Raw genomic sequence first — 72089 nt, forward strand, 5'->3', positions numbered from 1 at the left:
CGGAGGCGTACCGGTCCCTCCTGTCCCTCTAGGTGTGGCGCGCCAGATAGCCATCACGAACCACTACTACTTCGAGCTCACGCCAGAGCAGCGGAGGAATCCCCAGTGGCATCCCGACTACAGCCCGACTTGGGACGGTTTCTTCATCAATCGGCGTGAGAGTGCGCTTGCCAGGCACGAGGATGATGGCCCGCCTCATTCGAACTTCAACGAGGCCGGCCGTCGGCTGTGGTGGCGCGACCGGACTCTCCAGAGCGTCATGGCCTACTGTGGCCCCCGCCTGCGCTACCCTCAGTTCCAGCCCACGCGTGCTCATCCGCCGAGGTTCGACTACCGCGACCCCGATGCCAGCGACGACGACGTCGGCGACTACGACGACTACAGTGGCGACGTTTATAGGGCTAGGCACGAGTATGACTGAATCACTCCAACATTCGAAAACAAGTTCGGCCGATTGTGACTTAATCTGGCCATGTATCTTAATTTTCAGTTGAGCTATGTACTTTAATTCCAGTTCAATCGTAATAAAATTTTATTCCCGCCCTTTTCCTCCCGCCCGTTTCTTCCTTGCATTTTTCTGATTGAAAAACATATAAAATACTTTGCATTTCGATAAACGGTTTGAAAGATATGAATTTTACAAACTTAAACCATTTTCTGGAATTTAACTCGAAAACAGAAAACAGTCAGAAAAACCTTTGGTACCGGTTCTAGCCCACAATTTTTACCCGAAAACATTTTACCCGGTTAGCCAATTTTTAGATTCTCAAAATTCCAAATGAAAATATGAATGCAGGAATATTTTAGTTTTCACCAGAAATTCAGAATTTAATATTTTTTTTAAATTTAAATTAATAATTCCTTCCTGCATAAAGATTACTATTACTTAACCATAAAAGTTAGTAAATTTTTATATTTACAAATTTTCAAGTTTTAGATTTTGCAAAAACAAATTAAAATTTAAAATATATTTAAAAAGTAAAAAATAATTAAAAATTTATTGTTTATTTATTTATTCAATATTATTTTTACATCTTTACTTTTGTTTATTAAAATAATCATGTGGAATTCAAACAATAAAGAAGTATGATATCGTGACCAACATGTTAATAGGATTGATATGATACTACTATCAATAACATGCGCCCGAAGCACTTGGAAGTGAGATGGGAAGGAACTCGGAAGTTAAGCGTGCTAGTGCTGGAGTAGTGGGAGGATGGGTGACCGAGCGGGAAGTTTAACCACGAGTAAGTAATTTGACTAGAAATAAGTGTAGTTAGAGACTAAACTTGTCAAATAACTAAAATATTAGAAATTCTGAAAAAATAGATAAAAAAAGGGAGTGGAAAATAATTTGAAAAAATAGATAAAAAGAGAGAGTGAAAAAATAGATAAAAAAATTGGATATAAAAAAAATGGCACTGGTACCCTTTGGTACCGGTTCGTGTTACAAACCGGTACCAAAGGTCTCCAGCCCCGCGGGCTCCTCCGTGCCCACGTGGAGGCACCTTTAGTACCGGTTCGTAAGGGGGGGAGGCTTTTGTCCCGAATCTTTTGTACCGGTTACTTAACCGGTACAAAAGGTCGTCTGGAACCGGTATTGAAGCCCATTTTTCTACTAGTGTAAGTGGAGAGAGTTAATTTTCCGTCGGTGATTTTTGTTGACCGTAACACAGAAATCTCGAGTTCAGTTCAACGGCAGCCAGGCTCTCACGATCTGAGTAACAGGTGTTCTCATAATTATTTAAGATGTTTAGGGCATATGGAATTTGTGTGTAAAAAGTCTAACAAACTGGAAGCATCTCAAAAGTACGTAAGCATCATCAGTTTTCGGAAATCATTCTCTGAAACCAATTCTGATAGTGTGGAAGCAACTTACTTTGTAATCCTGAATTCGCCAGCCACAGTGACCGTAGTCCGAACGCCCGCTGCAGGTCCGAAGAACTCAAATGGGGGCGGAGGACTACTCGGGTGCCGGGCAACGGAGGTTCGGTTCAATTCAGGTCCGAATTTACTGCTCGAGTTTGTAACCCGATTTTGTTTGCGTCAATTTCTAGGCTACAGCAGTGAACTGTGGGGGTTCAGTTTAGGCACCGAATTTCGCAAGGAACCTTGAGTCAGGCAGGTCATCCATCACCCTGTATTACGGTTGCAACGAAGCCGTGCAATTCTGTTAATTGCTTGAAAAATGAATTTGTTTTTTTCGATAAAGGATGCTTTATTACTTTAAGAAGCAATTACATCCAGCCTCTGCATAACCAGGATGCACACAGCCGTTTGTTGTCTCAAGAGTCCAAGGTTACAAAAACCAAAAAGGCGAAATACATATCGGAACGATGAAACATATGACGCCTAAGATGTAGGTGGAGCTACTATCCGTAGACTATGCTGCCACCCATGTAGGGAAAAAGTATCCCTCGCCGTATCCTCCAACCGTGTACAGACCTCCGTAAATAGGTCTCGGTTCTCCACACGCTGAAGAGGTAACCACGAACGGAGAATACCTGTGCATCTGTAGATGACCTGCAACAAAGAGCAATTTTTGTCATTAAAGATCTTGTCATTTCTACATAGCCAGAGCGCCCATACCATACAGATTGCTGTTACTTACTTCACAAAATGAATTGCTGTTACTCTTGTGTCCCAGCCTGACACAGATTGCACATACCATACATACTCCTTCCAGATTTCTTACACAAAACATCCAAAGCATACTGCAGGTGTTGATATTGATGCATATGCAACCTGCAATTCTTGATGCAGCTCGTAGTTGGTTTGATCTTTGCAGAAGAGGTCGTGCAGTGCTGCTCCCATGATAGCTCCGCAGTTAAGACTGTTTTATGGGTTGAGAACTTCAGAGTTTCTGCTCAAGTCTTAATTTCATTTATTGGACTACCGATGAGACCATGACTTGAATCATACGATCGACAAGCTACAGGAGATAGTCCTCCTCCTCTGCCTCATGTACATGCTCTGCTATTCGGCCCAGACGTCACACCCCGGATTCTCGGGAAAAATACGGTTGTATGCAGCCTCGAAAAAATATGAAAATGGAAGTTCTACAGTACCTGGCACGGAACATGTACTATTCCTCGAGCATCTTGTTGTCTTTGGCCAAGTAAACTCTTCTCTTCTTATTTGAACTTCCAGTTATAAGGAAAGAACTACGAAATTCTATTCGTGCCTTGGTAGCCCTTTGTCATGCTTTAGATGACTTTGGCATCAGTTCACTGCTCTACTTTAGGTTGCTTCCATCCTGGTAGTACGTACGTAGCTCTCTTCGTACTCCTAGCAAAGATGCCTACAGCTATTCAGTGACAATCACAAAAGGTAAGGAAAGACACATACTTGCATAGAATGCAATTGCAGTCACCCAAACTCCATTCTGCCTCCCACGACCTTCAGCACCCAACCCCACCCAATTCTGCACGACCAGCGGCGGCCATGGCGGAGCTCGGCGGTATGCTTGCCGCTGCCATCCTCAAGGTGGTGGGTGACCAGATCGGTTCAGCGATCGGAGGCCAGATCACCCTGCAGAAGAACTTCGATGAGGACCTGAAGAAGATGAAGATGGCGCTCGAGTCCGTCGATGCCGTCCTTGAGGATGCCGAGAGGCGATCCATCACGGATAAATCAACGCGTCTTTGGCTGAAGCGGCTTAAAGATGTCATGTATGTCATCTCCGACATGATCGATGAGTTTGAGGCCGACACACAGGCCATCACCCAGCCGTCTGCACCGAAGGTACGGTTACCCTTGAAACAATACCATCAGCATATTTATTAATAGAACACTCAGCTCCTTCATGTGGTTTTGGTTTCTAAACTTGCTAGAGCTAATTTACATGTCAAAGGTTCGTAATACAGTGAGCTAATTTATATATCTTCACATGAAACACATTTTAGATATTATTTACATTTTCTAATTTTGTAGGACTTCTACATTCTGAATCTTGATTTCTTACAGTTTTGTACCAACAGCATATTTTGCGTATCTTTATAAAATAAGCAACAATATTTTATCCAATAGATTAAAGAAGAAGTGTCATATTGGCCCGACTGCATTTGCAATACCGTTTTGTACTGCTTGTAATTTCACATTGTACTGAGAAATCAATTGCCTTGCAGTGCTCTTTTAAAAAGTATTTGGCAATTATGATCCCCTGTCTCACAATTGGTCCCAAGATTAAAATGGCCAACAGGATGGAGAAGATGAGGGATGATCTAGAGCTGATAACAGATCAACACAAAATGTTTAAATTAACACAAGGTACTAATGCCAATGAGACGAAGGTTACTGATATAAGGGAAACATCGTCAATCATGGAGACACAAATTGTTGGGAGGACCGATGATAAAGATGAAATATTGGCTTCTTTATTTGAGAGCATGACAGAAGACATCACAATCCTTCCTATATATGGCATTGGAGGCCTTGGCAAGACCACCTTGGCAAAAATGGTTTATAGTAGTTCCCAGTTCAAAGAATACTCTCAGGTGTGGGTTTATGTGTCTCAAACATTTGATTTGAAACATATTGGAAATTCTATAATATCACAGCTATCAGAGGGAGTGAAGGAGAGTGAGTACACTGAAATTCAGATGATACACAAATCCCTTCAAAAGCTTCTTGCTGGTAAGAAGATTCTTATTATTTTAGATGACCTCTGGGAGGACAAGGATTTTCATCTGGAAAGCCTAACCGACATGCTAAAGGTTGGGAAGGACAGTAATGTGGTTGTTATAGTAACCACACGCGATGAAGGCATAGCAAGAAAAATTTCTACCATCCGGCCATGCAAATTAAAAGCTTTGACTGATGACATGTGCTGGTCTATAATAAAGAAAAAAAGTGCATTTGAATCTAGAGGTGGCAAAGAACATGCAGAGAAGACAGGGAAGGCCATCGCAATGAAGTGTGGTGGTGTGGCTTTAGCAGCTAAATCAATTGGACACACGCTGCAATATATAAAGTTCAGTGAATGGGAATCCTTGAGGGATAGCAATATATGGACTGTATCTTCTTTGAAAGATACATCTTCTATACAAGTGATTGCATCTTTGAAATTAAGCTATAGTATTATGCCATCGTATTTGAAGCTATGCTTTGCCTATTGTGCAATATTTCCTAAAGGTCACAAGATAGTTAAAGAGGAGCTTATTTACCAGTGGGTTTCTCTTGGTTTCTCTACTTGGCAACTTGGTGAGAGATGCATTAGTCAGCTTTTGGGACTCTCTTTCCTTGAATATTCAAATTCAGAATCGGTGAGTTTATGCACACCTTACACACTTGAACGGTTTTGTTATTTTGTATGAATTGGTGTAGGCAAACTCAAGTATATAGTGCATAGCCTTGCAAAAAAAAAAATAGTGCATAGGATTTTGGTGCACATTTGTGAAATACACAAACTGTAAGGTATTGACATATATGATAGCATAATACATCATAGTTTTATTGCTTAAACACATATTAAAAAAACTACTTAAAAAGATCGCATGGGCCGATATGCACAAACAAAGACCATGATATTAGTGCACGGACCCTAACACAACCATATAACATTAGATATTTGATTCTATTGCTAGTTAAATAAAACATGAAGTATATTATTGTGGCTATCATGAAAAGGTAATGTCAAGTTTTAGGAAATGTCCACCATGAGGTACGAAGTTTGCATCTACATATGACTTTACATAAAATCTAGGCTTGTGCCTACCACGACTAGCATGATTAATTACTTCATGAAGTTAACCCTTTGGTATTTTTTAATTGCACCCTGTAGAAACTTCAGTTGTGAATATGCTCCAACTTACAATGATTCACTAGTACATATATAGCTATTAGTGGCTTTCGGGGACCCGTCTCGGACAATCCCCATGATTGGCAACCTTCATGCAAGACAGATGTGAGATCATCTCCACCGGTGCGCACTAAATAGGCACCGACAGTGCTCTATTAGGGGTGCCGACAATCGCGCCCTCCATTTGGGGAGGTACCGCCCACACCGGCGCGCCCTATTTTTTTAAGGGGTGACACAAATTCAAACAAACTAAACAAAGACGGCGATTTCCATTAAAATTTAGGTTTATATTACAAATTTGAACGAAAATTGACACAAACTAAATCTATCTAGTCGGAGAAGTTGTCAAAGTCAAAGTCGAATCATCGTCGTCCTCCAGATCGATGACCATGCCGTAGTCCGACACCGACCATGCCTTGCCGAAGCCCTTCATCGCCGCCAAAGGGATGTTGAACGACGTGCGGAGCTCCTGGCTCAGGCCAGGGGTATCCGCAGGATCGTTGGGGTGGCAAAGCTCCATCTACACCCGCCGGTATTCGTCCCCCGCCTCCGGCTCCTCTTTGACCTCCTTCGGTGGCGACGGAAGTTGCTGCTTCTCTGAGCGGCGGAGGAAGAGGCGGCCCCTCAGTGGCGGAGCTTGGCTCTGGCTTGGGCATCCAGAATTCGACGCACCCGTAGCGTTGTGGGGAGCACGTCTCTGTCTTGGGCCGCCAGAACGAGACGCCCCCATAGCGCAGTGACATGCACAACTCTGGCTTGGGCTACCAGAATGGGATGACTCCGGTAGAGCGCCCGTGCCACGAGGAACCCTTTGAACATGGCGCTTGTGGCCACGGAGGGGTGCACGAAGAAGACGAGCGCGTTGTCGCCCCACCAAAGATACGAGGCGCATGGTCGCCCCGCCAAAGATACGAGGCACATGCCGCGGTGTTGGGTGCACATAGCCGTAGTAGGCCAGCAGCAACTCGATGGTGCGCCCGAACCACCACTGGCAGCGCTCCCGGAGGTTGTGGCAGCTGCGGTGTTGGGTGCACGTAGCCGTAGTAGGCCAGCACCAACTTGATGATACGCCCGTACCACCATTGGCGGTGCTCCCGGCGGTTGAGGTGGCTCGGAAGATACGGCCCGACGAAGTAGCCGAGGACCGCCTGCCGTTCGTCCTCGAACAGGGTCGGCCAGAGCTCGATGTCTGCCACGAAGCTCGGGTCGGCGCGCCGCTCGTCGGTGAGCTGGGTGCAGCGCTCCTTGATGGGCGCCTCAAGGCGCCCGTCTTTTGGAACCGGCGACACCGCCAAGCCCCCCATGGTAATCTTCCAGCCACTCGGGAGCCTCGTGTCCAGCAGCACGAGGACACCATTCTCCGTGAGGACAATGGCCTTGTCGAGCGTCACCGGTGGATTGATCTGTGGCGCGCATTAGGGTTTTGGGCGGTGATGGAGGCGAGAAGCAGAGGTGTGAGGGGAGGCGAGCAATACAACTTGCTTAAATGCACGTGGCAGTAGGCGAACGGTCCGGTGCGGCTTTCACTCCTGCGTGGAGAGTCGTGCCATCACGTGGCCGTCGATGCATGCGAGGGATGGGTGTCCTTGCCTGGGTAACCGGAGTGGGCAATAAACATTGTTGACGCCCGCCACTGTCGTTGCCAAGCGGGGCCACCTTGCCAGATCCTACATGGCAATAGGCACCGGCACCCCCACACTGACCCCTACCGTTCGGGGCCGGCGCGAGTGTGGTGGCTATTGTATTTGGCTCCAGAACCCACCGATTTTTTATTGGGGTTGGTGGCGTGAGCTCATTTTGTACCCGACATCCCAATAGGCCTATGAGGGTCACTATTAGGGTTGCCGATGGAGATGCTCTGATGCTTGGAACCCAGATGATTCCAACATAGTAAATAGAACCACCACGGATGGACACTACATAAAGTTAATGTTTTTTTTCAGTCGCTACCATTGTGGTCGCCGCCGTAAAAAGTATGAACTCGTCATTGCCTCATTTGGAGGAGGGCATCTTCCTGTTGAAGAAACCACACATTGATGCCGAGGCTGGCTGCCACCTACCTTGGCAAGGAGGCGGGGCAATGACATAATGAAGGCATAATCGTCCTTCTCGGTGCTAGGTTGTTGTTCCTAGATGCAAGGATGAGTGAAGGCGCTAGAGCGCTGTTTCTTTTGTGTGTGCCTACGTACATACATTTTACCAAACTTTTATGATCAAGTTGGAATACTTATTTTCCAAGATGATTTTTAATTCTTCAATTTGATTAAAATTCTCACATTTCGTGAATTTCGTATTTTTGAAAAATACCATGATTAACTACCTACCACTGCGCAAAACATACAGTCATGTCTTTGAAAAGTACTTTACAATGGTTTGCGTGATAAAAAAATTATGATTTTGTGACATCATTTTTACCAATTTGATTAAAATTCTCTCATTTCATAAATTTCTTAGTTTTGAAAAAAACATGATTAACTGCCACTGCGCAAAACATCGTGTCATATCTTTGAAAACTATTTTACAATGGTTTGAATGTTAAAAAAATTGTATGGTTTTGTGGGTACAAATAGTACAGTTTTAGAGCCCAGAGACCAATAGACTTTGAAAGTAGTGGAGGACCTAAAATAATTTTATTATTTAATAAAGGAGTGAACAGATAAAATATATTAATGTAAGGAAGTTAATTCATAAATAGTCTTAAAAATATCAGCTTAGAAAATCTAACGCCGTGGAATGATTATTTTGTTGCAGAATATCGAGCTATATGATGAAGATATTACATTGGTAACCATGCATGACTTGGTGCACGATTTAGCTAGGACAACCATGGACAATGAAGTTTTTGTCGTTAGCAAAGGCGATAATGCCCAGGGAAGCTGCTATCACTATGCACTACTCGATGATTGTACCAAGCCATTGGTCTCGGAGTTATCCATGATAAGGGCACTCCGTTTTATGAAGTGTGATAAAATCACAGTTCATGATGCTGCATTTTCATCCGCTAATTCCCTGCGTGTCCTGGACTTAAGTGAATGCATCATACACAAGTCGCCAGATTCTATTGGTGTACTGAAGCAGTTGAGGTATCTTAACGCTCCGGGAGTCCAACATACAACGATTCCAGATAGTATCACCAAGCTCTCGAAATTAATTTATCTGGACATTCATGGATCTCCTACAATTGTGAAGCTACCGAAGTCAATTGGAGATACTGACGGTCTGGTGTATCTTAATTTGTCAGGTTGTTCAAGACTTGCAAAACTACCAGAATCATTCAAGAGGCTACAAAAATTAGTGCATTTAGATCTGTCAAATTGCTCTTGTGTTCGAGGTATATCTGTACTCTTGGGGAACCTCACCCAACTCCAGTATTTGAACTTATCTCACTGCCAAAAAATTGGAGAGATGCCGGAAGCTCTAGGCGTCTTATCCAAACTAAAGTATTTGAACTTATCATTCAGCTCATATCTTGAAAGTTGCCAGGAAGCAGAAGTTTTGGGCGCCCTGAACAAACTTGAGTATTTGAACTTATCTTCAAAGCACTGTAGTCTTCTAAAGCTCCCAGAAACTTTGGGCACATTCATTCAACTCAAGTACTTAAGCTTGTCAGGTTGTGAGAGAATGTCAGAATTGCCGAGGTCATTTCCGAGTCTAAAAAATTTGGTGCATCTTGATCTATCATACTGTCATAGGATTTGTTTTCTAGATGAAGCTTTGGTTGGCCTTTCGAATCTGCAACATTTGAATTTACAGGGTACATGTATCAAGTTGCTGCCAGAAGATGTGAACAAACTCCAGTATTTGAATGTATCTAGGCTGAAAATTATGTCTGAAGATACCATGGACAGTTTCATCAACTATATATGCAGTAATCTTTCCAATCTGGAGCATTTGGACTTGTCTGATAATATTCTTATTAAGAGAATACCTAAAAGTATTTGTAACCTGAGACAGCTGCATACATTGAACCTCTCGGAATGCAGATTTCTTCGTTGGATACCAGAAAGTATAGTTACAATCGATAGTTTGAAGTTTCTTGATATAAATGGTTGTTCCAATATCTCCAAAGTTCCTCAGCTTGGTAGCAGTGCAATATCGTTACCGTACTTTAGGGTGCGGCGTGGTGATGGTCAATCTAGTAGTAGCCTCGTCCTGCTACAACACATAGATCCTGTCGTGCTCAAGTTGACTAAACTTGAAAATGTGAAGTCCGTTGAAGAGGTACATCGTATAAATTTGGCTGGGAAGACACAACTTGAGGACTTGACACTGGAGTGGACTCGAGATGCTGAGAGATTTGTGGATCACAAAATTTTGATGGAAAATCTAGTGCCACCAATCACATTGAAGAAGTTGGAGATATGTGGTTACAGCGGTATGAGCTTTCCAGCCTGGCTAGTGGGCCAATTGCCAAACCTAAAGCATCTGGTTTTCAGAGGTATGGCAAACCTGGAAGAGTGGAACACGTCATACTCCAGTTGTGGGGAGCACGTGATTGGACAGTTGGAAATACATGATTGCCCCCTGTTAAGGATGAAACCGCTTCCACCTAAAGCTTGGGACTGGGTGATATCAAACAGTGATAACGTGTTATCATCATGGGAAGAGTGTACTGGACCACACGCCGATGCCACCTCCTCTGTTTCTCCGGTAATAACTACTGAGCTGTCAGTTAAAAACTGCAAGGTACCTATGCATCAGTGGAGGTTGCTTCAGCACTTCCCTGGCCTCACTTCTTTGTCTATTAAAGGCTCAGTTGATCTGACCGGCTCACCAGATGTCATCCAACATCTCTCCTCTCTAGAGACTCTAACGCTACAAGACGAATACTTGGAAGAGCTGCCAAAATGGTTGAACGAGAACAAGGGGCAACTCACAAAGCTAAATCTGATGGATTGCAACAGCATGGCATCACTGCCGCACTGGTTAGGAGAATTAACCTCCCTCAAGAAACTTCGCCTGTGGGGATGTGCTGTCTTGAATTATTTGCCAAAAAGTATACAACAACTCACCAGTCTCCAGACACTAGATATTACTAGGTGCCCTGAATTAAAGTGCTTGGGTGAAAGTGTATGTCTCCTGCCCAGCTCTCTTCGGGAACTTAAAATCTGGAGCTGTAACGGTATCAAGTGTTTGTCTGAGGGCATGGAACAACTCACCAACCTCCAAAAACTGGTTATTTGTAATTGCCCTGACCTAAGACAGTGGTGTGAATTAGAGGAGAACAAGATGAAGCTGGCTCACATAGAAGAAAAGGTATGTGTCCTACCAAAGCTGGCTCTCTGTAGTACTAATCTTATTTTACTATTATGTACTCTTTCTCCTTTTCTTATATTAGAATATATTCTTTCCTGCATTTCTTAGAGAGTTCTTCCCTGCAGAAATGCCTATATGGTCATGTACTTTGCCTTGCAATTTTCCTTTTGTAAAGCTGCATCTCTTTTTGCAAAACATAGCAGTACAAAAAAGACAAATTATATGTATTCGAACGTACATCTACTGATCGTAGCCACTAGCATTGTAAAGATCGACATAGTAACCTGGTGATTCGTTTGCAGTACCGGCGCAGTACATGGGGAACCATCTTTTTGTTGATAATGTAACATTTGCCTTATGTATACATCATATCATTCATATGAATTAGAACTCAAGCTAATAAAAAAATCCATTGTAGGTGTATACATAAGGCTAGAAATATGTGGTTACAATGGTGTGAGCTTTCCAGCCTGGCTAGTAGTGGACAACCTACCAAACCTAGAGCATCTGGAACTCAAAGGTATGGCGAACCTGGAAGAGTGGAACACGTTATACTCCAGTGGTCAGGAGTATGTGCTTAAATATTTGGAGATACGTGATTGCCCCCATTCCACCTAAAGCTACCATTTGGGTGATATCAAACAGTGATAACGTGTTATCATCATGGGAAGAGTGTGCTGGATCACACACCGATGCCAGCCCCTCTTTTTCTCCGGTAACTAATGAGCTGTCAGTTGAAAACTGCAAGGTACCTATGCATCAGTGGAGGCTGCTTCAGTACTTATCTGGCCTCACTTTTTTGTATATTAGAGGTTCAGTTGATCTGACCGGCTCACTAGAGGTCATCCGACATCTCTCCTCTCTAAAGACTCTAAAGCTACGAGACCAAGACTTGGAAGAGCTGCCAAAATGGTTGAACAAGAACAAGGGGCAACTCACAAAACTAGAACTGATCAATTGCAACAGCATGACATCAATGCACTAGTTAGGATAATTATCCTCTCTCAAGATACTTAGCATGTGGGGCTGTGCTTTCTTGAGTTCTTTGCCAGAAAGTATACAACAACTCACCAATCTCCAGAGACTACAAATTAGTAGCTGCCTTGATTTAAAGCACTTGGTTGAGAGGGTATGTCTCCTGCCCAGCTCTCTTGAGACTCTTCATATCTGGAATTGTAACGGTACCAAGTCTTTGCATGAGGGCATGGAACAACTCACCAACCTCCGAAGCCTACTTATTTATTCGTGCCCTGACCTACAACAGTGGTGTGAATTGGACGAGAACAAGATGAAGCTGGCTCACATTAAACGGAACTGCCGAGCTGGGCTCAATTGGAGCTGATCAACAACCCAGACGTGAGGAGGCAGGAGGACCGTGGTCGAAATTTTCAAAATAGATGACGATTCCCTCGGCAATTCTCGAGTTATGATGCTCCTGATCAAGTATCAGCTGGCTTTCGAGGAAGCACGGGAGGAAACAATAGAGATGAATATCAAAGGAGTAACGAGCAGCGAGGCGACAATAGAGATGACTCTCGGAATAACAGACAAAATAGTGGACCAAGGTTTCAAAGACCTTTTGTATCCCCTGAGGATATGATGAACGGGCCATGTCAGATGCATTTCTATGTCGACAATAATGGGAAGAGGAAATCAGGACATCTACAGAAGGACTGTCGAAATTTTCAAGGAATGTTGAGGTTTGCAGGGCAAGCCAATGCTCAGGCAACAAATAGAAACCCCCAGGGGCCCAGGAGTGAGATCCGCCTACCATCTCCTCCCGCAATTACGGACGAAAATAGACACCAGCTCAGAATAGCGGCAGCACCACACCCACCTCCATATATCGACCCCAATTCCAATGGCGCGGTTTCGATGATTCAGAAAGCTAGGCCGTCTAACAGGGCTCAGAAAGTAATTTCGCGACAAGTGTTCATGGCAGAGAAGATGCCTCCACCAACGACGGAGTACCTAAATTGGTCGGGACAGGACATTGGCTTCACTATAGCGGATCACCCGCAGCAAGTTCCTCGACCAGGCAGTCAGCACTTATTTTACCGGCAGTGATTGCAGGATTCGATGTATCTCGAGTATTCATAGATGGAGGCAGCAGTCTAAACCTTATGTACGCAGATACACTAAGGAAGATGAACATCTCTCTAGCAAATCTGAAACCAACTGACACACGTTTTCATGGTATCACGCCAGAGAAGCCAAATTATCCGTTGGGGAAAATCAATCTCGATGTTCAGTTTGGGACCCGAGAAAACTACAGGATAGAAAGGCTGGAATTTGAAGTCGTGGATTTCCCGTCGCAATATCACGCCTTGTTGGGACGACCAGCATATGCCAGGTTTATGGCGGTACCACACTACACGTACCTGTTGTGGAGGCTACCAGGGCCTAGTGGACGAATTACAGTTAAAGGAAGCTTCGCGTTAGCCGACAAATGCGACAAGGATTTTCATCGACTGTCAGAAACCTTCGGGATGCAAGCAGAATACATGGCGTCAAAACTCACAACTGATTATGACGTGTTGCCAGACGTAGGAAGGCCTCTTAGCGAGCCAACCTTTAATATCACGAAAGACTCAAAGGAGGTGCAGATTCACCCGACAGATCCAAAGAAAACGACGTCCATTGCAACAAACATGGACCTCGCATAGGAAAGCGCGCTCATCGAGTTCCTCCGTGAGCACTGGAAAATCTTTGCATGGTGTCCAGCTGACATGCCAGGAGTACCCAGGGAACTTGCCGAGCACCATTTAAACGTGGATCCAATAGCGAGACCAATCAAACAACCTTTGCGGCGTTTTTCGGAACCAAACCGCAAAGCTATGCTATCAGAAATTAATCGACTCAGAGAAGCCGCTTTTATCAAGGAACTACATACAGAGGCCACGTGGGTAGCTAACCCAGTGCTGGTCCCGAAGAAAAACACGAAAGTCCTTCGCATGTGTGTCGACTTTACGTGTCTCAATAAGCATTGTCCAAAGGATCACTTTCCCCTCCCAAGGATCGATCAAATCATCGACTCCACGGCAGGATGTGAACGTCTTTCCTTTCTGGATGCATATTCTGGTTACAACCAGATCAGGTTAAAAGAAGAGGATGAGGTCAAGACAGCGTTCATTACACCTTATGGCGTGTTTTGCTACAAAACAATGCCCTTTGGTCTGAAAAACGCGGGAGCAACATATCAGCGGATGATGCAAAAATGCTTAGCAACACAGATTGGGAAAAACGTACAAGTATACATTGACGATGTCGTTATAACATCAAGAAAGGGGTCAACATTGATCGAGGATTTAAAGGAAACCTTCGACAATCTTGATAAGTTTTGCCTCAAGCTAAACCCGACGAAGTGTTCTTTCGGCGTCCCTGCGGGAGAACTTCTCGGGTTCCTAGTCTCAGCAAGGGGGATTGAAGCCAATCCAGAGAAAATTCAAGCTATCGTAACAATGAGGAAGCCAACAAAGTTAAAAGAAGTACAACAGCTGACTGGGCGAGTCGCAGCTTTAAGCAGATTCGTCGCCAGACTAGGAGAAAAAGCGTTACCGTTTTATGCTCTAATCAAGCAAGGCGAGAAATTCCAGTGGAACGAAGAGGCAGACAGAGCTTTCGAGGATCTCAAGCGCACAATTTCGACACCACCAATCTTGGTGGCACCCAAGGAGAAGGAACCCCTCTTGTTATATATTGCAGCCACACCTCAGGTGGTCAGCACAGCGCTCGTAGTTGAACGAGAAGAAGAAGGAAAACTCCACGGAGTACAGAGGCCAGTATACTTCATCAGTGAAGTGTTATCCCCCTCAAAACAGCGGTACCCACAGTACCAAAAGCTAGCATATGGAATGTTTACAACCGCAAGGAAATTGCGGCACTATTTTTCGGCACACCCGATAATAGTAGTCAATGAGGCGCCTTTATCCAATATACTAAACAATCCAGAAGCTACGGGTCGTGTCTCCCTTTGGGGAATAGAGCTTTCCCCTCGGGACATCACGTATGAAAAAAGAAAAGCAATAAAGTCACAAATTCTACCAGACTTCATCGTAGAGTGGATGGAGTTACAAAATACGGGACCCCCGGATTTATCGAGAACCTGGACTATGAATTTCGACGGGTCCAAGAGATTAGAGGGAGCTGGAGTAGGCGTGATACTAATATCACCTGAAGGCGACAAATTAAAGTATGTCCTACGAATGACGTTTCCAAACGCATCTAATAATGAGGCAGAGTACGAAGCCCTCATACACGGGATGAAGATGGCAAAGGCTTGTGGTGCAACCCGATTAAAAATCTTCGGCGACTCACAATTGGTGGCTCAGCAAGTCATGAACCAATGTGATGCAGTCAACGATAGTATGATAGCATACAAGGAAGTCTACAATGAGCTGGAGAAGCTGTTTGATGGGTGCGAAGTGAAACATATCAGCAGATTAAGCAATGATGAAGCCGACGTTTTGGCAAACATTGGGTCGCAGTATCTCGCGATCCCACCAGGCGTATTTTGGGAAGAGATAGCCGAGAGATCTACAAAGTCAAAGAAATCAAAGAAGAAGGAGAAGGACGAGAAACCCTCGGGGGCTATAAAAGCGACAGTAGAAGAAGAGGAGGAACAGGACCTAGTTTTGATGGTACAAATTCCATGGATGCAAGTATACATATCATACATCCTGTAATATCCCAGGTATTGGGGTTACAAAATTAGAGGAAACAGATGTGTGCATTGCATTCATGCATAGAAAATCTGGGGAATTTTCGCGCTTTAAAGTAAAACAGTCACAGTAACTGAAGTTTCACTTGACCTTGGTAGAATTGAAGTAGCTCATCAAGTCAAGCGCTATAAACCTCAATGTGACTTTGTTAAAACTTTGTTTTGGGTAGAGATGATTTGATCTAAGGGGTTAGATCAAATGGAACTAATAATCAACACAACAACACTTTACTCAATGATCAATTGCTTGATCTTATAAAAGATCATAATATAGAATTCCTTGCCATAACATATGAACATCCATTTAATTGGAAATCAAGTAACAATAATTGGAGAAACTATTCTTCACTTATCTTCTCCATGTCTTAAACAAATCCAAGATCCTACCATGAACATCATGGTATTCATATTATTTCATTCTTGGAAACATAACAAGGAGATCCACTCTAGAAATATATATCCCTCTCTATTCCATATTATTGTACATCAAACCTAGAGAGGTGAGAGTTCTATATATAACAATTATTAGAGGAGCAATAACAACCCTTGAGCTAAACCTTGGATATACATCCAAGTATTCAAATCATCATCTTTAAGAGGAACCCTAAGATATTATTCAAGACATTCCTAGAGAGAGAAACCATTTATGTTAAACATAGATATTGATGATCACATCAATTCCTATGGAGCCTAACCTTAAGTTAGTATCAAAGTCCTTTCCAAAATGAGAGAGACCAATCATACAAAACATAGCTTTATCTATTTAAGAATAAAGGACAACCATTGAACTGGAGTATTAGGAGCACACCATAACCTAGGATAATCTATTCTTATATAAGAGAGATCAATTATGGTGTTACACTCAAGTTAGTTGAACCAACACTTAAATGTGAGGGAGAGAACTATCCATATACTCAGATGCTAATATCAACATTATTTAAGTGGAACCCTAACAGAATATCTCAGGCATTTTCCTGGGATATAACATATAGAGACAACCATAGCCATGTCCATCCAAGAAACAATAAGGGAGATATTATGCTTAGTTGATCAAAACAACACTTGATCATAGAAGTGAAGACCATTCCATTAGGAATACTTTAGGAATCCAAACCTTGATCATTATAAATTGAGTGATGATCATAAACCCTAAAGAGCTTGAAGTAGAGATATTAAGAACAAGTTGATCATGCCTAATCCATGATCATGCTCTGGAGGTATGTGAGGATAAGTTAAACCCTACTAGAATAAGTAGATTTCATTTCCACATGAAATTATAGGAAGATAACTAGTAAACAACCTTAGGCTTATATCCTAACCTTAACTTGTGAACCACATGGTGATCATAAGTAGAATCCTACCATCTCTATATTACATAAATTAAAGAACCTAAGAAAACCTTAGAGTAGAACTCCATACTCAATATGGTGAGAAACCATCCATCCATATGACTAAAGTTAACTATAAAAAGGAACTATAATAACTTTAGTGACTTCAACAATAGATTAAGAATAATAATAAAAGTCTATTGGTCTGAGATAACACCAATTCTTCAGACCTTAACAACTAAAAGAGCACATAAAATATTAAGCAAGTAACCACTTTAGCATTGCATTGGGGAGAGTAACCTAACCAATGCAATATGGTGGCATTTTATCTCCATAACCAGAATTGCATCCTTATTAATATCTCATGCTGCAATTCATGAACATAAGAAGCACCTAGTGCTAAATCCTATAGTTAAAACCCACAAGTGGTGATCAACCACTTATCACTATAACCAAGATCAAACCATGATGAGAGGAATATCTACTCTAGGAAATTCAAAGTGTTATTAAAATATGATACTAGTACCAACCTTGAAATAGGATTATAATAATACCTACAAGACTCTAACAAATAAGTATTCACATAAAATCATATGCAAGTAACCAGAATTCTCAATTAGTAGGTTAAGTCCTTAGAGATATTTAGTCCATGAAATCATACCATTAAATCCCTTTCTTATTTGAAATTTATAAATTAAGTCTTGCCTTGAGATTGTTTATTGCAAAGTCATATCAAATACAACTCTATATATCAGTAAGTAAGAAAGCTACCATTTGGGAAACAATTTGGGTATTTTCAAAGATAATATTTAAATCCATGTCCATATGGGTATTTGAATTCAAAATCCAATAATAATAATAAAACCAATGATATAATATCACCTTAAATTTGCAAATACACCATTCAAGACTTTGCAGTACCCTGGACTAATCCTTGTATGAATTAAATGAGCAATACCTGCAAAATAGAAAATAATCTAAATCTGAATTATAAAACCAGAATTCAAAACAGAAATAAAAAGAAAATAGAAAAGGAGAGGAGAGGGACTTACCTGGACTCACCTGTTGTCACAGCCCACCAGTAGTCCAGACAACGGAGCCCATCAGCAGCCCAGCAAGCACGGGCCCAGCACAGCCCAACCTGGCCCGAGATACCCCTTCGTCCAGAAATACGAGGAGAGGCTCGTCCTCATCCCCTTTCTTCGCATGAGCGCCAGCACGACGGCGTGCTCTGCTTCCTCTCTCGCTGGCGGCTTCTCCTCGACCGACGGCGTGACGAGGCGTACTCCCGCGTGGTATAAAACCCCTGGACGAACCCTAGCCTCCAATTTTTCTTCCTCTGCTCAATTTCGTCCCAGTAGGAAACCCTAGCTCGCACGGTCACCACCTATCGCCGATGACTGGAGCCTCCCCGACCACCGCCGTGACCACCAACGGCTTCAGCATCCTCGACATGCCCAGCATACGGGAGGAATCGAGCTGGGAGGCCCCAGAGCGTCTCCGACGAGCTCATCCCTCCGACGGCCGGCGACCCCAAATCCGGCGAAGCAAGCCTCCATCGACCCCACCGACATGCCCGCCGTGCTCACGGTGAGCCCGCGCATCTTCTAAGCTTCCAATCGCATCGAATTGTCGTCCATAGACTCCTAGCCGCGTGTGCCGTGTCCGCCGCCGTTCGGCCTCGCCGGCGAGCGAGCTCCGGCGACCATTTAGGAGCGGCGCGGGTACCATTATCTTCGTTGTGGCACGCTGAATCGTGTGGTGTGTGTGTTCCATCCGCGCGAGCGCCAAATCACCGGCGATCATCGCCGTCTGACCGCCGGCCGGCCACAGTAACACCACCTCATCAATTTTGACCACAGTCAAAGACACAGTGGCAGCTGACGTGGCCTAGGCCCACCAGTCAGCCACTGGGTGTAAACTAGTTCGGGTGTAGTTAGTATTTTCCTGTTTAAATTCCAATTCTATAATTACTGCAGCTTTACAAATTCATATAAAATTCATAATAACTCAGAAAAATACAAATGAAATATCAAAATTCTTCTAAAAGAAAATTCTATCCAATAAAAATATAATATGAAATTTTTATTTTTAATAAAAATTCAATTATTAAATACTTGTTGATTAAGCAATGTCCATTAATTCTTAATATAATTAAAATTCAGAAATTAGGAAAACTATCCAAATTAAATAAAAACCAATAAATAAATAAAGAAAAACATGAAATCTAATTTTCTTTATTTATTAATTGTTAAATCCTTATTAGTGAGAATTAAACCCTAATTAATAAATACCTAATTATTAATTATTTAAAATAATAAAATACCAAATTCAATATTATTTTTTATTCCCAAATTATTAATAACTTCAACTTTAAATTGAAGTTATTAATCATAGAACTATATGGTGATTAAGAAACCCTAGTTCCATATGGTAGAAAACTAGGAACTCATCATTTCATGTGTAACCCCAAAACCCTAATTCAATTAGGAACCTTAGCTCCACTACTTCATATGAACCCTAAATTATTCCCAAACATAAACCCTAAGTAACATGTGATCATGTTACTTCATTAGTAATCATAGATTCACATCTAGCAACTAAATACTAGTTCAAATCCACATAAAATATGGGAACCCTATCACCACTAATTAGCATCCCATGTGTTCATCTGCATCAGACCTAGATAATTAAGTTGGGTTAACCAAGTGGAAACCCCAGATCCTATTACCAAAGCCATCAACATTATTCATTCTTATTTAGCATCACACCATTGTGATGAACCCTAACAGCAACCATACCTACTATTTTACTTTACATGACCCTGTTCCACTAAACCCTACTAGTGTAAGATACTTATGAACCAGCCTATGTAGGAACCAACCATTCTTTACTTAGGTAACTAAATAGCAAACCTAAACAACCCCAACCTAATTGTTATACTTCTTATTATTTAAGAAGTATGTTCTTCAAAAGTTATTCTTTTGAAGAAAATAAAGAATCATCACCGACCTCGCTTATAAGGACCTATAAACCCTAGCCAGCTATCACTAGCAAGATAAACCAACCTTGACAACAACCATGTATAATGAATTGCTTAAGATGCCTAGGCTTATCTCATCCTTACAAGCCTAGTTGCTGATGAATCCAACTATGTTGTGATCCATCTTATACTTACTCCAGAAACTACTTGGAACCAGAATAAATTATAGCAAACCACAAACCTAATTACCATACTTGTTCTTTATCAAATTACATGTTCTTCAAAAGTTATTCTTTTGAAGAATATAACAAGTAATCAATAACCATGCCATATAATATTAAAACTGACAACTGCTCTATACTTACTATACTACTACTAATCTTTGGTGTGTATGACTGTTACTTTACATTATACCACTTGCTTATGATTCTAAAGCAACACAAACCTGAATAAGAACCTTGTTTGTGAATCACTCTAAAAGTGCCACACACCCTAAACTAATCATTACCACCCACTAATCCTAAATCATCGGGGTTAGGTCACGCTTAGAGCGATTGCATCCCATACTTATGCATTATTGCATCCTTGCCAATCTTTTAAACATCGTCCTTACCGGACGATGCTCGCTATTTCAGAATTTGGAGTTATTGCGTATCGAAGACCTTGTCCGCATAATCTTGCAGTCAAGAAAGGCAAGTTCATCACTTGCTCATGTCATTTGAGTATTTTTATCAAATTACTTGCAAAGTATTATGGTTATCACTATTGCACAAAAATCAAAACCACTACTTTCATAACTATGAATATGACTATGTGGTGGGCAATGGAACCATGGATTGTGTTGATATGGTGGAGGTTCCATTGCACGGGCTTGTATCCATCTAGGATTAAACAACAAATGTCGCCAGTGATTCTTGTGCCGTAATATCCGTGTTAACCATAAGATCCGGAGTGGGACGGAGTAGTCAAAAGTGTTTCCACCTCTCGTTCATCAACGGATGCGCTTTACCGTAGACACTTGTATCTGTCAGGGCAAGCTGTAGGCTGGGGAAGCCTTAAGTCCCCACGGCATAGTCCGTAGACACTTGTCGCTCGAAGTGCAAGCGGTGGGCTGGGGAAGCCTAAAGTCCCCACGGTATTGCGGTCTATGATGGGTTGCGGCTACCGGCGAAGGAGTTTGGTTAACGAGTCCCAAACTGTTGTCGTGGTCGGGGTCCATCCTTAAGTGGTATAAGAGGACCGACGAGGACCCAGGGTCGGGGTATGCAACAAAGGGTGGGTGTTCGAGGTAGCGGAGGAACATGATTGGCTAGACCTTATACCGGGCCTCACACCAAAGGAAGTGTGGACGAGAACTATAGACTCGGTTGGCACCAAGGTTAAGATCTCTTATGGGTAAAGCAACACACCTCTGCAGAGTGTAAAGAACCGTGACCTGTCACTCCTTGTTCCGGGATATGGAACTGCGAACGCGGCCGGAAAGGAGCTCCATGAAGTTCTAGTAAACCGGTGAAGGCTGACGGACATAGTTCTTCCGAATAAAAGCAACCTTTTGAAGAAATGATTATGAAAACTTGCATTGGTATTAGACTTTCCGGTCTAATGCAGTAGCTAGTGCATTAAACACCTCTTTCCTATAATGAACTTGTTGAGTACGCTCGTACTCATCCCACTCTTAAATCCCCGCTTAGATATGGAGGTATCGAAGGAGGATCTACAGTGCAACTCGAAGGCCGAAGAGTCAACAACTACTTCAAGAGACAGGACCTGTCAGAGGAGTCAGATACCACATCCAACAAGGAGAAAACCTAGTTTAGCCATAGAATGGAACTAGCTTCCTAAACCTAGCTCCTACTTAGCTAGAATCTGTTCATAGCCTCTATAGCTAGTCAAATACTCTACAAATAGAGTTCGGGATAGGATTAGACTACGAGTCGTTCTTCTGGAGTTTATTTGCAGATTTACCTCATTGTAAAGTAGGAGGTTGTGAAGATCTTATGTAACAGAGTCAATGTTGTAATTCTATAGACATGCCTTGGACCCGCATATATTTCTGTTGTACCACTCTGAGCGATATAATACCCGTGGAACTGTGTTTCATTGGTGTTATATCAGACTTGCATACTACACCATGCGAGTGGTATGCCGGGTCACCACAAGTCGGTATCGAGCAAATGCTTTGACCTTAGGATTAAAACCCTTTAAAGGAGACCTATAGGATTGGTAGTGTCTATAGGGAGTTGTCTTAGGTAAACCAAATATTTGTGTGACTTGAGATGGGTATTCACTTGAGAATAATCCTGACACACTCGAGTCAAACTTTCCTACCTATTCTTCCTAAGTGAAGCTAGTAGTTAATTCCAAGTATGTATCATATCAACAAGTCCTTAAAAAAAATAGATGAGTAGATCACAGTTGGTATACAATACATGGTAGTCCAAAGAAAGGATACAACCATAATGAAGATATCCTATTGGAAGATGTGTACCAACATATGTTATGATGAAGTAAGAGTTATTAGACCTGTAATAGGAGTAATATCAAGTGATGAAGATAATTAAGACATCCTAATAATAGATGTAGACCTAGATAAGTAATGAGTAAGTAAAATTATCTAGACTTGTGAAACAGTTGCTAGTAAGTGATAACTATGAGTTATATGAGGTAGTATAGACCATGATAAGTCAATCATGAGAGGTAAGTAAGAGAGATAGAAATAAAACATGTCTACTTAAAGAGTAGTGATAGTAATCATATATGATTCACCTGAGAATCATTATGTGATGGACTAGAATATCATAAATACTTAGGAGGAGTTTGATAAGAAGTTAGACGCGAAACAATAGTGTAAAATTTGTGTTAAAAAAACCATGGGAACTGTGTCAAGTACATCATAACCCTAGTTATATGGTAAGAACATATGGAAGTATATGAGCTATATTTACATAGTTATGTGTTTAGTGTAGCAATGTTAGAACCTAGACATATCCTGTGAGATAGTCCTCAATAAAATGAAGGTTAAGTAGTACTTCCAAAGAAAATTAGGTTAACCTTAACTATCCCAAACCACTTTGTGTCAAATTTATCTTATTGCAATTGTGCAATTAAGGTAAATGTTGAGACAAATAGTAGAATCCCATATACTCGTACTAAGTATCACGATATAAACCTATCTTATGTGGTGTTATATACTACACATCAGAGCCTGATGTTTAGAGATGTCTTACTCAAATATTATATTCAGGCTTATAATGGTGTGTATTATATGCACAAAGCTGAATCTTCTTGGATTTTATTGGATTTTTTATTGTTTGATTAGATCCATATATGAAGTTTGACTTTGATTTGCAAATGCATGTTGCAATATCAAGTTCTTACTTGATGCTATCGATCTAGAGGGTAATGGTATTCGTGTGAGGAAGCGACGAATTGTGAAGATTCCAGAATCAAAATGAGGGTTCTTCAGAAATATGAAGCAAAGTTGTGGGAAGTAACCACAATAATCAGAAGGAAGTACCAATAAAAACTCATGCTTTACCTCAACAGAGGAGTACTTTAGTACATAGGAAGCATGAAGGTGAGAAATATGATGACTGTGGAGTAGTAGAAGGAGAACCATAGTCATTATGAAAGAGGGAATGCATGGGAAATCACTTAGGATACTATATTCATAGTGTCAGCTAGTGGTTTTCTTGCAAAATAAACCCTGAATGAAGAAAGATGATATATGAAACCATAGCAGACATAAGAAGACCATAGTCGATATCAGAAGACCACAATTGGTATAAGATCAATACTGCGAGATGGAGTAGAAGATGTCTCGTCCAGTTGATCAAGACCTATAATAGAGTACATTTTTAAATATCAAATAGCCACAGTTGGTATAATAACCACAGCTGGTATCAGTTGGTATTACAAATAGTCCACGATTTAATTAGTTGTAACAAAAGTTTGTGAACAAATAAAAATCTTGTCAGCCAAATAGCTAGATCTATAAACATTTAGTCAAAGGATTCACATTGGATGTCCACAATTGAGTGGATACACCACAAAGTTTCTTCACAAAACCTTAGAGGAATATAAATCATAAACTAGACTTAGACCAATATTCTAATCATAAGTCCAATAGTTGGAAGAAAGGGAGTGAAGACCATAAGAAAACTCTAAGGGGTAGAGTAAAGATTGAGTTAGATGTATAATGACTCAATACTCTAAGGAAGATAGAAGAAGAAGGTCTGAACTGAGAGGAAGTTCGATCTTATTTTCATAAGATTGATGAACAATACTTTCAGAAGGAAGTCAGACCAGAAGCCGAGGTTCATACCTCGAGGAAGAAAGAAGTGGACTATAACTTGAGAAAGTGAGTAATATTTACTCAGAAGCACGGAAGCTCAAGTAAACTAAGATTAATGAAGTTGGATGAAGGAATTACCGTAGACTAAATACAGTTCAAAAGGGCCAAAGACCGAAGAAGATTGAACATACCAATACCAAAGACTAATAGAATGATTCCTTTCATGGAACCTAAATAAACCAAAATAGTTAGAGGTATCAACTGTAAACCATGATTGGATGGACTAAATGAGTCTAATCCATTCTTAGAAAAATAAATCATCACGACCAATTCCGTAGTTAGGACCCCTTAAGCACCATTACTGCAATTTTTGGTAGTAAGGGAAAAACAAAGACCTATTTTATCAAATAGGAGAATGTTATCCAAATAGTCCTCAATAAACACTACCAGGACAAGAAGAAGTCCCAATCATTGAATCTTCAATAAGACAGGAAACAAGATTATAAAAGTTGGAAGAAATCCATGAATCAAAGAAAGAGCCATGGTTCAGGGACAAGTATTATTAGATTCCAGAGAAAAATCATAGAACTGGAGTAAGAAACTAATGTTCAGAGACAAACCCTAATGGATTCCAGGAAGAATCTGGACAAGGGATATATTCAATTATATCTAGTGAGATCAATACGGAGTTCGAGAAAAGTCGTAGTCTGCACAAGTCAGATCCACACTTCGGAAACGTGAGAGAGATCAAACTTCGAGGACGAAGTTTAGTTTAAGGGGTAGAGACTCGTAATATCCCGTGTATTGGGGTTACAAAATTAGAGGAAACAGATGTGTGCATTGCATTCATGCATAGAAAATCTGGGAATTTTCGCGCTTTAAAGTAAAACAGATCACAATGAATCGAAGTTTCACTTGACCTTGGTAGAATTGAAGTAGCTCATCAAGTCAAGCGCTATAAACCTCAATGTGACTTTGTTAAAACTTTTTTTTGGGTAGAGATGATTTGATCTAAGGGGTTAGATCAAATGGAACTAATAATCAACACAACAACACTTTACTCAATGATCAATTGCTTGATCTTATAAAAGATCATAATATGGAATTCCTTGCCATAACATATGAACATCCATTTAATTGGAAATCAAGTAACAATAATTGGAGAAACTATTCTTCACTTATCTTCTCCATGTCTTAAACAAATCCAAGATCCTACCATGAACATCATGGTATTCATATTATTTCATTCTTGGAAACATAACAAGGAGATCCACTCTAGAAATATATATCCCTCTCTATTCCATATTATTGTACATCAAACCTAGAGAGGTGAGAGTTCTATATATAACAATTATTAGAGGAGCAATAACAACCCTTGAGCTAAACCTTGGATATACATCCAAGTATTCAAATCATCATCTTTAAGAGGAACCCTAAGATATTATTCAAGACATTCCTAGAGAGAGAAACCATTTATGTTAAACATAGATATTGATGATCACATCAATTCCTATGGAGCCTAACCTTAAGTTAGTATCAAAGTCCTTTCCAAAATGAGAGAGACCAATCATACAAAACATAGCTTTATCTATTTAAGAATAAAGGACAACCATTGAACTGGAGTATTAGGAGCACACCATAACCTAGGATAATCTATTCTTATATAAGAGAGATCAATTATGGTGTTACACTCAAGTTAGTTGAACCAACACTTAAATGTGAGGGAGAGAACTATCCATATACTCAGATGCTAATATCAACATTATTTAAGTGGAACCCTAACAGAATATCTCGGGCATTTTCCTGGGATATAACATATAGAGACAACCATAGCCATGTCCATCCAAGAAACAATAAGGGAGATATTATGCTTAGTTGATCAAAACAACACTTGATCATAGAAGTGAAGACCATTCCATTAGGAATACTTTAGGAATCCAAACCTTGATCATTATAAATTGAGTGATGATCATAAACCCTAAAGAGCTTGAAGTAGAGATATTAAGAACAAGTTGATCATGCCTAATCCATGATCATGCTCTGGAGGTATGTGAGGATAAGTTAAACCCTACTAGAATAAGTAGATTTCATTTCCACATGAAATTATAGGAAGATAACTAGTAAACAACCTTAGGCTTATATCCTAACCTTAACTTGTGAACCACATGGTGATCATAAGTAGAATCCTACCATCTCTATATTACATAAATTAAAGAACCTAAGAAAACCTTAGAGTAGAACTCCATACTCAATATGGTGAGAAACCATCCATCCATATGACTAAAGTTAACTATAAAAAGGAACTATAATAACTTTAGTGACTTCAACAATAGATTAAGAATAATAATAAAAGTCTATTGGTCTGAGATAACACCAATTCTTCAGACCTTAACAACTAAAAGAGCACATAAAATATTAAGCAAGTAACCACTTTAGCATTGCATTGGGGAGAGTAACCTAACCAATGCAATATGGTGGCATTTTATCTCCATAACCAGAATTGCATCCTTATTAATATCTCATGCTGCAATTCATGAACATAAGAAGCACCTAGTGCTAAATCCTATAGTTAAAACCCACAAGTGGTGATCAACCACTTATCACTATAACCAAGATCAAACCATGATGAGAGGAATATCTACTCTAGGAAATTCAAAGTGTTATTAAAATATGATACTAGTACCAACCTTGAAATAGGATTATAATAATACCTACAAGACTCTAACAAATAAGTATTCACATAAAATCATATGCAAGTAACCAGAATTCTCAATTAGTAGGTTAAGTCCTTAGAGATATTTAGTCCATGAAATCATACCATTAAATCCCTTTCTTATTTGAAATTTATAAAATAAGTCTTGCCTTGAGATTGTTTATTGCAAAGTCATATCAAATACAACTCTATATATCAGTAAGTAAGAAAGCTACCATTTGGGAAACAATTTGGGTATTTTCAAAGATAATATTTAAATCCATGTCCATATGGGTATTTGAATTCAAATTCCAATAATAATAATAAAACCAATGATATAATATCACCTTAAATTTGCAAATACACCATTCAAGACTTTGCAGTACTCTGGACTAATCCTTGTATGAATTAAATGAGCAATACCTGCAAAATAGAAAATAATCTAAATCTGAATTATAAAACCAGAATTCAAAACAGAAATAAAAAGAAAATAGAAAAGGAGAGGAGAGGGACTTACCTGGACTCACCTGTTGTCACAGCCCACCAGTAGTCCAGCAACGGAGCCCATCAGCAGCCCAGCAAGCACGGGCCCAGCACAGCCCAACCTGGCCCGAGATACCCCTTCGTCCAGAAATACGAGGAGAGGCTCGTCCTCATCCCCTTTCTTCGCATGAGCGCCAGCACGACGGCGTGCTCTGCTTCCTCTCTCGCTGGCGGCTTCTCCTCGACCGATGGCGTGACGAGGCGTACTCCCGCGTGGTATAAAACCCCTGGACGAACCCTAGCCTCCAATTTTTCTTACTCTGCTCAATTTCGTCCCGAGAGGAAACCCTAGCTCGCACGGTCACCACCTATCGCCGATGACTGGAGCCTCCCCGACCACCGCCGTGACCACCAACGGCTTCAGCATCCTCGACATGCCCAGCATACGGGAGGAATCGAGCTGGGAGGCCCCAGAGCGTCTCCGACAAGCTCATCCCTCCGTCGGCCGGTGACCCCAAATCCGGCGAAGCAAGCCTCCATCGACCCCACTGACATGCCCGCCGTGCTCACGGTGAGCCCGCGCATCTTCTAAGCTTCCAATCGCATCGAATTGTCGTCCATAGACTCCTAGCCGCGTGTGCCGTGTCCGCCGCCGTTCGGCCTCGCCGGCGAGCGAGCTCCGGCGACCATTTAGGAGCGGCGCGGGTACCATTATCTTCGTTGTGGCACGCTGAATCGTGTGGTGTGTGTGTTCCATCCGCGCGAGCGCCAAATCACCGGCGATCATCGCCGTCTGACCGCCGGCCGGCCACAGTAACACCACCTCATCAATTTTGACCACAGTCAAAGACACAGTGGCAGCTGACGTGGCCTAGGCCCACCAGTCAGCCACTGGGTGTAAACTAGTTCGGGTGTAGTTAGTATTTTCCTGTTTAAATTCCAATTCTATAATTACTACAGCTTTACAAATTCATATAAAATTCATAATAACTCAGAAAAATACAAATGAAATATCAAAATTCTTCTAAAAGAAAATTCTATCCAATAAAAATATAATATGAAATTTTTATTTTTAATAAAAATTCAATTATTAAATACTTGTTGATTAAGCAATGTCCATTAATTCTTAATATAATTAAAATTCAGAAATTAGGAAAACTATCCAAATTAAATAAAAACCAATAAATAAATAAAGAAAAACATGAAATCTAATTTTCTTTATTTATTAATTGTTAAATCCTTATTAGTGAGAATTAAACCCTAATTAATAAATACCTAATTATTAATTATTTAAAATAATAAAATACCAAATTCAATATTATTTTTTATTCCCAAATTATTAATAACTTCAACTTTAAATTGAAGTTATTAATCATAGAACTATATGGTGATTAAGAAACCCTAGTTCCATATGGTAGAAAACTAGGAACTCATCATTTCATGTGTAACCCCAAAACCCTAATTCAATTAGGAACCTTAGCTCCACTACTTCATATGAACCCTAAATTATTCCCAAACATAAACCCTAAGTAACATGTGATCATGTTACTTCATTAGTAATCATAGATTCACATCTAGCAACTAAATACTAGTTCAAATCCACATAAAATATGGGAACCCTATCACCACTAATTAGCATCCCATGTGTTCATCTGCATCAGACCTAGATAATTAAGTTGGGTTAACCAAGTGGAAACCCCAGATCCTATTACCAAAGCCATCAACATTATTCATTCTTATTTAGCATCACACCATTGTGATGAACCCTAACAACAACCATACCTACTATTTTACTTTACATGACCCTCGTTCCACTAAACCCTACTAGTGTAAGATACTTATGAACCAGCCTATGTAGGAACCAACCATTCTTTACTTAGGTAACTAAATAGCAAACCTAAACAACCCCAACCTAATTGTTATACTTCTTATTATTTAAGAAGTATGTTCTTCAAAAGTTATTCTTTTGAAGAAAATAAAGAATCATCACCGACCCTGCTTATAAGGACCTATAAACCCTAGCCAGCTATCACTAGCAAGATAAACCAACCTTGACAACAACCATGTATAATGAATTGCTTAAGATGCCTAGGCTTATCTCATCCTTACAAGCCTAGTTGCTGATGAATCCAACTATGTTGTGATCCATCTTATACTTACTCCAGAAACTACTTGGAACCAGAATAAATTATAGCAAACCACAAACCTAATTACCATACTTGTTCTTTATCAAATTACATGTTCTTCAAAAGTTATTCTTTTGAAGAATATAACAAGTAATCAATAACCATGCCATATAATATTAAAACTGACAACTGCTCTATACTTACTATACTACTACTAATCTTTGGTGTGTATGACTGTTACTTTACATTATACCACTTGCTTATGATTCTAAAGCAACACAAACCTGAATAAGAACCTTGTTTGTGAATCACTCTAAAAGTGCCACACACCCTAAACTAATCATTACCACCCACTAATCCTAAATCATCGGGGTTAGGTCACGCTTAGAGCGATTGCATCCCATACTTATGCATTATTGCATCCTTGCCAATCTTTTAAACATCATCCTTACCGGACGATGCTGCTATTTCAGAATTTGGATTTATTGCATATCGAAGACCTTGTCTGCATAATCTTGCAGTCAAGAAAGGCAAGTTCATCACTTGCTCATGTCATTTGAGTATTTTTATCAAATTACTTGCAAAGTATTATGGTTATCACTATTGCACAAAAATCAAAACCACTACTTTCATAACTATGAATATGACTATGTGGTGGGCAATGGAACCATGGATTGTGTTGATATGGTGGAGGTTCCATTGCACGGGCTTGTATCCATCTAGGATTAAACAACAAATGTCGCCAGTGATTCTTGTGCCGTAATATCCATGTTAACCATAAGATCCGGAGTGGGACGGAGTAGTCAAAAGTGTTTCCACCTCTCGTTCATCAATGGATGCGCTTTACCGTAGACACTTGTATCCGTCGTGGGCAAGGCTGTAGGCTGGGGAAGCCTTAAGTCCCCACGGCATAGTCCGTAGACACTTGTCGCTCGAAGTGCAAGCGGTGGGCTGGGGAAGCCTAAAGTCCCCACGGTATTGCGGTCTATGATGGGTTGCGGCTACCGGCGAAGGAGTTTGGTTAACGAGTCCCAAACCGTTGTCGTGGTCGGGGTCCATCCTTAAGTGGTATAAGAGGACCGACGAGGACCCAGGGTCGGGGTATGCAACAAAGGGTGGGTGTTCGAGGTAGCGGAGGAACATGATTGGCTAGACCTTATACCGGGCCTCACACCAAAGGAAGTGTGGACGAGAACTATAGACTCGGTTGGCACCAAGGTTAAGATCTCTTATGGGTAAAGCAACACACCTCTCGCGAGTGTAAAGAACCGTGACCTGTCACTCCCCGTTCCGGGATATGGAACCGCGAACGCGGCCGGAAAGGAGCTCCATGAAGTTCTAGTAAACCGGTGAAGGCTGACGGACATAGTTCTTCTGAATAAAAGCAACCTTTTGAAGAAATGATTATGAAAACTTGCATTGGTATTAGACTTTCTGGTCTAATGCAGTAGCTAGTGCATTAAACACCTCTTTCCTATAATGAACTTGTTGAGTACGCTCGTACTCATCCCACTCTTAAATCCCCTGCTTAGATATGGAGGTATCGAAGGAGGATCTACAGTGCAACTCGAAGGCCGAAGAGTCAACAACTACTTCAAGAGACAGGACCTGTCAGAGGAGTCAGATACCACATCCAACAAGGAGAAAACCTAGTTTAGCCATAGAATGGAACTAGCTTCCTAAACCTAGCTCCTACTTAGCTAGAATCTGTTCATAGCCTCTATAGCTAGTCAAATACTCTACAAATAGAGTTCGGGATAGGATTAGACTACGAGTCGTTCTTCTGGAGTTTATTTGCAGATTTACCTCATTGTAAAGTAGGAGGTTGTGAAGATCTTATGTAACGAGTCAATGTTGTAATTCTATAGACATGCCTTGGACCCGCATATGTTTCTGTTGTACCACTCTGAGCGATATAATACCCGTGGAACTGTGTTTCATTGGTGTTATATCAGACTTGCATACTACACCATGCAGTGGTATGCCGGGTCACCACACATCCTAAGGAAACAAATACCCGACGATCCAGTTGAAGCAAGGCGAGTTATTAGGCGGTCCAAGGCCTTCACTGTCGTCAAAGGGGAGTTATACAAGCGAAGTATTTCGGGAGTATTACAAAGGTGCGTCACACCCGAAGAAGGAAGAATAATTTTGAAGGATGTACACGAAGGAATATGCGGTCATCATGCAAGCAGTCGAGCTATAGCAGCCAAGGTTTTCAGAGCAGGATTTTATTGGCTGACAGCAATAGAGGACGCGAAAGAAATAGTTCGTATTTGTGACGCGTGTCAGAGATTCGCCGCAAAACCTCATTCTCCGGCAGCAGAGTTGATGCCAATACCACTGTCTTGGCCCTTTGCTCAGTGGGGTCTCGATATGGTGGGAAAACTAAACAAGGCTTCGCCAGGAGGATACGAGTATATGCTCGTCGCTGTCGACAAATTCACTAAGTGGATAGAAGCGAAGCCGATAAATTCACCAGACGGAGCATCGGCAATCAAGTTCGTGAAAAGTATCGTTTTTCGGTTTGGAGTACCTCATAGCATCGTCACGGACAATGGTAGTAACTTCACATCCAAGGAATTCAAGGCATATTGTGCAGAGGTAGGTATCAAACTACACTTTGCATCAGTTGCGCACCCGCAAACCAATGGCCAAGTCGAAAAAGCCAATGGAATTATTTGCAATGGTATCAAGAAGCGTTTGCTGGCGCCATTGCAAAAAGCTCGACATACCTGGCCTGAAGAGTTGCCCAGCGTGTTATGGAGTATTCGAACAACACCAAATACGGCGACACAGGAAACCCCGTTTTTCCTGGTCCATGGAGCTGAAGCAGTACTGCCGATAGAAATAGAACATGATTCTCCAAGGGTCACAGAATATGACGAAGAGGCCTCAAGAAAAGCATTGGAGGATGATGTCGATGCACTTGATGAAGCTCGAGATGAAGTGCTATCACGGGTCACCAAATATCAGCAGGACGTGAAGAACTACCACAGTCGACGTTTACGACCAAGATCCTTCCAGGTGGGCGACTTAGTTCTTCGGCTCACTCAAAAAAGTCATGAAAAGCTCGAGTCGCCATGGCTTGGCCCTTACATCATCACAGAGGTAATCGAAGGAGGAGCGTACAGGATAAAGGACAAGAAGACAGGGGTTGCAGAGCCAAATCCCTGGAATGTGGCGCAACTCAGGCGGTTCTACGCTTAGAGTCGAAATATAGTTCTCCTTTGTAAAAATACAATGTACTGAAACGCCCGCGAGCTTTCAGACGCACTCTTTTCCTTTTCAGGGCACCGAGTGGGGCTGGAAAGGTTTTTAATGAGGCGGGCTCGCGGTGTTGCAATATAGAAAAGATATTGGTGATACACATTTTCTTTATCGACACGCTCGGGGGCTTGCACCCAGCAGCTGCCATATATACACTACCGACAAAATAGAACTTGCAACAAATAAACTTCGCTTTGGTGCAACACACCTCGCAAAACAATATAGAAACACAGGAAGAATCAATAAAAGGCTCGGGGGCTCGTTCAAACAAAAATAGCTCGAGATATTTGACAACATATATATTTACAATATACAGGCGTTCTTCGACAGAGACAACACAAAGAAATTCTTCAATCAGCATTCAATATAGCGTCTATGTTGATTCCCTCGTTATTTGCAGCACCAGTGCTATGTTCAGCATAACTACCCCTGACAAAGAATTCTGCATCAAGCCGAAGCAGTTTGTCCATCATTTTTTCTGCTACAGGGCGCACATTGTCATCAATTTTGTCAACATTTCTCCTTCGCTTCGCCTGCTTAGCCAGACACTTGTCGACAATTTGAGTAAGATCCAACTTTGGGTAGCAGATCTGTATCATAATCATGGCGAATCTCGCTCCAGCTTCAAGTTGAGCCCGCACGAATTGATGAATACGAGGAGCATCTCGAAATTTCTCCATCAAGGCAGGCAGGGTGTCTGGGATTTTGTTGTGAGGAAACATGGTGCTGTAGACTAAAGATAAAGTTTTCATGCAGAAGTCGAGAAAATCGCGGACCTGACTCGCGCGATCTTGAAATCTGACTATTTGGCGAGTTCGTTCAGGAGTGACCCAAAAATTGGCACCATGCTCACGGGCAAGCCTGACAAGCACGTTGGTTCGGGCTTCAACACGTTGATCTTCGGCAGCAGTATCCAAGAAAGAACCTGTTCCACCGGAAACTTCAGCCAGAAGTAAAAAATAGTAAGGTTAAACTAACATGTCCAAGTTTTTCGGAGCATACCCGCCATATTCAAGCTAGCATCATTCATCAGTTCAAGCATATGATTTTCTCGACGAGTAGCTTCGGCAGCCTCAGCAATTGCAGTTTCCTTCAACGCCATGGCTTCTTGAGCTTGTTGGATAGCTCGTTTTTCATTCTCAGATGATCTTCGAGACTGCTCCATGATCACGAGAATTTGTTTTTTCTTCGACTGAAGCTCTCGACGGAGTTCGTCCAAGTCCTCATTTTGTGCAACACTCGATGAACCTCCAATATATTCGACAGCGGAGGACCTTTTAGTGCAAGACGCCGCTGGCAGGGCAGCCGAGGAACGAGGCCCAGTGGTATAGTTGTCAAAAATCAACTGGAGAGAAAATAATTCGACATCAATACCTCGGCAACATAGCTTTTTCATTAATAAAGACAGGTATTTACATGGCTATTACAAAGGAAAGTTCCTACTGAACTAATGGGGTAGTTGTCGCCAGAGCTACTATGGCGACAGCATTAAAAGAAAAGTACAGTGAAAAAAGAAATACAAGATTGTCTACTTGACCTCCGGCTTCGACGAACTAGGAGCCGGAGTTGGCTTGAATCCGAGGAAAGAAAGGATCCTCTTTGAATTTGGCTTGGCAGCCTTAATCAAAGATTGCCATTTCTTCGTCTCCATATCCTTCACACCGCCAACTTTGGCCCAGTCGACATCTTGATGGCTGTTAGCAACCAAGGCTATGGTGCCTTCAACACCAATCTTCAAGCCTTCTTGTCGAAGACTGGGTCCAAGATCTTCCTTCGACATGAAGCACTGGGCGAGGGCAGTAAAAGACTCGGGTTCTTCTCTCTTCGCGAAGTGGAAGGGAAAAAGCCGAGACAGAACTGTTCTCGCATCAGAAAGACCTTGGCGTGCTTCATCTCCATGGATCTCAAGAAGGGAGAGCGCGTCAAGGAGGCGATCACCATCAGGATTCTCTAAATCATAATCTTGCTGCGTCCTCCCTAATAAGGCAAAAACATAGTTCGTCAGGAAAAAGCACGCCAAGAAAAGCATGGGTATGCAAAAAACAAGCAATGGTTAGAGCACTTACTGACAAAACGTCGGCTCTGTGATTCTAATCGAGAGATAATCCCTTCCTCGCGGGCAGTTTGCTGAGTAATGTTTTCACTCAAAGAATTTTCCGCGCTGTGAAGTCTCTTTCGAAGATCTTCAATAACAGCGGCATTTGATTCAGCCTTCTTGCGAGCATTTTCGCTTTGCTCCAATTGCAGAGCAAGAGCATCAGCACGTTTGTTAGCTTCCGCAAGATCGGCTGGCAAAACAATCGACAATAAACAAGTGTCATAAAAAAATGAAGGAGAAGCAGGAGAATTTATTTCATAAGAGAAACAAGAGAAGCAGCAAAACAAGTGTCAAGTACCTTCAAGCTCTTTGCAATGGTCACGATACCCGACGAATTGGGTACCGAGACGAAGAAACTCCTTCATCAAAGGCTGCAAAAAAGTAGAGAAAGAAAATCAATATAGGAATTGAAAAATTCGACAGTGAGAAGCAAAAAGAAGGGGGGTCAAGTGTTGAAATCCTCAGGACGCAAAAAAGAGGGGAGTCGACAGAAGTGAACTTACATCATCTAATGAAGGAGTTGTGGAACTGCCAATTAATTGGGAGGGTTCCTTGGCTGGCTCAACCCTAGTTCTCTTCGGTGAAGAGGCACGGGGGCTCTCAATCGGAGCAGTGAGCTCAACGTCCTGCTGAGGAGGCGAAGTTTCCTCTTCATCAGGTTGAGCTTCGGAGACGACTAAAGTTTGCGACGTGCTCCCTCGAGCAGTCGCGTCAGTAGGTGGATTTTCATCCTCGTCGCCACTACAATAAAAGGCGACAAAGTAAGAAACAACATAGACAAAGCATTGAGAGCAAACAACAAAGAGCAACAGAGAACTTACTAGCTGACAAGGGCATCCTCGTAAGGGTTGAAAGTTGTCCTTTCTTCAGTAGGAATAACTTCTTCGGCAGGAGGTGCGCCGGTCTTGGAGGTGCCAGAATCGTCAACTTCGTCCCTTTTTCTCTTGTTCCTTGGAGAAACAGCGGAGGGAAGGGAGTGTGTTGACGCGGTAGCCTCAGAATCTTCTCTTTCAGAAGAAGCCGCGGATTTCTGAGAACCCGCGACTTCACTCTCAGGGCGAGAAGTACCCTGGTTGTCGTCAGTGACAACAGCCTGTTCTTCGACTTCTCCATCTTCAGGAAGAGGAGGAAGAGAAGCTAGAATTGGATGATTCTACAAAGGCAAGAAAAGTCGACAAGAAAGTTATGCAGGGGAAGTCAGCAGAAGTAACAGTTGACAAATAGCAAAAAATCGAGAGGATAAAAAACTAGTTGGAGAAAATACCTTGGGGAGTGGGTTGGAAGCACTATATGGCTCCACACGGCAAGAAGATGGAATAGGATCTTTCTTGCTGAGCGATGAGATTCTTCGGATAAGTTTCTCCAAGTCCTTTACAGAAAGGTCCTTGGAGATCCTATTGGCATCTTTTTCGCCAGCGTACGTCCAAAGGGGATTTTTGCGAGCCTGCAGAGGCTGCACCCTAATCCTAAGGAAGTAAGCTGTGATTTGGATACCCGACAGTTCCCTGCCACGAGTACGCTGAAGCTCATGAATGCGATACATTAGCGCCTCTGTCGATGCTTTCTCTTCTTCGGTAGCTTCAGCGTCCCAGGAACGGCGGCGAAGAATCTTGGCGTTTCCATTAAAAGGAGCTATGTTGTACTCCACTGAGTTGGCGCTTTCTTCGCGCACGTAGAGCCACTTTCTGCGCCACCCTTGGACGGAGTCGGGGAATTTGACGTCAAAATACTCGACGTCAGGGCGAACGCAAATAACGACACCACCTATGTTGTAGGAGAAGTTGTGGGAGCCATTGCGGCGGAGGTAGAAGATGCGCTTCCACAGAGCCCAGTTAGGAGGGACTCCGAGGAAGCATTCGCAAAGAGTAATAAAAATGGCGATATGGAGGATGGAATTGGGAGTGAGCTGATGTAGCTGCACCCCATAAACAAAGAGAAGGCCGCGGAGGAAATCGTGAATGGGGGTGGACAGGCCGCGAATGAGATGATCAACGAAACTAACCCAATATGAGATTGGAGGTGAAGGATAGCTTTCGTCGCTGGGGAAGCGCAGCGCGTCCTTCGTCTTCGTGAGCCCGAGCTTTTTCATCAGGTTCAGGTCTTGGTTGGAGATTTTGGATCTCTCCCACTCCAGATCTTCCGCCGCCATCTTGGATTCGGGAGTGGTGTGGCGAGTGAGCCGCGCGCGTGGTGGCATCAAGCAATGGCGGGAGCGCAGCTTGCGAGTGTGGTTGAACTCTGGGCGCAATGGGGATTTTTTGCAGAGAAGAAGCAGAGGTGCGGCGCAAGCGAAAGAGAAAACGGAGGAAGAAGAAGACCTTATATAAGGAATCGGCGAAGCGGCGCACCGTTGGATGGAATAATTTTGGCGATGGATGTTGTGCACGTGGCTAAGGGGTAAAAGAGTATTTTGACTGTGAAGGAACGGAACAGGCGCTACAGTACGTGCGCCAGGAAAAGCGGAGGACGTGGGTTCCCCACTTGCACAACGTGTAAACGTGGTGCGAATTTTGGGCCCGCAAGACAGAAAAATAGCAGTACTCGCGTTTTTCCGATACACTGGTCGTGGTTATCATCAGTAGTGACGACATTGACTAAAGGAAAATTTCGGATGGATGGAGTAAGGGAATTGGCGGCAGAGAAAATTATCGGAAGTTTTGAGAGCCTTTGATCAAATACAAGTTTTTGCCCAAATGCTCGGGGGCTACTTTGGAAAAAAGAAAAGTTCGAGTATGACAAAATAGAAATGGCGAGAGCCTATGATCAAACGCAAGCATTTGTTCATAGCCTCGGGGGCTACTCCCATCGGGAGCGCTGGTCGCGCACCCGATAGACATAAAAAGCTCGAGAGAGAGATTGACAATATAGTGGCATAAGATGTTGAGCCTACAACCAAGCACAAGTCCTTGGCTGTAGCCTTGGGGGCTACTCCCATCGGGAACGCTGTTCGCGTGCCCGATGAAATTACAAAAAATATAGAGAGAAAGAAGAAATGAGCATATTTCGGGTTATACAAATAACTCGAAACATACTCCCATCGGGAAGGCAATATAAGTCATCTGTTGACTCAATAAAATGTGCTATTCCAGCAGCCGAAAAAGCACTCGACAATATATTCTCAGAGCGCCAAAGTTGCGAATAATCTCTGAATGCCGCAAAACTTTGCGAAGGTAAGACCCCAGATCCGTTCTGAGCGGCGTGGCACCGTCTCTGACGTCGGTTTGCTACTTTTTTCCGTATCAACAGATACGAAGAAAAATCCTAACGGACGCGTTAGGTACCCGATAAAACATGACTCGGGACTCGACAGAATGGTAAGACCTTAAGCGGCACCTGTCGAAGTTTACAACAGTATCCCGAGATCATGTCCAGGGACGTGATCTTGAAGTAGGTTTTTGCGGATTGCCACTAGAGCAGTTAACTAGTACCTGATCCGTCAGATGAACTAGCCCCAACTACCATAATCCCTGTACGATATATAATTGCGTATCCAAAAGATATGTGATAAATTTGTTAGTTATTGGATGATTAAAGTTGGAGATTTTCCCTGATTCTTCGATTCAAGCAAAATCTCGGGGGCTACTGACATAGGCATCCCCAATGGGCCTGCCGAAGATGGTACCCGGGTTTATCGAAGGCCCACGACTCGATGAATATGAAGATTCGGAAGCCCAAGTTAGTATTAAGGAAAGCTAGAGTTGTAATACGAAAAACATACTTGTAATCTTACGGGATGAGTTAGAAACCTTCCCGGACTCTGTAGCCTGTGTATTGTGAATCCCTCGACTCCACCTCCTATATAAGGGGGGGTCGAGGGACAAAGAAAGGATCGATTCATTGTCTCACGCAACCCTAGTTTTTATATCGTCGAGTACTTTTCGGCTGAAACTTTCGAGATCTACTTGCCCTCTACTTCCGCTAAACCCTAGTCTACAATCCGTAGGCATTGATAAGTTAATCCCTTGTCACCCACGTCCTTGATTTCATTAGGAAAAAATGGACATGCACCTAAAACAATGTTACTCTAATGATCTGGAGCTTAGAAATCCAATCATGCAGTATAGTTCATTGTTGATCCTTATATTTTGTTGTTGGGTATCACCATTCCATGTACTATTGTCCATTATCAAAATAATGTGACATAATTTTCTTTATGAATACCTGACCTTTAGACTGTAATGGAAGTGGACCAACCACCAAGCTCGTGGGATCTTGTGAGCACCTCAAATTTTGGTTTGAATTCTATTTTACTACTTCTAATTTTTGTGAAACCATATATTTTAGCTCTGGAATTCTTATTGTTCACCCTTAATTGCTATTGTTTTAGTGCTGAAATGAATCCACTAAGACTAAAACATATTAGGAAGAGAGGAAAGGAAGATGGAGAGGATTTTATGTTTTTACTTTTTCCAATATTGTGTTATCTCCAAATGGGTAGTAGAGGGAAAATGGAGAGAATGCATCGGCGTAGCGCTGTCTTATACGACAAGAAGCGTGTTGAAGAATTCCTTTAAGGACATATCAAGAACTGCCGTGTTGCCTATAGGATGGAAGAACACACCTTTTTAGATCCTTAGCATCCTACCTTAGAAGGCAAAAGTTCTTAAAGGCCAAAAGGATTAAGAGTGAGGAAAACTTGCTTTTTCCTCTACATGCTGACAGCCTGTCAAACAACGCATAATAGGATGATTTATAATTGGAGTTCCAGCATAGGAACCGTATCTTCCACAAGTGCATAAGAGAATTCTTCATCGTCGTCCCTATCATAAGTCGATGATTTTTAAGCCTCCCAACATTGAAAGCCACATCCAAACTTTCACTGGTTTTAAAGTACCTAACAAGAAATTTTATCTCGCGCTAATGGAAGATACGCAAACAGGAAATTCTTCTTCGCCCCATCCCACCGGCTGAGGTATCGCCTAAACGAATTTGGCCATGGATGTGGCGCGCCATATGCGGGAGGACTGAGACATGTAGCCTTTTGGGGTTTTTTTTGAACCATTTCTTTGGTACGTCATTTTCTGCCTTTGCAAGAGGGCACCTGTAAATAGCCTTTTTTCTATTTAATCGAATGGCAGCGCGTGTGCCTTAAAACCTCAAACAAAATATCAAAAGAGGAGGCATTTTTCGTTCAGAAATTTATTATTTAGATCACATATAGAAATATATTTGAATGCAAATTTAGCGTAGATAGTTGACAATATTTATATACTGTATTTATTTCAATAAAAAAAAGTTTTTGTTGGTTTTTTAACCAAGATCATCCGAGCTCCGGAGCAACAAGTCAGTCAGGAGAGGGAATATTCCGCAACTAGTTGCGCCCGCACCCCATTTTTTTTCTCTTGTTCACAATTTGTTAGAGTGCATGTAGGATGGAGAAAAGGACGGGACAACTTCGAGTATTTTATACAGGCCCGTGTACTTCGTCAGTTTGTCGGCGCGATGCGATCGGTGCAGTAGTGCCGACGTTGGAGCATCGCGCCGCGTGGGATGCCGCGTAGAAGTTTCCTCACCGCTCCATTCCCCGTTGCCGAATTCCCGCACCACGAATTCACGCAACCCGAAAGTCGAACCCACCGGCCGACTCGACGTCTCTCGCGATCGATCGGACTCCACGCGGCTCTGCACGTGGTGCCTACTCGGCCCTCGCAACGCGTCCTGCCGCCCGGCCTCGCCTCCTATAAACAAAATGCATCGCGCCATGCTTCCTTCGCGTTCTTCTTCTTCTTCCATCATCCATCCATCCGCTGCACAAGGACATCGTCAATCCGATCCAGTAAGTTTCAAGGCAGAGCAACAGAGGAGAAAGCTTGGCGTCGGCGGCCATGGCGGGGCTGATGGACAAGGCGAAGGGGTTCGTGGCGGACAAGATCGCGCATATGCCCAAGCCGGAGGCATCGCTGGACAAGGTGTCCTTCAAGAACATGACCCGCGACTCCATCACCGTGCACAGCAACGTCAACGTGACCAACCCCTACTCCCACCGCATCCCCATCTGCGACATCACCTTCTCCCTCAAGTGCGGCGGCAAGTAAGCACCACCTCCTCCCCATCTTCTCATCGTCTCATCGTCTACTTCGTCTAATCTGTCTTGCTACAGGGAAGTTGCGTCCGGCACCATCCCCGACCCGGGCTGGATCGAGGACAGCGGCGAGGTCACCAAGCTGGAGGTGCCGGCCAAGGTGCCCTACGACGTCCTCATCACGATCATGAAGGACCTGGGCAGGGACTGGGACATCGACTACGAGCTGCACGTCGGCCTCACCATCGACCTCCCCATCATCGGCAACTTCACCATCCCGCTCGACACCGCCGGCGAGTTCAAGCTCCCCACCATCGGCGACTTCTTCGGCGGATCCAAGACCGAGGAAGCTGCAGCTACCACTTAGGAAATGTTCTGCTCCATCTAGCTTGCTCTCCATCTTCATGGGCATTGTATGAGCACGATCACAGTAATAATAAGCTAATATGCATGGTTCAGGTCCCGGGAACTGATCACTTGTAAAAAACCCCTACGTCCTGGTTGTGGTTATGGGGTTATATGTGTGACGTGTTGGTGGATCCGGCTTCCAGGTGAAGCCAGATGAGGCATGGTCTTTTCTGTTGGGCAAGAACAAGCTATAAACTAGTTAGAAATGGGATGATCTCATCGCTTCGTTATCTCCGAGTGCCAGAGAGAAAGAGGGGTCTGGGCGTTTGATCGAGCCTCCTTGTGGTTTTTTATTGCCTTTGTTGGGTTGAGTTGTTTTTTTGCTTGTTCTCTTCCTCAGAGGACCTATTTATAATACTACCTCCGTTTCGGTTTAGCAGGCACGTACGCAATTCAAGACAAACTTTGATCATTGGTTTGATCAACAAAATATAGCTTTTATGTCTACAAAATATATATTGTTAGATTCGTATGTAAAAAACTTTCCAATGCTATAATTTTGTGACATGTATTTCATATTTTATTAATTAAAATAATGATCAAAGCAATTTCTTAAACTATGTACGCGTCTCTTAATCTAAGATGAAGGGAGTATGAGGAAGTAACCTCGCTTGTGAAGGAATGGAGACCACGTCCCTAGGATACCAAGACCCGTGGATCCAAGTACGTGTCCAATACTTGAATGGGATGGTTGCACTCCTTGATGTCATGGCCTGTGTATTTTGTTGCGGTGTTGGCCGTTAGGGCATGGGAAAGTTCCTTCCCGTACCCAATTGCGTGGGACATGACGTGAGGGGGGCAGGGAACACCTCTTCGGTCTTGTCAAGGTGACGTCGTGTCGATCAGGTTGTCCCGTGATATTTATGTGGTCTACTTTCCTTGCTCTTCTTTCTTTTCTGTCCCTCTTCTTCCTGGGGCGGTGTGGAAGCGCTCGTCTTCCTCTCCTGCTTCCGAAAACCCAGTGGCGCTTCCTGTTGTCCCACCCTTTCATCTAGCTTTGGTGGAACTCGGTTACCCAACAACTGGATTCTCCATCAGTGTTTGACTTAAACTAATCACAAGTGACACTAAATCAAGAGATTAATGACTAAATTGCAGCCGTTTGCTAAGCGCCCCAACAGTTTACAGAGGTAATTCCCAATTTATTTTCTCTTTTGTGTTTATGTTTTACAGAGAAACTCACATGCCTATTAACTTAATAATTCCCACCACACAACTATTGGGAATTCATACATTCAACATTCCCTAGTTAGTACTCCAGAAACATCGATCCAGCGAGGTATTTTTTACAGACCATTAAATACAACCAACATTAATCTGTAGATAATGAAATATATTAGGCATGTATACTTGTATTATATTAAGAAACATAGATTGAGTTATGAATTGGCATGATACCTTTTGTTAGCTTAGATTTATTGAGGATTCATTGCAACACTATCCTATTCTAAAGAATAAAGTAAAACTTTTGTGCGACAAAATACATTTTTTATTTAGCAGAAGGACGTGAAATTGTACATTGTATAACATATGCATATCTTAATGTATAATAGTGTGATTATATTTCTACTTGGTACTACTTTTACCATAAATTACTGTTAAATCAAGATGAAAAACCATGAAAGGACATATCTTTACTGACAAAGTAGTCCTCATAGTAAAATAGAAAAGTTCAATATAAAAATGCAAAAGAGAGTGCATCTACTCCTATGGTTTGTTTGCCCATTCGCATCTAGCCGTAGAAAATCCGGATCGAAATGCATGGCAGATTAATGGCACGGTTGTCACGTGTTGGTTCAGCAAAATAGACCTAATTGTACACATGCGGTATGCACGACCGTTCAGCCACGTACGATTGAGCATAAACATAGAAAATATATAGTTTAGTTATATTATGTCAATTTATTGTGAGCATTGTAAGTACTATAAAAGCTAGAAGTGCTATTTTCTGATCTGATAAGTTATTATTAGTATTTACCTTGGGTAGTATAGCAATGCAATCTTATGTGTATATAGTACATCGGGCAACATAGTGTGTGCGGAATCACGTTATAAGAACCATGATTAATTCTCTATCTAGAAGTTTGACAATACACTTGAGCGGAGAGATTTTGTTTAACTTCTCACCATTTGCTTTCAAAGGTAGTAGGTTATGATCAAGAAAAAAAATATACGAATAATAAGGTGCTACAAGTAAACATCCCACATATCCCGCTAAATTGTGAATTAATTCAAACTGAATTACTTCGCCATTTAAAAAATGCATAGCCAAACTGATTTTAACTTTGGAGCAGCGCACATCGGCCCAGCTCTGCAACCTTGGTAGAATTGACCTAGCCGAGCCATGGACGCTTATAGACCGAAGAGAGGTCCATAATGAGGCAAATCATATACGCCGCATAGCTCGTTCGCTACCATAAGCCACACACCCCCAAGCGGTGCATGGGCCTGGCTGATAGATCATGAATCCGTTTTTTCAACCATGGTTTTCCGATTTTCTGTTCTTTTACGATTTCTTTTTCCGGTTGTTCTAGTTTTATGCTAGGTTCTCGGGTTTCAAAAAAAATTGTTTTGAAAATTAGTTAATAAAATAAATCAGATTCCAAAATGAATAGGTTAAAAAATTTAAAAAATGTTTAGATTTGAAAATTGTTCAAATTCAAAATTTGTTCAAAAAATTAAATGAGATTTTGGAAAACTATTTTAAAACTGATAAAAACAAATTTGGATAATGCTCTAATTTGAAAACGTTCAGATTTAAAAAATATTAAGTTGTTTTAAAAGAATTCAAATTTTGTAAAACAGAAAAACAGAAGAAAATAATAAAGAAAGAAAAAATGAAACAAGAGAAAACACCCTGCCTCGGGTGTGCGGCCGTAGTAACAGCCGACCAGGTCATGTTATAGGACCTCCTACATGAGGCACCTAGTGAACATAGTAAGAGCATATCCAACGGCCTGATGCAAACGAACGGAAAGTGACCGTTTGCGTCTGTACGGACAAAAAATGGATCTACCCTAAACAAACATTTTTCGTATCTAAAATGGGTGGGGCCGCCGGATTGGGCTGGGCTGGGCTTAAATCCTTCTTTTTAGACGGAAGGCTCGAAATGAGTCCGGTTTTGAATTAACGATGCCATCAACCGGCCAGGAGTTACACCAAGAGTTACAACACACACCAAACGCAAATCGAAAACTAACAACAAAAGACAACACAAAGAACGCCGCCAAGCGTCAGGTTGAGGGAGCCTTGTCTTCTGTTGCACCGGAGCGAGCACGTCCTAGTCCACGCCGACAAACGTCCTACGCACCAACATCACAGCTCAAGGGGGACTCGACGACGGGACAACAGCCTAGCAGAACTTGAGGATCCAAAGGGGCGGGGGTCTTACGGCGACGCCTCCAAGAAGGTGCATGGCGCACGAGTGTGTCATCGACTCATCGTCAACGGCAGAGAGCGAGGTCCTGCAAAGCTTTGACCCAGGCCCGAACCACCACCTCCGAGCTCGGGTTAGGTCCATACCAGAAACACAACATCTTCCGGTGGCACTGGGATAAGCACACCGGCCGAAACTACGACCAGACGCCGACCTAGCAAAGCCCCCCAAGGCACTAGGCGAGCAATCAGCTACCGAAGCAACGCCGTGTATAGGCAGCCATGCTGATGAAGTGAGGGGCTGAAACACCAGCGAAGAGATCAAAGGATGATACACAAGACACTACAAGAGAACCTTGCCCAAAGCGGGGCCATCAAGATTAGCAGGTTGAGGCAGAGGGACGAAATCCATCAGATCAAAATGGGGGATCCACATTGGGATGCCTTCAACAAGGGAACGACACCTAAAAGGTGACACCGTCACGGGCAATGGCAAGCTCATGTGGAGCTATCGTCTAGATCCCACTAGGTCGAAATCTGGACGCCGTCGCAAGGATGCAGAGTGGACAGATCAAAACTCGGTACCGCACCTCCAACCCAAGCCACACTATGACCTAGCCCCAGCTAAAGTCACCCGTGGGAGGGACGTAGCTGGTTGGGAAACCCGGCCAGACACGGAACCAGACGTCGCTCAACGCTGGATCGGCGGCACCACGACAGCTGCAACATCCACAACACGCCAAACCCAGCAGTAGCATGACCACAATAGATCGGAGGGGGAAACTACAGCCGCAAGAGCACCTGCAGTACATGTTGCCTACCCCGGCGAGCACACGCCACTTAGGAACCCTGTTCCAGAAAAAAGCCGGACAAGACGGGCGTAGAGGTTGCAAGATCCGCCAATGCGGAGCAACAAATCTGGAGGCCGACAGAACGCCGCGACCGAAGACCACCACGCCCGTCACGGCAGTAGGAATTCCGGCCAAGCCCTACCAGCCCCAGATATGGGCCCAAATCCCTAAGGCCCAAGCCCACAGCAGCCGCCGGCCGGACCAGCACCACGCCCTGCCGCCAGGACCGAGCAGGAGCAGCGTCGTCCTAAGCCGTCGCCGATGCGCCCCTCCCACGGTGAGGCCGCGGCCCGCCCCAACTGGCCTGCCTGACGCGTGGGAGGGGAGCGACCAGTGTGCTATGCGAAGCGGGACAACGAGGCGCCACCGCGACCCCAGGGCCCGCCGTCCGCGGCAACAGCCGGAGACTGCGCCGCCGCGCTTCGCCACGAAATAGGACGGGGCCGCCCTGCCGGGCCGCCTAGCGCGCGGAGAAGAGGAGCGGCGCCGCCGCCGGCACCGCGCGGACTTTGCCCGGCGGCGGTGGCCAGGGAGGAGTGCGGCGGCTGTTGGGTGAGCGAGGTGGGGCGCCGCGGTCGTCTCGGGGTGGCGACGGGAGCGGGGTCCTCGGTCCCGCTGAAATCCTTCTCGCTTGGACTATTATGGCCATTCGGCAGGATGTAACTTCGGAAAATACTGAACACACCAGGACCTAGCACCGTAGGCTGTCGTAGTCGTCTCTCTCGCGCTTGAAAGTGTCAGAGGTTGGCTATACTAGGAAGGTTGGCGCGGCGACACGCCGCGCCCGTGGGGTGATTCTGAGGCGAAAAAGAAAAGATACTTTATAGAAAGTTGGTACTACTGCATCTATAGAAATAGAGATGATCTGCTTGTATTTCAGTAATAGCGTTTGTCATAGTCGTACAGAGTGCTCATAGTAGCCTGATAAGGTCCACTCAATATTACATTAGCTGCATGCCATTCATACTGGCCACAGCTGCAAATAGATGACTATATTTTACATCAGGTTTGTCAGGTTTGTGGCCACGCCTAGACACAAAATATATTTTTCCACATGAACTATTTGGCTCATCAATCTGGGATTTTGCTCGTTTGACCTTTAGCTGGACTCAGTTGTTGTAGATTAATTATATTTGCTGCAAAGAAAGAGGATGGAAATGATTTCATTTGATACACTGCAGCCTATACCATTTAGTTACAATCGGTCCTGAAATTTTACGTGGACAGGTGCAGTGACCTATTTAGCTGGGAATAGTTCCATGGACAAAAACTCTTCTCATGCATTGCACTGTAGATAATGAGTATATATTGAGCTGCTAATACGAATTCGCAAGCATTGTTATTTCTATAGTGAAGAGAACCGATCGGAAAATGGGAACAAAATAGACTATGCAGTAATCAAAGGATGGAAATCAAATAGATGATATAAATCATATGTGATGTTAGATAAGTACCCTGAAAGAAGAGCATTATCTCCAATGTGTGCTGCTAGAGCTCCAAACTGTTGCGCATTGTACGCAGCATTGCAAAATTATCAAGGTACATAAAATTTCTTGGATCTTTCTTCATGCTTGAGAGATGATGAACATCTCAAATGAAAGATCGGATCTTTCTTCAATTAGCCTCTGAATTGACCTATGTGGTTGCTTGGCACACAGCCATCCAATGTATTTCCCTGGAACATTGATCAGAGATGAATTTTTAATTTATACTGAAGACAACTGGCCTTTCTTCAGTAACTTATACAGCAAGAATTACTTTTACAGGTTTCAGAAACTGGAAGCATGTGTCCAACTTAGTATAGTTTTCCTGCTGGTGTAGACTTGTTAAAAGTGGGGTTTCTGCAGTGTTTTTTTATGATGATCTTATAGAACTAATTTCATCCAAGAGAGTTGCAAATGAAAGGAAAAAATTCGCACTTACTTGGAAACATAATTAAGCAATTGTATATGGACTTCATGCTGATCATGTAAAGCAGATAATGCCATCTGTAGAACTGGATTATAAGGAATTCAGCAAGAAGAAGGAAGCTATATTGTCTGCAATAATTTGAAGAAACCCGCCAACATAAGCAAAAGCCAGCGCGGACAAATGATTACCCACGGGTCCAATTGTAGCACCCAACGGCTGCCCCGAACAGGAGATTCGCTGTGTGCAGTGAATTACGTATCGGTGATCTCCATATCTATGTGTATTCCAGGCTTTTATGATAATGAACAGTTCGTATGTATAAATGGGCCCTTCCAGTTCTTTTCCCAACTCTTCTACAGGATTGTTTGGTCACAACCTTGCATGGTTGCTCCCTGTAATAGCGATATGAACAAAAAGGGTATTTCTCAAGACGGAAAATCAAAACACAAACGCATTATGTAACATGTACCAGATGATCTACCATTATAAATAACTGGTCCATATATAAACTTGCCAGTCTCTAAACTGGTCAATGCGGTTCCTTGGCCCATAACCTTCCATTGCGTTTCTCTGTGATTTCAATTAAAGCTGAATATTTTTTTACAAAGAAGGCAAATGAATTTTTGCACATCAAGTTGTGTAATAAGCAATAAATCTTACTATTTTTAGCTTTCTACCCGTATACAAAACCCTGAAGTACGTATGTAAGAAATATGGTGTGCTGACCTTTTTTTTTGAATGGTTGACCTTGTTTTAGGTCCATGTGTGGTCCTCCATATTAAATTAACCATGTTCAAAATTATCATAATTCTGGACACTGAAATATATCTCCCAGGTACCAACATCTAAATTTCACAAACATGGCATATTATCAGTTGAATTTGCTGATAAACATGTATATACATTTGAAAGAAGAGAAACATGTGAAAAGCTTGGAAAAGACCGTTAAGAAGTACTCCCTCCGGTCTCTTTTAATTGACTTGGATTTAGTACAACTTTGTACTAAATTCGAGTCAATTAAAAAGGACCGGAGGGAGTAATCCTGAGCAGGATCAACTTTACGTTGAGAACTTCAAATAATACAAATTGATGGAAGAACTCAAGATTAATGTGCTAATTAGAACATACCAAAGGGCTAATACACTGTTAAACTCAAACCATGAAACCTGATGTTGTACTACAGAGCACATTGTAGTGAGAAGACTATTCAAGAATGATTTCGGACACGTAAGCTCAAGGGAAAGGATAATGCATATCATCTTGAATGTGCTAGAACAGCCATTGGATTAATCGATCTATTACTAATACTGATGTGTTGCTGGAGACTGGACAAAAGGATACAACTCTCACTTTTACCATGACGGCGTGACTGTAAGGTGATGGTGCTAGGCCCTAAGTTTCAGAATGAGAAACATCTGATCTTACTGTCGAACACCCTTTTCACTGCTGAACTTGAGGCTGGTGGGGCTGTGCAAAAGGATACCACTGAAATTGCTACCGATGGTACAGCAACAATGCATTATATGTAGAAAACATGAAATATTCAAATTTCATATCGAGATACCAAAGAGTTATAGTAGTGTACAATATTAAGAGTGAATGCTATTACTTATCTGTGCAAGGACCGAGGATGCAGAAACGGGTTTACAGCCCTGCATAAGAAAGAAAATCCTTGGTGAGAACATCAACAAAGGAAAACAGAAGAAATGAACAATATGGGAGACAATCGACGACATTTTCACCTCTAGTCTGCGAGCAAGAAAAGGACGGCGCAACCCTCTGTTAGTACTAACGCGGGTCCACACAGTCAGCACGGCATGGAACACTCATGAACATGGCGGTGTGGACCGCTGCCACCAGGACCCCTCTGTTTGTGCGCCGCACCACCTCTCAAACCTGCTTCTGCTGCACGTCATCACTGACTGTCGTGGTTTGCGTTGCCAACAGTGTTGTCATCGTCGCGTGGAAGCTGAGCCGCTTTAGGTAAGGCTGCGCTCCCAGATCAGCATGAGGATGGCATGGTCTGGCACCGGGTAGCCCCGTGGTCGATCTGGGCAAGGACCACTCCCCGGTCGCTGCACCACACCCGTGCGCGACGCGGGCCTCCGGCCAGCCAGGCAGCAACTCCACCGTGATGCACGACATGGACATGTTCAGCGGTTGCGGCGAGGCAACGGGGCGACGTGAATCAGCAGAAGCACCAGCCGGAGCAACAGCTCTCACACTCCCAGATCAGAAGAACATCAGTCAGGCAGAGTCTCGCACAAACGTGAGGAAGTGGAGCAGACGATCCAGATGCAGTCGCAACCTGAGGAACACCAATCGGCCACAGATATGAATCAACCCATGAACAATACGGAATGAAAAATGAAATCATGGACACACATGTATCACGCTGACTTAAACTGAAATCATTACGTGCCTGCACAATAAAGAAAAAGAGATATCCCTTGCAGCCGAAAGCGAACTGAGAAGCCGGCCGCGAGAAAGCTAACGATCTACATAACAAAAGAAGGGGGAAAGAAGAGTAGTTTATAAGAGAGCGAAGAACAACAAAATCAACGAACCAAATTCAACACGAAGAGGAGCAGATGACATGATGGAACATGGAACACCACCATCTAGACCCCTCCGTCCGTCCGCCGCTCCGCTCACGGTCATGTCGCCCTGCTCCTGTTGATGGCGTCCGCCGCTGACCGCCGCCATAGGCCCCGCGGCCCACCTTGCCATCGATGTGGGCCCTGCCGGCTGCGCCCCTGAATCGGGAACAGGGGATGGCCATGCTGGTCACCGAGCAGGAGCGGACCAGCCGTCAAGACACACCGCGGCCGCCGGCGATAGAGGAGCTCGGCGTGGGGATGCATCACTAATCGGATGCCTGCAGGACGGCCAGGGAGGAACCGAGGAAGAGGATGGCCCTGCCCAGTAGGAGCAGGTGGGCGCTAGAGGGGGATTTGGAGGAAAATATTAGTCGGCAGGACGGGGATTGGGTAGTACTGGAGGGTTCTCCGCCGCTTTGACCGCGATGGTGGGCGGCAGATAAACAGTCAAACCGGAAAGACTGCTCGCCGTTCTACAATGTTAAAACAATATACGCGTCAAAGTTCGATTGGATAAAAACTTACCATCAACAGTACCTAAATAGAACAGTACCCAAATTGCTGAGGTTTTAGCAAAAGGGGTCAGCTTTGATATATAGTATATATATATATAGAGCAGAGCAGCCACAGGGATTCGATCCAGAAACTTTCAACCTTCAAGTGTACTGCAAAGGATGGAGTATTGAGATCCCACTGGGGAAAAAAAATCGGGGCAAGTGGGAGTATTTTACACAAGCTGCTCTGATTTGGCGCGAGTTGGTGTGCACGATGCGATCGGTATAGGTACGAGGCGACGGACGGCAACAGATAAGGACGGGAGGAGATGCCAGATTCGACCCAGCACCGTCCACCACCATGGGGGTGCCCAAAGGCAGAAGCTTCCTCGCCTCTCCATTAATCCATTTCCCGTGACCAAATTCCCCTCGCCGCTGCACGAATTCACGCAAACCAAAATGTCCACCAGAAACTTCAACTCAGACTAGCTCAGTGGAAATATCATAGGTAGTATCATGCATACTATGTTAGCAAAAATCTGATGTGTCACATCAATTAATGAGGTGAGAGATGATAGTAGTGTTATAATATGATACCGTATTATGACGTATAAATCTAGAAAATTTCATGATAAATACATCATGTACACATATTTACATTGAGATTCTACAAAACATTAAATATAACATAAGTATGATACTAAGCATTATAGAAATGGTATCACCAATTAGTATCATGTACATGATACTAGTGTACAATACTTCCCATTGTGACAGTCTAGCTGGCCGTCGATCTTGCGACCTGCCGTGATATATGGTCGAGTTTCACGGACCAAAACTCAAAAAGAATCCCCACTAGATCGATCGGATTCCACGCGGCTGCACGTGGTGCCCGCTCCTATAAACGCCGCGTCGTGCGTCTTCCTCCCGCTTCCATATTCAATTCGTCTTCCCCTTGAGAAAGCCCCCGAGAAGAGGAAGCTAGCTAGAGGCAACCGGCGGCCATGGCGGGGCTGATTGACAAGGCCAAGGAGTTCGTGGCGGACAAGATCGCGCACATGCCCAAGCCGGAGGCGACGCTGGACAAGGTGAGCTTCAAGGGCATGACCCGCGACGCCATCACCGTGCACAGCCACGTCAACGTCACCAACCCCTACTCCCACCGCATCCCCATCTGCGACATCACCTACACCCTCAAGTGCGGCGGCAAGTGAGTGCTAGCTAGTACACCTTCATCTCCTCATCTCTTCACTCACCGGATCCATCGATCATCGTTGCGCAGCCCTCGGTTGACCCAACCGGTTCATCTATCTTGCAGACAGGTCGCGTCCGGCACGATCCCGGACCCGGGCTGGATCGAGGACAGCGGCGAGATCACCAAGCTGGAGGTGCCGGCCAAGCTGCCCTACGACTTCATCATCACGCTCATCAAGGACCTGGGCAGGGACTGGGACATCGACTACGTCCTCGACGTCGGCCTCACCATCGACCTCCCCATCATCGGCAACTTCACCATCCCGCTCTCCACCTGCGGCGAGTTTAAGCTCCCCACCATCGGCGACTTCTTCGGCGGCAACAAGGAACCTGCTACCGCCACTGAGTAGGCAAAGGCATGGTTGCCTGAGAGCTGCTCTGCTCGATCTAGCTTGCTTTTCGATGACAATAATAAGCAAATATGCATCGTTGACTTCTCCAAATCGTTGCGTATTTCGTCACTCAACTTTCGTCTAGCTGCATATCTTTTGGGATCTCAATGAATTCGTAGGTGTAGATCTGCTTGTCGACATCAGACGCGCATTCGGCAGTAAATTAAGGCGCGCGGGCTCCTTAATTGAAGACAGTGTTTTGGGTACCGGTTTGGAAAAAAAAATCTTAGAAGAGGACCGTCGTTAACGGTTAACCACGGTTGCCACAGATCACCAGTCAAATAGCGAACGAGATACTCAAAACAAAATTTATATTCCAAACTAAGATATGTATAAGTATTTTTAAAAAAGGTGTGTCTAAGTCTCAGTCGACTGAGACATAGCTTATGTCTCAGTCGAATAACATGATGCGGGTCTAAACAAAATATAAACAACAACAAACATAAATCTTCTAGCAGAAACAAAATCCAACGATAAAACACGTGACTGAGATGTCTCAGCTAGCTGAAATTTAGCAATTCCTTTTTAGAAATAGTGTTTGGCGTAGGAGGAAGCAAAAGATTCATAAATGAGTTGGCATAGGCTTACTACAGTGGAGAGTAACTAAATTCCGGTAACCACCATACTTCACTCGGTAACCAAATTTCTGATCCAAGAATAAGTCCTAAAGTTATCTGCTAGTTGCCTTTTTTGCGCCACAATAATAATTGGTGAGAAAAACAAAACAGAGCATCTGTAGCAAAGGGGGCACACTTCATAGAAGCATCTTCTTCGGTATATATATTCTCTGAAAAGATATTCGAGGTTGTCACATCAACTTTTAAGACGTATGCGACTGAGTGAACACGAGAGAAGGGAATGGAAGATTTTTCTTGAGAAAGAGATGATATTACGGAAACTCAATTCGGCTCTGCGATGGATACGATCTCCTACCAAGAAAACATGTTTTTATGTGTCGAAAGATTTTGATAAAAATTCCTACATGTACATCTTCACGATAAATGTGTCTTCGTCAAGTTTCGTGAAAAAATTGATATTTTTTGTGATCTATATAAAAAGAAAAAATTAATTTTGTGAAAAGTCTTATTTGTAGCGTTGAATTTTATCTTTTTTACACACGCCACACGACAAGTTAATTTTTCATGAAACAACCTTATGTGCACGTAGCACGTGAAGATGTATATGTGAAAAAAAATTCCCAGCTAAGAAACATTTTAAAATAAATTACTACTCCATATAATAGCTTCACGTTTTTGCTCCCACCTCGGCTTTTGGGACACTGCACTTTATGCAGGGCTGAACAGTGATTACGCATGAATAGTATCTCGGCCCGCTTTTTTAGTAAAAAGGAATTAACGGTAATTTGTGAGTTCAAATATACAGATTTGGTAGTATTTTCTCGATGTTAGCTATTGTTATTTGACAGTGGTTCTTTAAGGGTCGTTAAGTACCAATTTTTCCTAGAAAAATGATTTATTGGTACAAATCTTCAGCCTCTACCGTAGTATACCACCGATGTTAACTATTTAACAGTAATCTTCCAATGGATATGATTTTTGACTGGTAACTACTTAAGAAAATTATTCGAGGCACGTTAACTGCCTGATAGTAATTTTTCGAGGATGCGGAATTAGTCGGTAGTAATTTCTCAACAGTGTTTCTTCAACACCGCATGAGTGTAGTATTTGTTTACACAACTCTTCTGATAAATTGTATATTGTAAACCGTATCGGTATGGTATTGTATAAACCTACCGTATACAACTCTGTAATCTACCCATATATATATATATATATATGTGCTAAGACGGCCCTTGTATGGAGCTAAGGCAATACCCCTACAGTCGATACCCTACGTTTCTCATGGTATTAGAGCCGGTCGGCTCTTGACCTAGATCGGTTTCTCGATCTCCTTCACTTCCGCACGATCTCCCTCATCACCGACCAGCGCGCTGCCAGCGTGATGTCGTCCACGAGCACTAGCTCGGGCGCATCCTCAGGTGTCAAGAACTCCGCCTCTCCCGGCCTATTCAGGTCGACAATGGCAGGCTCCTCCGCTGTTACCTCGGTGATCCTGATGTCGCCGATCAGCCTAGCAAACCAGATTACCGTCAGGCTCACCTGAGAGAACTACATCTACTAGAGGACACACGTTGTCCCAATACTCCGGAGTAATCTCCTTTTTGGGTTTGTTGATGGATCCCTCTCATGTCCGTTCGAGACGTTACCGAATCCGGCGGCTAAGGAGGTCGGCGCTCCTGCCACCCTCCCCAACCCCTTGTTCTCGGCCTGGCATCAACAGGATCAGGCCATCCTGTCTGCTCTCTTCACGAGTCTATCCTCGGAATGATGACGATGGTGACCACGTTGCATGAGGCGTGGCAAACCCTAGCCTGCAGTTTCGCCTCACAGTCTACTGCGCGTTTCATGGAGATTCACGCTGAGCTCCAAAAGGCAAAGAAGCTGGACAAAACTGCCACGGTTTTCTTGAACGAGAGTCAGTCCAAGGCGGATATGTTGGCCTCCATTGGCCAACCCCTGCGTGTCGATGATTTCACTGGCTATCTCGACTAGATGAGAAGTATGATTCTCTTGTTCAGTTGGTCTCATCATGGGCTCTTACAGATCCTATGCCCATATGCGATGTGTACGCGCAGCTCCTCAATACTGAACAGCGCATGGATGCCCGTCGTGCTGAGCTTGGAGCGGATGTTCATATGGCGCATCTCAACTACCGGGCCTGTGGTTGTGCTTTTCCGCCACCACCACAACACCCACCTCCACCGGCCTACTCTAAACCAACACCACGTCCCTACAACAACCATGAGCGTGGCCAAGGCAGTGTGTTGCGTGGTAGTGGCAGTGGTGGTGGTGGTGGTGGCTCCTCCGGTGGTACCTGATGGCGCGTGAAGCACACGTCCGTTGGGAATCCCAAGAGGAAGGTGTGATGCGTACAACAGCAAGTTTCCCTTAGTAAGAAACCAAGGTTATCGAACCAGTAGGAGATGAAGGCCACGTGAAGGTTGTTGGTGAAGGAGTGTAGTGCGGCGCAACACCAGGGATTCCGGCGCCAACGTGGAACCTGGACAACACAATCACAATACTTTGCCCCAACTTAACAGTGAGGTTGTCAATCTCACCGGCTTGCTGAAAACAAAGGATTAAACGTATGGTGTGGAGAATGATGTTTGTTTGCGATGAACAACAGAGAACAGAGATTGCAGTAGATTGTATTTCAGATGTAAAAGAATGGACCGGGGTCCATAGTTCACTAGTGGTGTCTCTCCAATAATATAAATAGCATGTTGGATGAACAAATTACAGTTGGGCAATTGACAAATAGAGATGCACATACATATATCATGATGACTACTATGAGATTTAATTAGGGCATTACGACAAAGAACATAGACCGCTATCCAGCATGCATCTATGCATAAAAAGTCCACCTTCAGGTTAGCATCCGCACCCCTTCCAGTATTAAGTTGCAAACAACAGACAATTGCATTAAGTACTGCGAGTAATGTAATCAACACAAATATCCTTAGACAAAGCATCGATGTTTTATCCCTAGTGGCAACAGCACATCCACAACCTTAGAACTTTCTCGTCATCGTCCCGGATTCAATGGAGGCATGAACCCACTATCGAGCATAAATACTCCCTCTTGGAGTTACAAGTATCAACTTGGCCAGAGCCTCTACTAGCAACGGAGAGCATGCAAGAAAATAAACAACACATATATGATAGATTGATAATCAACTTGACATAGTATTCAATATTCATCGGATCCCAACAAACGCAACATGTAGCATTACAAATAGATGATCTTGATCATGATAGGCAGCTCACAAGATGTAAACATGATAGCACAAGAGAAGACAACCATCTAGCTACTGCTATGGACCCATAGTCCAAGGATGAACTACTCACGCATCAATCCGGAGGCGGGCATGATGATGTAGAGTCCTCCGGTGATGATTCCCCTCTCCGGCAGGGTGCCGGAGGCGATCTCCTGAATCCCCCGAGATGGGATTGGCGGCGGCGGCGTCACAGTAACTTTTCTCGTATCGTGGCTCTCGGTGATAGGGTTTTCGCGACGGAGAGAATTTATAGGCGAAGGGGCAGAGTCGGGAGGCGCCCGAGGGGCCCACACCATATAGCGGCGCGCCCAAGGGTGGGGCCGCGCCCCCCTAGGGTGTGGCCGCCTCGTCGCCCCTCTTCGTCTCCTCTTCGGACTTCTGGAAGGCTCCGTGCAAAATAAGACCGTGGGCTTTTGTTTCGTCCAATTCCGAGAATATTTCCCGTGTAGGATTTCTGAAACCAAAAACAGCAGAAAACAGAAGCTGGCGCTTCAGACATCTTGTTAATAGGTTAGTGCCGGAAAATGCATCAAAATGATATAAAGTGTATATAAAACATGTGAGTATTGTCATATAACTAGCATGGAACATAAGAAATTATAGATACGTTTGAGACGTATCAAGCATCCCCAAGCTTAGTTCCTACTCGCCCTCGAGTAGGTAAACGATAACAAGGATAATTTTTGAAGTGACATGCTTCTATCATAATCTTGATCAATACTATTGTAAAGCATATGAGATGAATGAAGTGATTCGAAGCAATGGTAAAGATAATGACTAATCAACTGAATCATTTAGCAAAGACTTTCCATGAATAGTACTTTCAAGACAAGTATCAATAAGTCTTGCATAAGAGTTAACTCATCAAGCAATAGATTCTCAATAGAAGGTTTTGAAGCAACACAAAGGATGATTAAGTTTCAGCAATTGCTTTCAACTTGTAACATGTATATCTCATGGATAGTTGTCAACATAAAGCAATATAACAAGTGCAATAAGTAAAAATGTAAGAATCAATGCACACAGTTGACACAAGTGTTTGCTTCTAAGATAGAAAGAAGTAGGTAAACTGACTTAACATAAAGTAAACGAAAGGCCCTTCGCAGAGGGAAGCACGGATTACTCATGTGCTAGAGCTTTTTATTTTGAAAACATGGAAACAATTTTGTCAACGGTAGTAATAATTCATATGTGTTATGCATAAGACCTCTTATAAGTTGCAAGCCTCATGCATCGAATACAAATAGTGCTCGCACCTTGTCCTAATTAGCTCGGATTTCCATGGATTATCATTGCATTACATATGTTTCAACCAAGTGTCACAAAGGGGTACCTCTATGCCGCCTGTACAAAGGTCCAAGGAGATAGATCGCATTTGATTTCTCAGTTTTGATAGATCTCAACTTGAGGACATCCATACCGGGACAACATAGAAAACATATAATGGACTCCTCTTTAATGCTTACGCATTCAACAACGAATAATATTCTCATAAGAGATTGAGGTTTAATGTCCAACTGAAACTTCCACCATGATACATGGCTTTGGTTGGCGGCCCAATGTTCTTCTCTAACAATATGCATACTCAAACCATTTAATCATGATAAATCACCCTTACTTCAGACAAGACGAACATGCATAGCAACTCACATGATATTCAACAAAGGTGTAAAAAGTTGATGGCGTCCCCAGAAACATGGTTACCGCTCAACAAGCAACTTATAATAAATAAGATACATAAGCAACATATTCAATACCACAATAGTTTTTAAGCTATTTTCCCATGAGCTATGTATTGCAAAGACAAGGAATGAAATTTTAAGGGTAGCACACAAGCAATTTACTTTGGAATGGCAGAGAAATACCACATAGTAGGTAGTTATGGTGGACACAAACAGCATGGGTTTTGGCTCAAGGTTTTTGGGTGCACGAGAAGCATTTCCTCTCAGTACAAGGCTTTGGCTAGCAAGGTTGTTTGAAGCAAACACAAGTATGAACCGGTACAGCAAAACTTACATAAAAATATATTGCAAGCACTATAAGACTCTACACTGTCTCCTTGTTGCTCAAACACTTTTACCAGAAAATATCTAGACCTTAGAGAGACCAATCATGCAAACCAAATTTCAACAAGCTCTACGGTAGTTCTCCACTAATAGGTTTAAACTACATGATGCAAGAGCTTAAACATGATCTATGAGAGCTCAAAACAATTGCCAAGCATCAAATTATTCAAGACCATATACCATTTGCCACATGAAGCATTTTCTGTTTCCAACCAAATAGCAATCAACGAAGCGGTTTTCAACTCCGCCATGAACATTAAAAGTAGAACTAAGAACACCAGTGTTCATATGAAAAAGCGGAGCGTGTCGTTCTCCCACATAAGGAATGCTAGGATTCGATTTTATTCAAACAAAAACAAACAGACGCTCCAAGTAAAGCACATAAGATGTGACGGAATAAAAATATAGTTTCACTAGAGGTGACCTGATAAGTTGTCGATGAAGAAGGGGATGCCTTGGGCATCCCCAAGCTTAGATGCTCGAGTCTTCTTGAAATATGCAGGGATGAACCACGGGGGCATCCCCAAGCTTAGACTTTTCACTCTTATTGATCATAGTATATCATCCTCCTCTCTTGACCCTTGAAAACTTCCTCCACACCAAACACAAAACAAACTCATTAGAGGGTTAGTACATAATCAAAAATTCACATGTTCAGAGAGGACACAATCATTCTTAACACTTCTGGACATTACCCAAAGCTACTGAAAGTTAATGCAACAAAGAAATCCACTCAACACAGTAAAAGAGGCAATGCGAAATAAAAGGCTAAATCTGTCAAAACAGAACAGTCCGTAAAGACGAATTTTTTAGAGGCACTTAACAGGCTCAGATGAAAAATCTCAAAACTAATGAAAGTTGTGTACATATCTGAGGATCACGCATGAATTTTTGCAGCATTTTACGAGTTTCCTACAGAGAGATCTACTCAAATTCGTGACAGGTAAAATTCTGTTTCTGCGCAGGAATCCAAATCTAGTATCAACTTTACTATCAAAGACTTTACTTGGCACAACAATATGATAAGGAGAGGTTGCTACAGTAGTAACAACTTCCAAGACACAACAAAACAGTAATAAAAACATACATGGGTTATCTCCCAAGAAGTGCTTTTCTTTAACGCCTTTCAGCTAGGCGCAGAAAGTGCAAATCAAGTAACATCAAGAGAAGAAGCATCGACATCATAATTTTCCTTACAAACACAACTTGTCGCAGAGGGTACCTTAGATGCTCCATTATCTAAATTTCCCATAGTGGTACTAAGGGTTTTATCAATTTTAGGCTTATAATAATTCTTTGGCTTAGCACCTTAGAGACATACATGAATTTTTGCTCCTTACCCACATAAGTTTTCTCCTTAAATTTAAGAGAAGAAAAAGTTGAACCCAAGGTTCCCATAGCTTCTTCAAGTTCACCAATCCTATGGGTTTTATTATTATCGATAGCAATAGTTTCTAAGATAGCAATTCTTTCATTAATTCCTCCTACGGATTTATCAAGTTTATCAGTATTATCAAGTAATATTCCCAATTTAGTCTCAACACTTGGAAGATTTTTCTCTATGGCTTCCAACTTCCTAGGAATAGAAGCTTCAAGTTTTAATTTCTCTTCTCTATCTTTAATGAGAGCATTTGTAATATGTTTTGTAAAGGCCAAATTTATAGCACTCGCATTAGGACTTCTAGCAAGTTTTTGTAAGAACTTAATAACTTCAGAGATATGACAGCTATCAAAATCTAAACCATTATGATCTACAGCATTCTGAAAAATTTCAGCACTTTTATCACAAATAGTTTCAGCAATTTCAGGCAATTTTGCACGCTTTGTACTAGGAGTAGAAACATTGCCAACGCCAATTATTTTACCATTGATAGTAGGAGGTTTAGCAACATGTGAAGCATCAACATTACTAGTGGTGGCAAACAGAGCTTGGCTCTGGTGGTTAGGTCCCTTGTGGTGGAACCAGCCCACCCAGGTTCAAGTCCTAGACTTGACATGGGTGTTTGCATTTACCTGGATTTATTCCAGGATTTAACCGGCGCTATGCTTTCGGTGGTAGGTGACGTGCCCGTCAACAGCGAGGCGCCAGTGGTGACTTCGTCAACCTCAAGATATGCCGGCTCAGTCCCTCGGAGGTGCTCATAGGGGTAGGGTGTGCGTGCGTGCGTTCATAGGGGTGTTTGTACGTGCGTGTTTGTGAGCGTCTACGTTGTACTGTGTTCTCAAAAAAAAAAACATTACTAGTGGTGGTAATAGTCCAAACTTTAGCTACATTATTCTCTTTAGCAAGTTTTTCTTCTTTTTCATCTCTTTCCCACCTAGCATGCAATTCTGTCATCAATCTAATATTGTCATTAATTCGAACTTGTATGGCGTTTGCTGTAGTAAGAATTTTTTTATCATTATCCTCAGGTTTAGCAGCCATTTTATTAATTAAAGAAGCTTGTGACTCGGACATGTATGAGATTCGGTTTTCAGCATTTGAAAGCTTAGTTTGCAAACCAGAAATTTCCATATTCAAATTTTCAAGTTGATTCCCTATATTTTTCAACAAGGCAGATTGTTCATTCATAGTTTTAGTAAACAATTGATTTTGCTCATATTGTGATTGCATAAATCTCTTAGTAGCTCTTTCAATTTCTAGCATCTTTTCCTCACTAGGCAAAACAGATCTACCATAAGAATTAGGCTCTGTTTGGGAGCAAAGTTTTCTTGAAGTATTTTGGGAATACTTCAGTATCTAAAAATAATAAAGTATTGAATACTTCAAAGCGTTTGGGTCTAACAAATAAGTTTGTTTTAGAAACAGAAGTATCTCCAATACTTCAGTTTTTTTGACGTATTCTAAACTTTAGCCCAGACCTGTTTTTTCCTAAACGGTGAAACGCGAAAAACGTATCTGCCTCCTTGCACCCTCTTCGTCTACGGCTGACTGCGGCGATGTTTTCCTCATCCATGAAGAAAGGAAGCGCAGCACAAGGAAAAGAAGGTTGGTTCTGGTCTATTCTTGTGGGAATCTATGGCATGATTTTTTTCCAACTTGATTGCACCATCGCTGCGGCGGCGTGGAGATGGGGGAACCGAGGTGGGCTGTGACGCTGGGCATGCCACTGCGGGAAAAAAGCAGGCCAATTGGCCTTGCTGTGCTACCTTGCCATAGGCGCCTGCGCGGAGGGAGTGGACGAGCGGCACGGCTGGGCGGCCATGCAGATCGAGGACATGAATTAGTGTAGATTTATTCCGATGGGTTCGTCGACATGGTGGCTTCCAACTTCTGGTAGATGTGTGTTCGATTCTCCTCTCGCTGAAACCGATTCTATATAGTAGTGTGAACAGGAACATGGAGGCAAGCCGCCTGACATGCTATCCTGATAACTGCTGCGGCAGTGCGGCTGATCACCTGCTAGCTGCAACTTATCATGGCCTTGTGCAGGTGCATGTGCTTATTAACTAACAATGTTGCTTAGGCTAACACGAAACATGCACCTATAGTTTCTAGTTTTATGCATGCAACGGAACAACCAGTTAAAGGTACAGTAAAATAGCCATCTCCCAAACACCTTGAAGTATTGCCCAAAACTGAGAAATACTGTGGTATCAAGAAACTGAAGTATTCCTTGTCGATGCACTGAGATACTTCAGTTTTGTAATACTTCAGTTTTAGAAATACTTTGTTACCAAACTAAGCCTTACCACTATTAGAAGGATATGGCATATAGTTGTTGTTACCAAAATTATTCCTATAAGCATTGTTGTTGAAATTACTACTTTTAATGAAGTTCACATCAACATGCTCTTCTTGAGCAACCAATGAAGCTAAAGGAACATTATTAGGATCAACATTAGATCTACCATTAACAAGCATAGACATAATAACATCAATCTTATCACTCAAAGAGGAGGTTTCTTCAACAGAATTTACCTTCTTACCTTGCGGAGTCCTTTCGGTGTGCCATTCAGAGTAGTTGATCATCATATCATCAAGAAGTTTTGTTGCAGCACCCAAAGTGATGGACATGAAAGTACCTCCAGCAGCTGAATCCAATAGGTTCCTTGAAGAAAAATTTAATCCTGCATAGAAGGTTTGGATGATCATCCAAGTAGTTAGTCCATGGGTAGGGCAATTCTTCACCAAATATTTCATTCTTTCCCATGCTTGGGCAACATGTTCATTATCCAATTGCTTAAAATTCATAATGCTACTTCTCAAAGATATAATTTTAGCAGGAGGATAATATCTACCAATGAAAGCATCTTTACATTTAGTCCATGAATCAATACTATTCTTAGGCAAAGATAGCAACCAATCTTTAGCTCTTCCTCTTAAGGAGAAAGGAAACAATTTAAGTTTTATAATATCCCCATCTACATCCTTATACTTTTGCATTTCACAAAGTTCAACAAAATTATTAAGATGGGCAGCAGCATCATCAGTACTAACACCAGAAAATTGCTCTCTCAAAACAAGATTTAGTAAAGCAGCTTTAATTTCATAAAATTCTGCTGTAGTAGCAGGTGGAGCAATAGGAGTGCATATAAAATAATTATTATTGGTGCTAGTGAAGTCACACAACTTAGTGTTCTCAAGAGTATTCATTTTAACAGTAATAAAGACAAGTAAAGCAAACTAAACAAAGTAAAGTAAAACAAGTAACTAATTTTTTTGTGTTTTTTAATATAAGGAAAGCAAACAAAACAGAAAATAAAATAAAGTAAATCAAGACAATAAACAAAGTAAAGAGATTGGATGTGACAGACTCCCCTTGCAGCGTGTCTTGATCTCCCGGCAACGGCTCCAGAAAAATGCTTGATGGCGCGTGAAGCACACATCCGTTGGGAACCCCAAGAGGAAGGTGTGATGCGTACAGCAGCAAGTTTCCCTCAGTAAGAAACCAAGGTTATCGAATCAGTAGGAGATGAAGGCCACGTGAAGGTTGTTGGTGAAGGAGTGTAGTGCGACGCAACACCAGGGATTCTGGCGCCAACGTGGAACCTGCACAACACAATCACAATACTTTGCCCCAACTTAACGGTGAGGTTGTCAATCTCACCGGCTTGCTGAAAACAAAGGATTAACGTATGGTGTGGAGAATGTTGTTTGTTTGCGATGAACAACAGATAACAGAGATTGCAGTAGATTGTATTTCAGATGTAAAAGAATGGACCGGGGTCCACAGTTCACTAGTGGTGTCTCTCCAATAAGATAAATAGCATGTTGGATGAACAAATTACAGTTGGGCAATTGACAAATAGAGATGCACATACATATATCATGATGACTACTATGAGATTTAATTAGGACATTACGACAAAGAACATAGACCGCTATCCAGCATGCATCTATGCCTAAAAAGTCCACCTTCAGGTTAGCATCCGCACCCCTTCCAGTATTAAGTTGCAAACAACAGACAATTGCATTAAGTACTGCGCGTAATGTAATCAACACAAATATCCTTAGACAAAGCATCGATGTTTTATCCCTAGTGGCAACATGATGCGTGCAGTTAACACACGTCCGTTGGGAACCCCAAGAGGAAGGTGTGATGCGTACAGTAGCAAGTTTTCCCTCAGTAAGAAACCAACGTTTATCGAACCAGTAGGAGCCAAGAAGCACGTTGAAGGTTGATGGCGGCGGAGTGTAGTGCAGCGCAACACCAGGGATTCCGGCGCCAACGTGGAACCTGCACAACACAATCACAGTACTTTGCCCCAACGTAACAGTGAGGTTGTCAATCTCACCGGCTTGCTGTAACAAAGGATTAGATGTATAGTGTGGAAGATGATGTTTGTTTGCGAAGAACAGTAAAGAACAATTGCAGTAGATTGTATTTTAGATGTAAAGAATAGGACCGGGGTCCACAGTTCACTAGCGGTGTCTCTCCCATAAGATAAACTGATGTTGGGTGAACAAATTACAGTTGGGCAATTGACAAATAAAGAAGGCATAACAATGCACATACATATATCATGATGAGTACTATGAGATTTAATCAGGGCATTACGACAAAGTACATAGACCGCTATCCAGCATGCATCTATGCCTAAAAAGTCCACTTTCAGGTTATCATCCGAACCCCTTCCGGTATTAAGTTGCAAGCAACAGACAATTGCATTAAGTATGGTGTGTAATGTAATCAACACAAATATCATTAGACAAAGCATCGATGTTTTATCCCTAGTGGCAACAGCACATCCACAACCTTAGAACTTTCGTCACTCGTCCCAGATTTAATGGAGGCATGAACCCACTATCGAGCATAAATACTCCCTCTTGGAGTCACATGTATCAACTTGGCAGAGCCTCTACTAGGAACGGAGAGCATGCAAGAACATAAATAACATATATGATAGATTGATAATCAACTTGACATAGTATTCAATATTCATCGGATCCCAACAAACACAACATGTAGCATTACAAATAGATGATCTTGATCATGATAGGCAGCTCACAAGATCTAACATGATAGCACAATGAGGAGAAGACAACCATCTAGCTACTGCTATGGACCCATAGTCCAGGGGTGGACTACTCACACATCGATCCGGAGGCGATCATGGCGATGAAGAGACCTCCGGGAAATGATTCCCCTCTCCGGCGGGGTGCCGGAGGCGATCTCTCGAATCCCCGAGATGGGATTGGCGGTGGCTGCGTCTCTGGAAGGTTTTCCGTATCGTGGCTCTCGGTACTGGGGGTTTCGCGACGAAGACTATATGTAGGCGGAAAGGTAGGTCAGGGGGCGTCACGAGGGGCCCACACAACAGGCCGGCGCGGCCAGGGCTTGGGCCGCGCCGCCCTAGTGTGTGGCCACCTCGTGGCCCCACTTCGTTTCCTCTTCGGACTTCTGGAAGCTTCGTGGAAAAATAGGACCCTGGGCGTTGATTTCGTCCAATTCCGAGAATATTTCCTTATTAGGATTTCTGAAACCAAAAACAGCGGAAAACGAGCAATCGGCTCTTCGGCATCTCGTCAATAGGTTAGTGCCGGAAAATGCATAATAATGACATATAATGTGTATAAAACATGTGAGTATCATCAATAAAGTAGCATGGAACATAAGAAATTATAGATACGGTTGGGACGTATCAAGCATCCCCAAGCTTAGTTCCTACTAGCCCTCGAGTAGGTAAACGATAACAAAGATAATTTCTGAAGTGACATGCTATCATAATTTTGATCATACTATTGTAAGCATATGAGATGAATGCAGCGATTCGAAGCAATGATGAAGATAATGAGTAAACAAATGAATCATATAGCAAAGACTTTTCATGAATAATACTTTCAAGAAAAGCATCAATAAGACTTGCATAAGAGTTACTCATAAAGCAATAAATTCAAAGTAAAGGCATTGAAGCAACACAAAGGAAGATATAAGTTTCAGCGGTTGCTTTCAACTTCAACATATTTATCTCATGGATAATTGTCAACACAAAGTAATATAACAAGTGCAATAGGTAAACATGTAAGAATCAATGCACACAGTTTACACAAGTGTTTGCTTCTAAGATAGAAGGAATAGGTAAACTGACTCAACAATAAAGTAGAAGAAAGGCCCTTCGCATAGGGAAGCATGGATTACTATTTTTGTGCTAGAGCTTTTCATTTTGAAAACATAGAAACAATTTTGTCAACGGTAGTAATAAAGCATATGTGTTATGTATAAGATATCCTATAAGTTGCAAGCCTCATGCATAGAATACTAATAGTGCCCGCACCTTGTCCTAATTAGCTTGGATTAACACGGATTATCATTGCATAACATATGTTTCAACCAAGTGTCACAAAGGGGTACCTCTATGCCGCCTGTATAGAGGTCTAAGGAGAAAGTTCGCATTGGATTTCTCGCTTTTGATTATTCTCAACTTAGACATCCATACCGGGACAACATAGACAACAGATAATGGACTCCTCTTTAATGCATAGGCATTCAACAACAGATAAAATTCTCATAAGAGATTGAGGATTTGTGTCCAAACTGAAAGTTCCACCATGATTCATGGCTTTAGTTAGCGGCCCAATGTTCTTCTCTAACAATATGCATACTCAAACCATTTGATCATGAAAATCACTCTTACTTCAGACAAGACGAACATGCATAGCAACTCACATGATATTCAACAAAGGTAAAAGTTGATGGCATCCCCAGAAACATGGTTACCGCTCAACAAGCAACTTATTAAGAAATAAGATACATAAGTACATATTCTTCACCACAATAGTTTTTAAGGCTATTTTCCCATGAGCTATGTATTGCAAAGGCAAAGAATAGAATTTTAAAGGTAGCACTCAAGTAATTTACTTTGAAATGGCAGAGAAATACCATGTGGTAGAGGTAGGTATGGTGGACACAAATGGCATAGTTTTTGGCTCAAGGATTTGGATGCACGAGAAGAATTCCTCTCAATACAAGGCTAGGCTAGCAAGGTTGTTTGAAGCAAACTCAAGTATAAAACGGTGCAGCAAGACTCACATATGAACATATTTTAAGCATTATAAGACTTTACATCGTCTTCCTTGTTGTTCAAACACCTTAACCAGAAAATATCTAGACTTAGAGAGACCAATCATGCAAACCAAATTTTAACTAGCTCTATGTAGTTCTTCATTAATAGGTGCAAAGTACATGATGCAAGAGCTTAAACATGATCTATATGAGCACAACAATTGCCAAGTATCAAATTATTCAAGACATTATACCAATTACCACATGAAGTATTTTCCGTTTCCAACCATATATCAATCAACGAAGCGGTTTTCAACTCCGCCATGAACATTAAAGATAGAACTAAGAACACCAGTGTTCATATGAAAAAGCGGAGCGTGTCTCTCTCCCACATAAGCATGAATTTATTCAAACAAAACAAAAACAAACAGACGCTCCAAGTAAAGTACATAAGATGTGACCGAATAAAAATATAGTTTCAATAGAAGAAACCTGATAAGTTGATGAAGAAGGGGATGCCTTGGGCATCCCCAAGCTTAGACGCTTGAGTCTTCTTGAAATATACAGGGGTGAACCACGGGGGCATCCCCAAGCTTAGACTTTTCACTCTTCTTGATCATATATCATCCTCCTCTCTTGACCCTTGAAAACTTGCTCCACACCAAACTTAAAACAAACTCATTAGAGGGTCAGTGCATAATTCATATATTCAGAGGTGACATAATCATTCTTAACACTTCTGGACATTGCACAAAGCTACTGAAAGTTAATGGAACAAAGAAATCCATCAAACATAGCAAAACAGGCAATGCGAAATAAAAGGCAGAATCTGTCAAAACAAAACAGTCCGTAAAGACGAATTTTTTACAGGCACCAGACTTGCTCAGATGAAAATGCCCAAATTGAATGAAAGTTGCGTACATATCTGGGGATCACGCACGTAAATTGGCAGATTTTTCTGAGTTACCTACAGAGAACCATACCCAAATTCGTGACAGCAAGAAATCTGTTTCTGCGCAGTAATCCAAATCTAGTATTGACTTTACTATCAAAGACTTTACTTGGCACAAAAATGCAATAAAATAAAGATAAGGAGAGGTTGCTACAGTAGTAACAACTTCCAAGACACAACAAAACAGTAGCAAAATAAACATATGGGTTATCTCCCAAGAAGTTCTTTCTTTATAGCCATTAAGATGGGCTCAGCAATTTTAATGATGCACTCCCAAGAAATAAGAGTTGAAGCAAAAGAGAGCATCAAGAAGCAAATTAGAAACACTTTTAAGTCTAACCCACTTCCTATGAAAAGGAATCTTGTAAATAAACAAGTCATGTAAGCATAATGCAACAAGCATAGAAAGATAAAACAAGTGTAAATTCAAGATTTTCAGCACAAAGAGGGGAAACTTAATATTATTAAGATGCATATAACCATGTTTCCCTCTCTCATAAAGATTTTCAGTAGCATCATGAACAAACTCAACAATATAACTATCAAATGAAACATTCTTATCATGAGCTACATGCATAAAATTGTTACTCTCCACATAAGCATAATCAATTTTATTAGTTGTAGTGGGAGCAAATTCAACAAAGTAGCTATCATTATTATTCTCATCAAGTGTAGGAGGCATAGTATAATCATAATAAAATTTACTCCCCATAGTAGGCGGCACCAAAAGACCACTATCATTATAATCATCATAAATTGGAGGCAAAGTATCATCAAAGAAAATTTTCTCCTCAATGCTTGGGGGACTAAAAGTATCATGCTCATCAAAGCCAGCTTCCCCAAGCTTAGAATTTTCCATAGCATTAACAACAATGGTGTTCAAAGCATTCATACTAATAACATTCCCATTAGCATGCATATAAAGTTCCATGGGTTTTTTAATTCTCTCTTCAAACACATCATGTCCTAGTTCAAGATAAATACTATAAAGATCTCTAATATTTTTGTTGTTTTCCATTAAGCCTAACTAGTGAAATCACTCAACTTAGTGTTCCCAGGAGTATTCATTTTAGCAATAGTAAATAAAGCAAACTAGATAAAGTAAATGCAAGTAACTAATTTTTTTGTGTTTTTGATATGGAGAACAAGACAGTAAATAAAGTAAAACTAGCAACTATTTTTTGTGTGTTTTCTTTTAGTGCAGCAAACAAAGTAGTAAATAAAATAAAGCAAGACAAAAACAAAGTAAAGAGATTGGAAGTGGAGACTCTCCTTGCAGCGTGTCTTGATCTCCCCGGCAACGGCGCCAGAAAAAGAGCTTGATGCGTGCAGTTAACACACGTCCGTTGGGAACCCCAAGAGGAAGGTGTGATGCGTACAGTAGCAAGTTTTCCCTCAGTAAGAAACCAAGGTTTATCGAACCAGTAGGAGCCAAGAAGCACGTTGAAGGTTGATGGCGGCGGAGTGTAGTGCGGCGCAACACCGGGGATTCCAGCGCCAACGTGGAACCTGCACAACACAATCACAGTACTTTGCCCCAACGTAACAGTGAGGTTGTCAATCTCACCGGCTTGCTGTAACAAAGGATTAGATGTATAGTGTGGAAGATGATGTTTGTTTGCGAAGAACAGTAAAGAAAAATTGCAGTAGATTGTATTTCAGATGTAAAGAATAGGACCGGGGTCCACAGTTCACTAGCGGTGTCTCTCCCATAAGATAAACTGATGTTAGGTGAACAAATTACAGTTGGGCAATTGACAAATAAAGAAGGCATAACAATGCACATACATATATCATGATGAGTACTATGAGATTTAATCAGGGCATTACGACAAAGTACATAGACCGCTATCCAGCATGCATCTATGCCTAAAAAGTCCACTTTCAGGTTATCATCCGAACCCCTTCCGGTATTAAGTTGCAAGCAACAAAAAATTGCATTAACTATGGTGCGTAATGTAATCAACACAAATATCCTTAGACAAAGCATCGATGTTTTATCCCTAGTGGCAACAGCGCATCCACAACCTTAGAACTTTCTGTCACTGTCCCAGATTTAATGGAGGCATGAACCCACAATCGAGCATAAATACTCCCTCTTGGAGTCACAAGTATCAACTTGGCCAGAGCCTCTACTAGCAACGGAGAGCATGCAAGAACATAAATAACATATATGATAGATTGATAATCAACTTGACATAGTATTCAATATTCATCGGATCCCAACAAACACAACATGTAGCATTACAAATAGATGATCTTGATCATGATAGGCAGCTCACAAGATCTAACATGATAGCACAATGAGGAGAAGACAACCATCTAGCTACTGCTATGGACCCATAGTCCAGGGGTGGACTACTCACACATCGATCCGGAGGCGATCATGGCGATGAAGAGACCTCCGGGAGATGATTCCCCTCTCCGGCGGGGTGCCGGAGGCGATCTCCCGAATCCCCGAGATGGGATTGGCGGCGGCTGTGTCTCTGGAAGGTTTTCCGTATCGTGGCTCTCGGTACTGGGGGTTTCGCGACGAAGACTATATGTAGGCGGAAGGGTAGGTCAGGGGGCATCACGAGGGGCACACACAACAGGCCGGCGCGGCCAGGGGTTGGGCCGCGCCGCCCTAGTGTGTGGCCACCTCGTGGCCCCACTTCGTTTCCTCTTCGGACTTCTGGAAGCTTCGTGGAAAAATAGGACCCTGGGCGTTGATTTCGTCCAATTCCGAGAATATTTCCTTACTAGGATTTCTGAAACCAAAAACAACAGAAAACAGCAACTGGCTCTTCGGCATCTCGTCAATAGGTTAGTGCCGGAAAATGCATAATAATGACATATAATGGAGGCATGAACCCACTATCGAGCATAAATACTCCCTCTTGGAGTTACAAGTATCAACTTGGCCAGAGCCTCTACTAGCAACGGAGAGCATGCAAAAACATAAACAACACATATATGATAGATTGATAATCAACTTGACATAGTATTCAATATTCATCGGATCCCAATAAACGCAACATGTAGCATTACAAATAGATGATCTTGATCATGATAGGCAGCTCACAAGATCTAAACATGATAGCACAAGAGGAGAAGACAACCATCTAGCTACTGCTATGGACCCATAGTCCAAGGATGAACTACTCACGCATCAATCCGGAGGCGGGCATGATGATGTAGAGTCCTCCGGTGATGATTTCACTCTCCGGCAGGGTGCCGGAGGCGATCTCCTGAATCCCCCGAGATGGGATTGGCGGCGGCGGCGTCACAGTAACTTTTCTCGTATCGTGGCTCTCGGTGATAGGGTTTTCGTGACGGAGAGAATTTATAGGCGAAGGGGCAGAGTCGGGAGGCGCCCGAGGGGCCCACCCCATAGGGCGGCGCGCCCAAGGGTGGGGCCACGCCCCCTAGGGTGTGGCCGCCTCGTCGCCCCTCTTCGTCTCCTCTTCGGACTTCTGGAAGGCTCCGTGCAAATTAAGACCGTGGGCTTTTGTTTCGTCCAATTCCGAGAATATTTCCTGTGTAGGATTTCTGAAACCAAAAACAGCAGAAAACAGGAACTGGCGCTTCAGCATCTTGTTAATAGGTTAGTGCCAGAAAATGCATCAAAATGATATAAAGTGTATATAAAACATGTGAGTATTGTCATATAACTAGCATGGAACATAAGAAAATATAGATACGTTTGAGACGTATCAGTACCCGACCTGTGTGCCAAATCTGCACCAAGACCGTTCATGTTGCCTCATGTTTCTTCAAGCGGTATGCCCCTGATTTCCTCGGTGCTGGCAATGATGGGCGTTACAAGGATCAGCAGTTGGCTGCCTTCACCACTCCTACTGCCAACAATACCTCCTATGGTACTACTCCATCATACCCAATTGATCCGGCTTGGTACGCGGACACGGCAGCGACAGATCACTTCACCAATGATCTTGACAAGCTCATCATGAGGGAGCCCTATCTAGGGAAGGATCAAGTCCAAACCGCCAATGGAGCAGGTATGCGCATTACACATATTGGTCATTCCACTATTCCTTCATCATCTCATAATCTCCATGTTCAATCTGACTGGGGTGGTGAGTACCACAAGTTAAACAAGTTCTTTACTGATCTTGGCATTTCCCATCGAGTTTCATGTCCTCATACGTATCAACAAAATGGCACTGCTGAAAGAAAACATCGACACATTCTTGAAACTGGATTGACCCTCCATGCACATGCCTCTGTTCCATATCACTTTTGGAGTGACGCCTTCTCCACAACTTGTTTTCTCATAAATAGACTCCATAGCCGAGTAAATAACATGCAAACACCTCTTGAGCGCCTTCTGGGTGAAGTACCTGATTTTCTTTCTTTAAGGTGTTTGGGTGTGCGTGTTGGCCACACATTTGTCCTTACAATA

At 42.6% G+C, this 72089-nt stretch overlaps 3 protein-coding genes and 1 long non-coding RNA gene across 6 annotated transcripts; 3 read left to right on the plus strand and 1 right to left on the minus strand.

Annotated features, from left to right (window-relative positions):
- Positions 1 to 3444: 3444 nt before the first annotated feature.
- LOC124648193 (putative disease resistance protein RGA3) lies at positions 3445 to 11674 on the plus strand. The gene is made up of 8 exons (XM_047187993.1): positions 3445 to 3744; positions 4128 to 5015; positions 5100 to 5264; positions 8552 to 9607; positions 9878 to 11056; positions 11139 to 11199; positions 11359 to 11415; positions 11475 to 11674. The coding sequence occupies exons 1-8, from the start codon at positions 3445 to 3447 to the stop codon at positions 11672 to 11674; spliced, it is 3906 nt and encodes a 1301-aa protein (XP_047043949.1).
- A 29141-nt stretch (positions 11675 to 40815) lies between these two features.
- Positions 40816 to 41856, plus strand: LOC124707000 (desiccation protectant protein Lea14 homolog). The gene is made up of 2 exons (XM_047238664.1): positions 40816 to 41081; positions 41151 to 41856. The coding sequence occupies exons 1-2, from the start codon at positions 40876 to 40878 to the stop codon at positions 41437 to 41439; spliced, it is 495 nt and encodes a 164-aa protein (XP_047094620.1). The 5' UTR covers positions 40816 to 40875; the 3' UTR covers positions 41440 to 41856.
- A 4725-nt stretch (positions 41857 to 46581) lies between these two features.
- Positions 46582 to 49181, minus strand: LOC124707001. Of its 3 annotated transcripts, none has more exons than XR_007004649.1 (3): positions 48087 to 49181; positions 47161 to 48009; positions 46582 to 46842 (listed from the first exon to the last, which is right to left on the minus strand). It is a non-coding gene; the product is annotated as an uncharacterized LOC124707001 (long non-coding RNA). The 3 variants fall into 3 exon arrangements; XR_007004650.1 differs by having other exon boundaries at positions 47161 to 47381; positions 47630 to 49181; XR_007004648.1 differs by having other exon boundaries at positions 47161 to 47381; positions 47465 to 49181.
- Positions 49182 to 51567: 2386 nt separating this feature from the next.
- On the plus strand, positions 51568 to 52408 carry LOC124706998 (desiccation protectant protein Lea14 homolog). The gene is made up of 2 exons (XM_047238663.1): positions 51568 to 51921; positions 52030 to 52408. The coding sequence occupies exons 1-2, from the start codon at positions 51716 to 51718 to the stop codon at positions 52313 to 52315; spliced, it is 492 nt and encodes a 163-aa protein (XP_047094619.1). The 5' UTR covers positions 51568 to 51715; the 3' UTR covers positions 52316 to 52408.
- Positions 52409 to 72089: the final 19681 nt, after the last annotated feature.

Source organism: Lolium rigidum, chromosome 4, assembly GCF_022539505.1.
Source record: "Lolium rigidum isolate FL_2022 chromosome 4, APGP_CSIRO_Lrig_0.1, whole genome shotgun sequence".
Classification (NCBI taxonomy): domain Eukaryota; kingdom Viridiplantae; phylum Streptophyta; class Magnoliopsida; order Poales; family Poaceae; genus Lolium; species Lolium rigidum.

Excerpts from the sequence above, each read along its gene's own strand:
- LOC124648193 (XM_047187993.1), top strand. The coding sequence starts at position 3,445 with ATGGCGGAGCTCGGCGGTATGCTTGCCGCTGCCATCCTCAAGGTGGTG. Across the intron at positions 5,265-8,551 it reads AATATTCAAATTCAGAATCG|AATATCGAGCTATATGATGA; the intron begins GTGAGTTTATGC and ends ATTTTGTTGCAG. Across the intron at positions 11,200-11,358 it reads AGAAATGCCTATATGGTCAT|TACCGGCGCAGTACATGGGG; the intron begins GTACTTTGCCTT and ends ATTCGTTTGCAG.
- LOC124707000 (XM_047238664.1), top strand. The coding sequence starts at position 40,876 with ATGGCGGGGCTGATGGACAAGGCGAAGGGGTTCGTGGCGGACAAGATC. Across the intron at positions 41,082-41,150 it reads TCCCTCAAGTGCGGCGGCAA|GGAAGTTGCGTCCGGCACCA; the intron begins GTAAGCACCACC and ends GTCTTGCTACAG.
- LOC124706998 (XM_047238663.1), top strand. The coding sequence starts at position 51,716 with ATGGCGGGGCTGATTGACAAGGCCAAGGAGTTCGTGGCGGACAAGATC. Across the intron at positions 51,922-52,029 it reads ACCCTCAAGTGCGGCGGCAA|ACAGGTCGCGTCCGGCACGA; the intron begins GTGAGTGCTAGC and ends TCTATCTTGCAG.